We start from the raw sequence: 72089 nt of genomic DNA, 5'->3' as shown, positions 1-72089 counted from the left end.
TGAAAGAAATATATATGTATATTATCCTACAGCACTAACGTTTGAGTACTACTACATTAGTATGTATTATACCACTCACAATAATTCCTGGGCTGTAATCAGCTTTACTACAAAAACATGTAGACACATGTTCATGGAATTTCTAAATACGGACGACATCCTCTCTGTTTGGGTTATTTTGGGGTTTTATTCTGAACTAAATTATACTGATGCATCATCATAAAACTGTGTTTTTTATTACTACATGGGAAACGAAAGGTTGATTGTATTATTATCAATCAATTTGTGGATTTTAGTGATACAGATATTACTTACTTTAGTTATTATGACAATAAACTTATTCATGCTATATATATTTCTACAATTTAAGAAACCAAAACCTATCATGATATTACTATCCGTTCTAGCTGTCTCCGACGCATGCACTGCCATTCTTATGTCATTACTTTCATTTCTACAACAGAAAGAGACTCAAATTGACACAGATTTTGGGGTAGTAGGACTAGAACCAATCAGATACAATAACATGATCTACACTTTTTCCAGTATGGACGGATCGAAAAAAATGTTTCATCTGATATCAGTCTGCATGACATGCGGGTTATGTGCACAGAAACTACTTGTAGTGATGTTGCCACTATGGACCAAAATATACTTGACAGGGCGATGTTCAGTTGGAACAGTTTTATTTTCAGTCATTACATCAATGTATTCTACAGTTACTTACTTGTGGATGAATATTCCAAATCTATATAACTGTGGTAGGCTTACCTGTATTAAGATCCCGGCTAATGTTTACTTTGTTGCTATCCTTGTCTTAACACTATGTATTGTTACAAGTACAGTGGTCATGACTTTTAAATTGAACAGTCTAAGAACAAGAAGCCAATACAGCACTTGCTCACATAGAGGTAAAACACTAAAAAAGTCGACTTTGATGGTGATCGTTATTTGTATCATATTTTTATGCTCGGAAGCAATAAACATTATGTTGGAAGTACGTGTAGGTCAATTGTCACCAATCATGTCAGACATAATAGCTGGTTATTCGTTGCTTTCAACTCTGTTTCATTTCAAAGACATATCTCTAATGATTGGATTTTTAGCAAACTTTTTAATCTACATCATAATGGGTCAGGAGATTAGACAAATGGTTATTGTTCATATAAGGAGCCTCAAAAGTACATGTAAATGTAAAAATATTGGTCTAGATAACACTAACGGATGATACCGACGATATTTAAATCACATCCCAGCAAACACACGATGTTATGCCGACGTCGTGGAATGCTAGTAAGAACGTCGAACTGTTTGCTGGGATAATTCTAAGTTCAAGTGATGGGATGACTGGACTGGTTATGTATTCAGAAGAAGTTTTACTCAAAAAAGTGATTGTTTAATGTAAGATATACTGTTGTCAATTTCTCTAACTTACTTTATAATAAAATTCAATTTTGTACGATCTCTCTTTTTGAAACACAAAGCATATTGATGTCCCAATCATTCCTGAAATTGAATGTTGAAGTTCAATAAACAGATTAAACTCACATTATACAATGAAATAAACTGAGGCCTAAGGCCTTACTTTAAAGCCTCCGATTGAATTGTCTACCATTACCAATAAGCCTTATTCAGTTATTTATTATTTTTTAATATATTTTTAAATAGCTGATCATTATTTTCTCATTAATGTATCTGGACTGTTTTTGGAATAATACACATATTCTTATTTCGACACTTGACACAGGATTTGAAATGAAATGTAAAAAGAAAAAAATGAAAATCTATCCCCTTGAAGTATTCATCTTATAAATATTCCGGTTTGACTGAACGTTTATCGTTAGCCTCGCATGGTATGCTTTATACTATATGTGTTTTGTTCGTGAAATATTTTAATACTCAATATTATATGTGTTTTATTCGTGAAAATGACTTTAATTCAATAACCATCTTAAAATTAGGACTTTTTCAAAGAGTTACTCTTAATATGAAGAAGTATACACTTGTATGATGAAAAATAGCAGCTTAAGAAAAAAAAAAGCCAATAATGGGACGATCAAATCGAAACATATGATATTTTGGGTCAGATGTAGCTTTTAATAGTGTGGTCCTATCTCTTTTATTTATGCGACTATAGTGTTATGTTGTCATCTACATCTGCTGGTGCGACAACATATTTGTTATATATAGTACACAATGTTTTTGCTACATTGGGATCTTTGAAAACTGATGTATCTTTGACACTCATTGAACTACTTAAATCTTTCATACGTTTCAACGTTCAAGACCTCACAGCCTTTACCTACATTGAAAGAGAATCAATATTTTCTTGTTTTCGTTTTATTCATTTCGTTTGCTTACTCCTCTGTGGCATCCATAACAACTCAAAAATTAAAATTCCAATGTATTGAGAGTGGTTTACGGTACTTGAGACAATATTTGAATGGTGAGTTTTTTCAAGAACAGTCAGGTGATTTAGATTTGATGTCCTCAATCTCGAGGTCCTGCAATAGCCTTTTATAACTGAAAATGTTTAATGCAATAGTTGAAGTAAAGCAATATGAAATAATCGGTATTGATTTATCTTTGAAATACGTTGGAAGATTGTTCGTGATATTTTTTGTGATGGAGGATGTTAGCCAAACTAACTGCATCTATACCGTTGTTGGTTGACAAGCGGTAGTGGGAGAAATGTTTGCTTTTCTTCACCTTGATCTCTAACACAAACAGGTTTAAAGATTATGTTGAAACAAATATGCAAATTGATGGTGACAAGTCTGTATAATGATGTAATGTGTCAAGAACTATTAAATATGTGGACCATGTTCTAATTAAAACACATATATCAGTCAAAATCATTATCCTGTCATTGATATTTTACGATTAAGAAAACGAAAGTAAAGAGTAGTGGTTATAACAAAGTAAAATTGGCGGAGAATTTTAAATTGATTACATGTGTCTATTGGAAAGTTTGATGCTCATCGGAGAAATTATTGTTTAAGATGAAATTGGTTTTATTTGAGTTTAACAACAATATATGATAGGTACTCAGTTAAATATTTTTAATGTAAATGCAAATTAACTTTTGGACACTATTACTAGTATGGTTATATAGTTGGCTTCGACATCAGCTTCTTGTTTGATTTCATTTATTTGTTGGTTGCTAGGTTTGGTACATAATGAACTTGTTTTGTTTTACAAAAAACAAAATAAAATGAAAAAAATAAAATTAAAAAAAAACAAAAAAAAACAAAAAAAAACGGGAAGGCAATACTGTGTTATGAAGTTTTACTACGTACTAAAACAGATAAGAAGTGACTGTTAGTACATTCACACTTTCAGTAATCGCGTTGGTTTCATGGGTTTGATCCCTTGCTTGAGTTACAACAACATTTTCTTTCCCTTAACTACATCAAATATATCAAATATATACCATTGTTTAAAAATCACATTTTATCAATCAAACCACCTTCCTTAGTAAACAATGTTGTGGCAATGGCATCTATTCCTTCAATATCCGGATGGGGACATAGAAATATTGGTATCCATGTGTCTATTTCTGCATCCGGCTGGTCACAATTCATGACGCACTTCTTGGGAGCCCTCTTTACAGATATCGTTAAAATTTGGAAGAATTGTTAGTCACCATATATAATTCATTATCTTGTGCTGCTATTTCAGTTCAAAAACTTTCACTGGCGTCTTGGCACTTTTGCAACATTCTAATGGTGGAATGAGGAGGGTGGTAGGCACTGTTTCAAGTTGTTTGTTTTCACGTAGGATATTTGTCGATTGTCTGTAGATGCTGTATTTTAGATAATGAAAACTGATATTTTTATCCTCTTATTTTTAAAGAACATCAATTAGAAAAGAGAATTCTATTTAGAATGAGGAGCTGTCATTTTAAAACATGCAGTAATACACCCTTTGATCAGCAAAAAGACCATTATGCAATGTCAAAGTAGCTTTTTTTAACAACGGTAAAATGGAGCACCATTCTGGTTCGAACAAAAGTACGAAGTTTAAAAGTTTGTCACATTTGGATTCAACACTTAAAATCGATACTGTATACAATCACCATAACGAACCGGACAAAGAGCACCAACCACATTACCTGTTCTGCCAAATAATTGTTAAATACAACAAGTACAAGTTTTATATATTGTAAATTTCGATATGCTGTACACGTATGTCAAGGAGTAACCTCTTAGCAACAGCATTAAAATCAAATATGTAGGAACATAATAATTAAACTTTCAGTTGTATACAAGAAGTACTCAAAACCAAAACTATCGAAAAATCCATTAGCGAGATGTTCTACCATATGCAATGCAATATAAAGATGTGCATTTATTTAAAATGTTTATTTTCACAGGTTTTACATACATTTAATTTTTATCTCATATCAAACAAATTTGCGGTTATATGATGTGTGGCATACTTATCATTGTCGAGGGCTGTGATCCTTAAGGTTCTCATTTCAGTGGATAGATCATTTTAAGTTGATACTAGAAAGTTTCATACCACAAAAGTAAGCTGAGATTGACCTTGAAGGTTATGCCCCTACATGAGAAAGCGGAATATAATTTATGTATAAGTGTATTTGATCTCCAAAAATGAATTTAAACTAGCTCAATCGATACTAATTTGTGAAAAAATTTAGAAGACTGCATTGTATCTTTAAAACCACATACAAATGTCTATCCTTTACTATATAAAAAAGTTTCCTGCATTTGTATATGTGAATGTTACCCTTCACAGAGCAATATATTGCACTCACTGGCATGTGCAGTACGATTTCTGCTCGGGGAAATATTAACCGTTATAATGCAATAATTCCATATAATAGAAATACTTTCAAATTTGAATATACAGTGAAACCCTTTTCAACCGAGACAGACCCGTTAAGACTTTAAAATTGGTTCAGTTTTGTCAGATGTTTCGCTTAAAAGAAAAACATTTAAAATCATAAAAAAGAGACTTAGGGAGGTTTTCAGTTATTCATGCTTCGGTTTAGACAGGCTTCACTGTAACTATTTTGTTTATCAACAAAAAGAATTTTATATACTTTTATAAAACGTCAATGTCCCCTTAAGCGGAAAGTTAGGGTTTAGAAGAATGAGAATAGGAGAATTGATGTAAAAGCCGTGTATGATTCCTCACATGTTAACCACCTAATGAAAGCCAAACAATGAACGGCAACACATTACATAAACATCCATAGTAATTCTGCTTTAAAATGGAAGGAAGGGTATTAAGATTAGGCAAAACCTTAAAGTTAAAGATAACCTAAAAGTTATGTTGTGCATGCTTATGATACTTGAACATTAGTCTTGTAGAAGCCTGGAAATGGTTTTTGTTTGGTACATGCACGTTTTATTTAAATCAGATCCCTATCAAACAGGAAAGAGTACCACCAACATTCTACATAGGATAAAAAAGTATACATGTACACGTCTTACCAATATTGTGTACTGATATAAAACCTTCTGCTCGTATTTTAATCATTGATTGGAAATTTAGATTCGGTTATAAACAATATTGACAATTCTAACACAAATATCAATTAAGATTAAATCCTTGATTAGAAAATGTCACCCATGCCATAGAATATCATAGAATATCAAATGTTTGGTATTGTTTAGCATCGTACTTATACATTTTTCCTACGTTTGTTGAAGTCATTGAAAAGGGGGCGAGATAGGATACATATTAGTTTATCCTTTGTTTTTTTTTTAATCATGGAAATGTATTATTTCCCTGACCTATTACTATGGGCTGTCTGATACAAGTCCCGGTTTTCAAAATGATTCAATAATAGTACGAGGGCTGAGTAACACCCCCATATACCACCAACTCATAAAGCAAAATATGATTTTCAGGTACCCTTATACCTCCAATTTTTTTAATCCTTTGTAAAAATAAATAAATAAAAAATAACAATAAATTATAAATAAACTGAATAATTTGTGTATTTTTTTGCTAATTTTTATACCTTGTTGAGGCAAAAATCTATTTTTAAAGTTTTTTGTTCTACGTACGTCTCCTTTCTAAAGAACGAAGGAAACTGACAAATTTATGTATCATCATTTAGCTCAATGTCTCAGCGTCACAATAGTTCCAAGAAAGTTGCGGTACCACTTTGGGTTTTGCAGTGAAATGAAACAATGCACCCGTACCCGCCGAAAAATTGCCTAAATTGGCATATTTTGCAATGTGAATACCCAGCATAATTATGCTTGAGGAAAAATGGGTTATGTATTATTTTCTGTTTAATATTATCACAATTTATACTTCTGGGGTTTTTTGATAAATTTTGCCGATTTTCGAATTTCGGTCAAAAGTCATATAAATTCGACTCTACACATTATTACTCAAATAAAACGTCTTAAATTTAAATCATTCGATAGATAATTCAATTTCCTACATAAATGAATCAAGAAAAACTAATTTTCAATTATAAAAAAATGAATTTAAAAACAATGTTAAAATACTACCTCTACCCCTAGAAAACTAGTCTCTTTATCAAACAGAATTCTCATTCAAAGCATACTGACACCGTAGAACTCATATTTGAGGCATTCATAATTAAGTTAATGATGTACCCAACATATCTGGTCAATTCAGATGCTTAGAGTTTCTTTTTTGGGTGACAATTGCTATAAATTTTGAAAAATGGAATTTTCAGAATTTCAGAATTTTTTCTTTATCACCCGTTATTTCCCTTTTTTCAGAATACCGTAGTTCAATCAAGCTTTTGTGTGATACCGTACATTATTATAGTGTATTAGCTTCAAAATGAGCCGAAGTAATAAATATTTGAACTTTTCATAAAGTTGGGAATTTTCGGATTTTAATATTTTCTTCCATTTCGCCTGTAATGGGTAATGTTTTGCAAGTCCCTACTTCAAACAAGCTTTTGTATGTTCAAAGACATTTATGTAGCATCTTACTTTTCCAATGAGCCAAGGCAATGCACAATTAAACGTATTCCAGGCCATTTTGGCGACAGAGTGGTACCCCTCCCAACTAAAATCTGCCCACATGTGAAAGAAAATGACCGTTTATAGCATACACGAACTGTACGTATTGTCTGTCTGGCATTTATTATGGAGATCTTCTTAAATCGGTCACATTGTCAAGCAAAATTATGCTTTTGTTGACGATATAATATTACAAAAAGGGAAAATTAAGAATAAAACATGTTATCAACCATTTTAGCACGTAAATTTTATGATTTTTGTTTAAAATATATCACAGATTTTAAATGATTTGATTTTGTTTGCTATCATTAGTTTTATACATATAAGCTTTCAAATAAGCAACTTCGATGAATGATTGGCAAACCTATATCCAAGACCATTTAAAAAATGCTAATTAACCACTGGGTTTTTCACGGAAATTTTAGTGTGTATAGGGTACAATTTTGTTGCCTTTATGGCTTAAGAAATAAGTTAAAGTATGCAATGCATTGGCTCATTAGAAAACTTAGATGCTACATAGGTGTATTTGTATATGCAAAAGTTTGTTTGAAGTAGGGACTTGAAAAAACTGGACGAAAATATGAAATTCCGAAAATTCATCTCTTTAAGAAAAACTCATTATTGTCATATTGAAACTGAAAAATAAGCACCTGAAATGAACAGGTGTGTTGAATACATCGATAATTAAAATACCGTTTATATGCCAAAAATTAACATTTTAGTTCATGTTGAGGCATTTTTTACCATGGGCAGATGTGGCAATTTTCCACTTATTTCGACTTTGAAAGGTTCAAATATTTATTACTTGGGCTCATTAGAAAACTAAGATACTATATAATTGTATTGTGATTACAAAAGCTTGTTTGAAGTATGGCATTTGAAAGAAAGCGCCAGTTATAGTTGAAGTTGAAGAAAATGTGAAATTCCGAAAATTGACCTTTTATGAAAAACTCCTTAGCGTCACATTAAAACTGAAACATACCCGCCTGAAATGAGAAAATATGTTGAATACGTCGATAATTAAAACGATAGTGCCAAACATGTCTATTTATACGCCACAATTTAACATTTTTTATCACGTTGAGCCATTTTAATCATGGATATGGGTAGCAATTTTCGACCTGACTTGACTTGGAAAAGTTAATATATTTATAACTTGAGCTCATTTTGAACTAAGACACTACTATTGATCCGCATCGCACAAAAGCTGGTTTAAACTACGATATTCTGGAGAAAGACAACACCAGGAGATATTGTATAAAATTCTAAAATTCTGAAATTTCCCATTTTTCGATCTTATAGTTATGTCACACCAAAGAGAAATCTTAGCTCATGAATTGATCAGATATGTTAAGCACATCATTATCTTAATTATGAATACCTACAATATGAGTTATACAATGTAAGTATGCTATTAATGAAAATTCTGTTGGATGCTGAGACCAGTTTTCTAGGGGTTGGGGGTAATATTTTTTATTTTTTTTTGTTTTGAAAATCCTTTCTTGAAAATTAGTTTTTCGTGATTTATTTATGTAGGAAATTAAATGATATATCGAATGATACCAAATTTGAGACGTTTTATTGTAGAAATAACTTGAAGAGTCGAATTTATGTGACTTTTGAACGTAACATCAAAAACCAATTTTTCGCGTTTTTTTGTTGTTGATAAACTCTGACTACGAAAATCGCCAAAATTCATCAAAAGAACCCCAGAAGATTAAATTGTGATAAAACTAAACAGAAAATACCAAATAAGCCAATTTTTACAGAAGTATAAATACTCTAGGGGTTTTGACATTGAATAATATGTCAATTTAAGAGATTTTTCGGCGGGTAAGGGGTATATATTTTTTTTATTTCACCGCAAAACCCTAAACACTACCGCAACTTTCTTGCTACCGTTGCAAAGCTGAGACATTGGGCTAAACAATGATACATACGTTTGTTTAGTTTATTCACACATACTATCCCAGGAAAGCTAAGACTCGCAAACAATTAAGTCTTAAAAGTATTGGCTTTTTGTCCCAATGGGGTACAAATACAGGCTTATACTGAAAAACAATCCGAGATTATTCATCGCACTACTAAGTTATATAAGTCTGAATAGGGTACATTTTGTTCTAACTTGTGTTAACCCTGTCTTAACTTCTCTAAATTTGTCTGAAAAATACTTGGATTGTCTCCCCATGTCCAATCAAGTGTCAAAAAGTCTTGAGTGTGTCTCGCTTGTCTTATCTTGTCTTGACAAGTCTCGACCAAGTTTTCACCAGTCTCAACCTGTCTCGAAGAGTCTTGAACAGTCTTACCAGTCTCGAACAGTCTTAAAGAAGTCTCAAATGAATCTCAAACTGTCTTGATAACATATATTTAACAATTTAGGACTGAAAACAGTCCTAATTTAAGAATTCAAAGATAAAACCACTGTATCTCTTTTATGCATTAATTGCCTTTTGCATAATTTTTATGGAGACTTTTACTGTTACTGAAAGTTTAGATGAACGAATTTGAAAAAGAAAGTCAAGTAAAAATAGTTTCACCGCTGCCTGTGAAATAAAAAAAATATATATTAAATACAATTTACTCTGCCTAATTTAAATCAATGTATGCATACAAACATTTTCAGTAGATCACACATTGTACATACTCTTAGATTTAAACAGCAATATTGTGCTGAGAAATTGAATCAGTAACAACTGAAAAATGTAAAATTTTGACCAAAATTGTGCAGATTATAAACCCGTTCGTGGTAACCTCTGAAGCCTGTCTTCTTTAAACACTCTTGTTCAGCCCCAAAGTTGTTTTTAAACAGAATCTGAATCGCTCAGGAGTCCTGGGTACACACAGGACCAGATGAAAACACTAGATACCTGTATGTGACGTTCATCATTATACCAGAGAAAATTGTATACGAGTATTTACGCTATTCAGACAATATACAATATACCGTACAACCGACCCGGCAGGTGGCATTTATTACGATCCTCGAAATCACAATATCTACATGTACATGAACTACTTGAATCATATAAGCGATAAACATGGTACCGTTTAAAATGATAATGTTGTTTCATTTTTATGCAGATTTATGTTGATATATAATGTTCATGTGATATATTAATCACTAAAATATAATAGATTTCTTCTTTTCTCTTCTTTTATTTGTTTTTTTTTCATGTTGTGTGTGCAGTTTTTAATGAAATAAAAATTATAGTTGATGAAGGGATGTATATAGACAAGAAAATTGGTTAAATCGTGCCTGTCAATAATAGTATTATCCTTTTAAATTAATTTGCAATTAATTTTCTATATCTTAAGTACATCTATGTATAGTCGGAAGAGAAACCAAAATATGTTTTAAGCATTTCAAAAATAATTGAAGATATGAGAGATGCGAGATGCACCCCCTATATAGCATAAGGAAGGAAAATAGTATGGACTGACTGAAGTACGGACACCCTGTATCTTTACATATCCTCACTTTGCAAATTTAGGTATAACTATATTCAATGCCTGACCATTTAATGATATGGTTTAACGTGTTTTTGGCAGACAGAATGAGAAGGACTTTACCAATCGAACAGAACCTGCTTTCAACTAGTCATACAGCCAAATAAAAGAAGTTCACACTCTCGCTTGCACCAAAAACAATGTGTCTGGCTGTCTCTTTTTGTTAAGATGTAACTTGTATAAGTATTACGATATATGTATTCAAAATATGTAGCGGATGTTCCGCGTTAATGTTGTAGATGCATTAGTTCGCATGATAACGCAAAAAATATAAAAATAAACAGTTTAGTTGACGCTAATAAGCCTCTGTGGTTACATGTACATATTTGACATTATATACAAAAGGTTTATAAACTATCTTTCACTTATTATCTAGTAAAAAGCAGACAAGTGGCATGCAGCAAATTTGTATCAGCTTCATGTTTAACAATATACATGTTATAAAAACATGCAATTACTGACTCCTTTTAGTTTGGCTATTCATTATAAAATCGAATGTTTTATTTGTTAACAACAAAACACAATCATCATAATCATCTGAGATGTAAGCAGGTTGTTTTTATGGTTTATAAGCTATTCTTTTTTTAGACGGTAGTTTCGGTGTAATACTTAGATCGATTTTATTTTAAACGAACATGTGTCTATTGGTATCAGAGAGGAGCCAGTAACGCGGGGGTATAGAGGTGAAAAATGTCTTTTCTTACATTTGTATAGTTATTGACTTGTATCAAATTAAAAGGGACATCATGTATGTACATATACCTGTATGATGAATTGTCAATGTGTACATTTGTATTACTGTTTTTCTATCTTAATCAGGGGCTTTATTAGTCCCTTGTTAATTAAGTTTTAAGAATTTAACATAAAAACATGTATTTAGAAACATGGTAGTTAGCTGACAGGTGATAAGTGACACGCGTGTATATTGCGCCTTTAATGACATTACACAGATACTGAGTGAAATAATTTAATATGAAATATACTAGCGGTATACTTGTACATGTATGTATAGTTCATTTTCGGTATCGAAGTAATGTTATAAAATCTAGTACTGACCAAGTGAACCGAAGACGAGAAATATGAATAAAATTTAATACACATGTAGTTACACTTGTAACAAATAATTTAAAAAAAATGATAAAATTCCGAGCTGAATGGAGATTTAAGGCTCTTCCATTACTCCACTTTTACATGTATACAATTCACGCGAATATTTCTATTTAAAGATTAGACAGCTCAACTATAAACAAACAAATTACTCTAACGATCTATTATTTTCATTATGTGATGTTTGGTACAGAGGCTCCTTTACATCACATGTATCGTACTTGTTTAATTCACACGCACAATTAATTTGCGCACTGGGGATTTGAAATATGCAGCAGATAGATTACGCACTGAGTTAATACCATTTATAATCGAAGTACTCTCTGTTTTCGATAAGTTGCATGGGCTATGTATACATGTGTATAAAGAATTTGTGTTTATATCGAATGAAAAATAAAGCGGAATTAGCGAGAAAACAACAATGCAATTTTTAGAGATGCCCCATTGGACACCCGGTAAATATAAAAATAGAACTTCATGTATTTCAGTGATAAACTAACCTCAACGGTGCAACCAAATTTGAGATCATTAATTAAAAATATGTTTACATGTAATATTAGACTCGGAGCTTGAAAGTAGTATTTCTATATTAAAAATTAATTCTTTAATAAAATGAAGGTTTATGTCGATTGTGCCAAAACCCTGTTGTCGGCTATTTATTTTAGTAAATCGGATTCCCTGGAATAAATCTACGATGATACCTATAGCTTAATTGCAAATACATTATGTATCGGACTTCATTTGTAGTAAATTCAAGGGGCGATTTTCCCTCAATTAAAGATAGCGTTGGCAGCTTCTTTTGTCTTTTCGCGGTTCGAGAATCTGTTGACACAGGTGTGGGTTTGCAATTAACAGAAAGGTATACACGTAGGACTTCATATGGTGCAACATGATTATTTAATTATCAAACAAGTTGCATCAGTAAAACAATCAGTTTTGATCTACCACAGTGGTTTAGTGTAAATGTTGCATAACAAGAACAATGGACATTTTACAAGATTTTTTAAATATGTTTTGGGGAGGAAAAAATTTGTCACGCAAAATCTATCACATAAAAGAGTTGAAATCAGGGAAATCTCCCCTATACCGAATTAAATTGTTGAGACAGTTTAAGACTTAGTCGAGACTGGTTGAGACTTAGTCGAGACTATTCGAGACTGGTAAGACTGTTTGAGACTGGTCGAGACAAGTTAAGACTTGTAAAAACTTGGTCGAGACAGGTCGAGACATGGTCGAGACTAGTTGAGACTAGTTTGGACAAGGTGAGACTCGGTCAAGATAATCCAAGTATTTTTCAGACATATTTCGAAAAGTTAAGACAGAGTTAGTACTAGTTAGAACACAATGTACCCTATTCAGACTTATATAACTTAGTAGTGTTGGCAACAAATTGATTCGGTAATAGGAGGTATAAAGATACCTAAAGATTACCATGAAGTTGATGAGTGGGTTACAGCCGTGGTAAAAAAAGTGATAAACACATCGGCCGCGTCTATTCAAAAATATGAAGAAACTTGTCTAATTAGAATCGAAATAAATCACTGAAACTCTATTTAATAACTGATTTACTGCAGGCTGGCCATTAACATCTTTATATAACCTCTCGCTATGGCTATAGGTAAAGCAATGCGACATAAATGGCTGGTCCATGGTAATATTGGTAAAATCCGTGATTTATTTCTTAATTTAACATTTGGCTCAGTAGTTCGGTAATGAATTATTCAATTTGGATTATTTTTATAATATTTACCTGATGTAATCTGATAAATATCCAACAATTCAGACTGACAGACATTACCTCGTGCTCTAATACTGCACTATAACAAAAATAACAAATGAAATGTCAATCTGATAAAAAGATAAACTGAAATATCATAGTCATAACATGTCATTAAGTAACTGCTTATCTAGACAAAAAATATGAAGCACGTATTAAAATATAAATTGGTTTATTCAGAGTTTGATCTTTATTTTGTTACCTTGAAAGCAAATTGTCAAGAATAATGTTCCATTTTTAGTATTATTGTCCTAACTTGTCTTGTAACTTGTAGTTATGAAAATGCTTTTCATAACTTAAATTATACGTCAGAAGATTTAAGCTATGATGTTAGATATTCAACACTGACAGGAGACAAAAACATAGAAATAGTTCGTGTCTGGGATTTATCTTAACATGATTTATACCTCAAGTCTTTAGAATTGAAGGGAAAAAACTGCAATGGTAGATTAAACTTATTTTCAATTAAGGAAAAAGATAACAGCATAGAATGTGACCCGGTTCTGGGAAACTTCATTTGGAACAATTCTACAGACTATATTAAAGTGCAGTAACACACTTATTCCTTATTTCTCTGGTATTGATATATATTTAATAGGTGATGCAGATACAACCTAGAGAAGTAGTTAGTAAAACTACAGAACAGATTAACCAATATGGATTTTGTAAACTTCTTCGACCAGAAAAACGTTTGCAAGAAAAGACTGGTTTTCACCAATGAAAGAAATATATATATATATATATATATATATATATATATATATATATATATATATATATATATATATATATATATATATATATATATATATATATATATATATATATATAGAAGGGTCTGAAAAAGTCCCAACGATGTTAGAACTGTCAAATTTTTGGTCGTTCCCTCCGCGGGACTCGAACTCGTACCGCTGTGACATCTATGGCAACACCGCCTGCACTAAGTCCAGCGCCCTAGACCACTCGGCCAGCTAGGCTATAAAATACAGCTTTCGCTGGCCAGGTGATTCCTCCTCGTAGGATTAATCTAGGGCTGTAACTTAGTACACGATGTATGGTAGTACGGGACAGTTCATCTAGGTGTATTATAGCATTACCAATCTTGAAACATGACAAAAATGTGCATTTTAGAAAAAAAATTAAAGAATTTAAAGACCAGTGGTCAAAAACAATTTGAAATATACATTTCATTTGATTGAAGCACTAAACAATAATGTAGTTGTACCTATTTTTTTTACATTTAACTTTTTAAAAATTTTTATATCCATTATAGGGATCATCCTGTCAGTCTGTTTATTCATCCATACATTTGATGTTCTCATTGCAGATATCTATTACGGCCACTATTACTAGTATGGTTATATAGTTGGCTTGGACATCAGCTTCTTGTTTGATTTCATTTATTTGTTGGTTGCTAGGTTTGGTACATAATGAACTTGTTTAGTTTTACTTAAAAAAAAAAAATAAATGAAAAAATGAAAATTAAAAAACAAAAAAAAAAACGGGAAGGCAATGCTGTGTTATGAAGTTTTACTATGTACTAAAACAGATAAGAAGTGACTGTTAGCACATTCACACTTTCAATAATCGCGTTGGTTTCATGAGTTTGATGCCTTGCTTGATTTACAACAACATTTTCTTTCCCTAAACTACATCAAATATATCAGATATGTACCATTGTTTAAAAATCACATTTTATCAATCAAACCACCTTCCTTAGTAAACAATGTTGTGGCAATGGCATCCATTTCTTCAATATCCGGATGGGGACATAGAAATATTGGTATCCATGCGTCTATCTCTGCATCCGGTTGGTCACAATTGATGACGCACTCCTTGGGAACCCCCTTTACAGATATCGTTAAAATTTGGAAGAATTATTAGTCACCTTATACAATTCATTATCTTGTGCTACCATTTCAGTTCAACAACTTTCAATGGCGTCTTGGCACTTTTGCAACATTCTAAGGGTGGAATGAGGAGGGTGGAAGGCACTGTTTCAAGTTGTTTGTTTTCACGTAGGATGTTTGTCGATTGTCTGTAGATGCTGTATTTTAGATAATGAAAACTAATATTTTTATCCTCTTATCTTTAAATTATTTGTAAAGAACATCAATTAGAAAACAGAATTCTATTTAGAATGATGAGTTATCATTTTAAAACATACAGTAATACACCCTTTGATCAGCAAAAAGACCATGATGCAATGTCAAAGTAGCTTTTTTTAGCAACGGGAAAATGGAGCACAATTCTGCCCTATATTTTGCTTTACACTATTGACGAATCAACAAATTTAAATCTTCCTTGTTACTATACAAATAGGTGATGCGTTATGATTTTCAATGAGACAATCATCCACCAAATGCAAAACAATTATACGGGTCACCACACTCATTGATGATGAGCATAAAAATGTTCCATAGCGCTCATCCCCCTCCTAACCTGGAAGAGTGTTTGGAAAATGTAAAAGTAGAACGAAGTTTAAAAGTTTGTTACATTCGGATTCAACACTTAAAATCGATACTGTATACAATCACCATAACGAACCGGACAAAGAGCACCAAACACAATACCTGTTCTGCCAAATAATTGTTAAATACAAAAAGTACAATTTTTATATATTGTAAATTTCGATATGCTGTACACCTGTGTCAAGGAGTAACCTCTTAGCAGCAGCATTAAAATCAAATATGTAGGAACATCATAATTAATATATCAGTTGTATACAAGAAGTATTCAAAACCAAAAGTATCGAAAAATCCATCAGCGAGATTTTCTACCATATGCAATGCAATATAAAGATGTGCATTTATTTAAAATGTTTATTTTCACAGTTTTTACATACATTTAATTTTTATCTCATATCAAACAAATTTGCGGTTATATGATGTATGGCATAATTATCATTGTCGAGGGCTGTGATCCTTAAGGTTCCCATTTCAGTGGATAGATCACATTAAGTTAATACTAGAAAGTTTCATACCACAAAAGTAAGCTGAGATTGACCTTGAAGGTTATGACCCTACATGAGAACGCGGTATATAATTTATGTATAAGTGTATTTGATCTCCAAAAATGAATTTAAACTAGCTCAATCGATACTAATTTGTGAAAAAAATTTAGAAGACTGCATTGTATCTTTAAAACCACATACAAATGTCTATCCTTTACTATATAAAAAAAAAGTTTTCTGCATTTGTATAGGTGAATGTTACCCTTCACAGAGCAATATATTGCACTCACTGGCATGTGCAGTACGATTTCTGCTCGGGGAAATATTAACCGTTATAATGCAATAATTCCATATAATAGAAATACTTTCATAGTTTCAATATACAGTGAAACCCCTCTTAACCGTTAAGACTTTAAAATTGGCTCAGTTTTGTCGGATGTTTCGCTTAAAAGAAAAATATTTAAAATCATAAAAAAGAGACTTATGAAGGTTTTCAGTTATTCATGCTTCGGTTTAGACAGGCTTCACTGTAAATTTTTTGTTTATCAATAAAAAGAATTTCATATACTTTTATAAAATGTCAATGTCCCCTTAAGCGGGAACTTAGGGTTTAGAAGAATGAGAATAGGAGAATTCATGTAAAAGCCGTGTATGATTCCTCACATGTTAACCACCTAATGAAAGCCGAACAATGAACGGCAACACATTACATAAACATCCATAGTAATTCTACTTTAAAATGGAAGGAAGGGTATCAAGATTAGGCAAAACCTTAAAGTTAAAGATAACCTAAAAGTTATGTTGTACATGCTTATAATACTTGAACATTGGTCTTTTAGAAGCATGGAAATGATTTTTGTTTGGTACGTGCACGTTGCGTTTAAATCAGATCCCTATCAAACAGAAAATGAGGTCCGTCGACATTCGACATGGGATAACAAAGTATACACGTACACATCTTACCAATATTGTGTACTGATATAAAACTTTCTGTTCATATTTTAATCATTGATTGCAAATTCAGATTGGGTAATAAACAATATTGACAATTCTAACACAAATATCAAATAAGATTATATCCTGGATTAGAAAATGTCACCCATGCCATAGAATATCATAGAATATCGAATGTCTGATATTACTTAGCATCGCACTTATACATTTTACAGAAGTCATTATAAAGGGGGCGAGAAAAAGAAACGTGTTAATTTATCCCTTTTTTTTAATCACGGAAAGGTATTTTTCAATTTTGAATTCAATTTTGATGCTAATTTCACTTTGAATTTACTTCCCTGACCTATTACTACGGGCTCTATGATAAAAGTCCCGATTTTTAAGATGTTTCAATAATAGTACGTGGGTTGAGATAACCCCCATGCACCCCACTCATAAACGAAAATATGATTTTCAGGTAGCCTTATGCCTCCCATTTTCGAATTTTATGTCCCACAAAAAATAAACTGAATCATTTTTTTACTTTTTTGCTACATTTTATACCTCGTTGAGGCAAAAATCTATTTTAAATTTTTTTTTGTGATTCTACGAACTACTTCTTTCTAAGGAACGATTGATTGATTGATTGGTTGTTTGTGTTTAACTGCCGAGCAGCAATATTTTAGCTATATTCAGACGATGCACATGAAATGGATGATAAAATGAACATGAACGATGATGAAATGAAAAAAAGGGATGGGCCTTAACGATAATAGGGTCGACAAATTTAGATTGCCACTAGAAAAAGGGAGGGATGGGTAAGGTCGGACAATTTAGCCTCCTGTGGTGGAGGGCAAATGTTCCTACTCATCTTTCCCAACACGGTGCACCACTCTTGGTTGCCGTAAGGTTTTCCGTACTATAGCCTGACAACCCCAGCATGTAACCCGCCAGGGGTACCCCATTCCACCACCTGAGGCACACATCCCAGTTGCTCTGTGGGCAGAGCGCCTGGTCCCCGGCAAGGTTTCTGAGCACTATTTAGAGAAGCTTAGCGCTGCTGCAGGCCTATTTTTTTTACACCCGGACCTGCAAGGAGCTCTAAAGAACGACGGAAACTGACATATTTATGTATCATCATATAACCTAATGTCTCAGCTTTACAATAGTACCAAAAAGTTGCGGTAACACTTTGGGTTTTCCAGTAAAATAAAAAAATGTACCCTTTACTTGCCAAAAAATCGCTTAAATTGACATATTTTCCAATGTGAAAACCCAGAAAAATTATGCTTCAGTCTAAAATTGGCTTATTTGGTATTTCCTGTTTATTATTATCACAATTTATACTTCTTGGGTTCTTTTGATGAATTTTGGTGATTTTCAATTTTTCGGACAAAGGTCACATACATTCGACTCTACAGGTTATTACTCAAATTTGGTATCATTCGACAGATTATTCAATTTCCTACATAAATGAATCACGAAAAACTAATTTTCAATTATAAAAAGAATGAATTTAAAAAATGTTAAAATAAAAACTACCCCTACCCATAGAAAACTGGTCTCATTATTCAACAGAATTCTCATTCAAAGCATACTGACACCGTAGAACTCATATTTGAGGCATTCATTATTAAGTTAATAAATGTACCCAACATATCTGGTCAATTTTGTCTGATAGAGTACATTATTATAGTGTCTTAGTTTCAAAATGAACCCACGTAATACATATTTGAAATTTTCATAAAGTTAGGAATTTTCAGATTTTAATTTTTCTCCAATTTTGCCTGTAATGGGTAATGTTTTGCAAGAACCTCACCTCACACAAACTTTTGTATGTTCAAACACAAAGGCAATGCACAATTACACGTATTTCAAGCCATTGGGCGAAAAAGTGGTACCCCTACCCACTAAAATCTGCCCCCATGTGAAAGGAAATGATCGTTTATAGCATACACGAACTGTACGTATTGTCTGTCTACCATTTATTATGGAAATCTTCTTGTATCAATCAAATTGTCTAGCAAAATTATGCATTTATTGTTCCGAAGACGACAAAGTAGTACAAAAAGGGATAATTAAGAATAAAAAATCACCCATTTTAGGACGTAAATTTTATGATTTGCGTTTAAAATATATCACAGTTTTTACATGATTTGATTTTGTTGGCTATCATTATGTTTATACAAGTAAGGTTTCAAATAAGCAACTACGATAAATGATTGGCAAACCTATACAACACCATTTAAAAAATGCTAATCAACCACTGGGTTTTTGATGGAAATTTTAGTGTGTATAGGGTGGAATTCTTTCGCCATTATGGCTTAATAAACACGTTAAAGTATGCGATGCATTGACTCATTACAAAGCTTAGATGCTACATAGGTGTGTTTGTAAATGCAAAAGTTTGTTTGAAGTAGGGTACTTGAAAAAAATAGAAGAAAATATGAAATTCCAAAAAATCACCTCTTTATGAAAAACTCATTATTGTCATATTGAAAATGAAAAAAACAGCACCTGAAATGACCAGGTGTGTTGAATACATCGATAAATAAAATAGTAGAAAACAACATGTCTATTACACACCGTCTATATGCCAAAAATTAACATTTTAGTTCATTGTGAGGCATTTTGTTACCATGGGTAGGTGTGGCAATTTTCCACTTATTTAGACAAATATTTATCAATTGGGCTCATTAGGAAGATAAGACACTTTATAATTGTATTTGAATTTACAAAAGCTTGTTTGAAGTTCGGTATTTGAAAGAAATTGCCAATTATAGGTGAAATTGACGAAAATATGAAATTCCGAAAATTCACCTCTTATGAAAAACTCATTATCGTCACATTGAAACTGAAAAATACCCGCCTGAAATGCGAAAATATGTAGAATACATCAATAATTAAACCGATAGTACCCAACATGTCTATTGTACACCGTTTTTACGCCACAATTTAACATTTTAGTTCACGTTCAGGCATTTTTATCATGGATAGAGGTGACAATTTTCCACATAACTTGACTTAGAAAAGTTCATATATTTATTACTTGAGCTCATTTTGAAGCTAAGACACTTTTGGACCGTATCGCATAAAAACTGGTTTAAACAATGGTATTCTGAAAAAAGACAACACCGGGAGATATTGTAGAAAATTCTAAAATTCTGAAAGTTCCCATTTTCCGATCTTAAAATTATGTCACCCCAAAAGGAAAATCTAAGCTCCTGAATTGATCAGATATGTTAAGCACATCATTATCTCAATTATGAATGCCTACAATATGAGTTCTACAATGTAAGTATGCTATTAATGAGAATTCTGTTGTATACTGAGATCAATTTTCCAGGGGTTGGGGGTAATATTTTAAATTTTTTTTTGGAAAATCCTTGAAAATTAGTTTTTCGTAATTTATTTATGTAGGAAATTAAATGATATATCAAATGCTACCGAATTTGAGACTTTTTATTTTATAAATAACTTGAAGAGTCGAATTTATGTGACTTTTGAATGAAAAATCGAAAACCACTTTTCGCGTTTTTTTGATAATTCTGACTCTGAAAATTGCCAAAATTCATCAAAAGATCCCCAGAAGATTAAATTGTGATAAAACTAAACAGAAAATACCAAATAAGCCAATTTTTACAGAAGTATAAATACTCTACGGGTTTTGATATTCAATAATATGTCAATTTAAGCGATTTGTCGGCGGGTAAGGGGTATATTATTTTTATTTCACCGTAAAACCAAAAGTACTACCGCAACTTTCTTTGTGCCATTGTAATGCTGAGACATTGGGCTAAACAATGGTGTATACGATTGTTTAGTTTGTTCACACATACTATCCCAGAAAGTCTAAGTCTCTCAAACAATTAAGTCATAAATATCTTGGTTTTTTGTCCCAGTGGGGTACAAATACAGGCTTAGACTGAAAAAAAATCCGAGAATATTCATTGGCAACAAATTGATTCGGTAATGGTAGGTATAAAGGTACCTAAAAATCACCATGTAATTGATGATTGGATTACAGCCGTGGTAAAAAGGTGATAAATACATCGGCTGTGTCCCTTTCAAAAATATAAAGAAACTTGTCTAATTAGAATCGAAATAAATCACTGAAACTCTATTTAATTATTGATTTACTGCATGCTGGTCATTAATGTCTCTATAATCTCTAGCTATAGCTATGGGTACAGCAATGTGATATAGGTGGCTGGACCGTGGTAAAATTGGTAAAATCCGTGATTTATTTCTTAATTTAACATTTGGCTCAGTGTTCCGGTCTAATATAAAGTATGGTCTGTACACTCGGTCAGATTTACACATCACACGCATTTCAAATACATGATATCTCCGTGAATTATAACAAATAAAAATTAAATGTCAATAAGATAAAAAGATAAACTGAAATATCATAGTCATAACATGCTATTAAGTAATTGCTTATCTAGACAAAAAAAAACAATAATCGCGTTGGTTCATGGGTTTGATCTTTCCCTGAAATGCATCAAATATATCAAATATGTACCTTTGATTGATAAATCACAATCAATAACTTTATCAATCAAACCACCTTCCTTAGTAAACAATGTTGTGGCAATGGCATCTATTTCTTAAATATCCGGATGGGGACATAGAAATATTGGTATTCATGCGTCTATCTCTGCATCCGGCTGGTCACAAATGATGACGCACTCCTTGGGAACCCCCTTTACAGATATCGTTAAAATTTGGAAGAATTGTTAGTCACCTTATATAATTCATTATATTGTGCTTCCATTTCAGTTCAACATTTTTCACTGGCGTCTTGGCACTTTTGCAACATTTTAAGAGTCGAATGAGGAGGGTAGAAGGCACTGTTTCAAGTTGTTTGTTTTCACGTAGGATGTTTGTCTATTGTCTGTAGATGCGGTACTTTAGAAAATGAAAACTGATATTTTTATCCTTTTATCTATAAATTATTTGTAACGAACATCAATAAGAAAACAGAATTATATTTACAATGATGAGTTGTCATTTTAAAACATATAGTAATACACCCTTTGATCAGCAAAAAGACCATAATGCAATGTCAAAGTAGCTTTTTTTTAGCAACGAGAAAATGGAGCACAATTCTGCCCTATATTTTGCTTTATTTTATTGACGAATCAACAAATTTAAAACTTTCTTGTTACTATAAAAATAGGTGATGCGTTATGATTTTCAATGAGACAATCATCCACCAAATGCAAAACAATTATACGGGTCACCACACTCATTGATGATGAGCATAAAAATGTTCCATAGCGCTCATCCCCCTCCTAATCTGGGAGAGTGTTTGGAAAATGTAACAGTAGAACGAAGTTTAAACGTTTGTCACATTCGGATTCAACACTTAAAATCGATACTGTATGCAATCATCATAACGAACCGGACAAAGAGCACCAAACACATTACCTGTTCTGCCAAATAATTGTTAAATACAAAAAATACAAGTTTTATATATTGTAAATTTCGATATGCTGTACACCTGTGTCAAGGAGTAACCTCTTAGCAGCAGCATTAAAATCAAATATGTAGGAACATCATAACTAAAATATCAGTTGTATACAAGAAGTACTCAAAACCAAAACTATCGAAAAATCCATCAGCGAGATGTTCTACCATATGCAATGCAATATAAAGATGTGCATTTATTTAAAATGCTTATTTTCACAGGTTTTACATACATTTAAATTTTATCTCATATCAAACAAATTTGCGGTTATATGATGTATGGCATACTTATCATTGTCGAGGGCTGTGATCCTTAAGGTTCCCATTTCAGTGGATAGAACACTTTAAGTTGATACTAGAAAGTTTCATACCACAAAAGTAAGCTGAGATTGACCTTGAAGGTTATGACCCTACATAAGAACGCGGTATATAATTTATGTATAAGTGTATTTGATCTCCAAAAATGAATTTAAACTAGCTCAATCGATACTAATTTGTGAAAATAATTTAGAAGACTGCATTGTATCTTTAAAACCACATACAAATGTCTATCCTTTACTATATAAAAAAAGTTTCCTGCATTTGTATAGGTGAATGTTACCCTTCACAGAGCAATATATTGCACTCACTGGCATGTGCAGTACGATTTCTGCTCGGGGAAATATTAACCGTTATAATGCAATAATTCCATATAATAGAAATACTTTCATAGTTTTAATATACAGTGAAACCCTTTTTAACCGTTAAGACTTTAAAATTGGCTCAGTTTTGTCGGATGTTTCGCTTAAAAGAAAAACATTTTTGGTCGTTCCCTCCGCGGGACTCGAACTCGTACCGATGTGACATTTATGGCAACACCGCCTGGACAAAGTCCAGCGCCCTAGACCACTCGGCTAGCTAGGGTATATAAAAATATGCAATTGTAAATAATATCCGACTCTTCATATAACTTCTTACTTATATATTAACTTACCTCCTAGAGGCGGTTAAACTGAGTTTAATCATATCCATTAAAGAACTCTACTGACAATGTTGCGCTGTATAGAGGAAAACAAACAAATCGTTATTAAAACACCATATGAAGGAACAAACATAGTAATTATTTAAATTACTGAAATATTTTTTCCTGATTTCGTAATAAGTTCATATTCATCTATGACAATGCAGATGTGTTCCTTTTTGTGCATCTGGTCTATGCTCCTAGTTTTTAGTGGAGTCCGAGATGCTCATTTACTTTTGTTACTTTTTCTGAATCATTTTGGATATTTTTTGTTCTTTGTTATGTGTGTCTGATTTCCATGTCTGGTCTTCGTCCTTTGATTACATTTTTTATTTCTGCTAGAATCTTGATTTCCTTGATTACTTATTATTTTACTTGAAATTCAGTTGTCCACATGACTCGTACTGTCGTTTGATAGTAGTGTGTGTCGGTAATAAAACACACAGGTCATTATGTTTCAAGATCCAATTTACAAATACAAATCCATCATGTAACCTCACAATGCATATATAATTTTGTTTTATAACTGCAGGTGCAAGTAAGAAACATTTCCTTATAAAAGGACATTTTAAGACTAGATAAACAAAAGTCAAGTGTTCACCTCATATCGCACTTTAAAACTGATATAATTCTTGAATATCCGAATTCAATATTTTAACTTTATCTTTAGATACGGCTTACATTCACCGAAAGCGTCTTAACAATGGCAGTCAACATATCTATCGTATTGCTGATTGGATGTACCGCTATAATCAGGTATTCATTTATTTCATTTATGTATTTTATCAAACATTGTTGATTTCATATTAATATATTACAAAAAAGACATACTATACTAAGAAAATTGGCAAATAGCCAATACACTAAATAAATTATACGAAAGGAAATTCAACAAAAGAAAACTTATATAATTTTACGATGAATAAATATGAAATTATTATGGCAACCTCAATTATCCCCTCATAACATGGTTTCCACTGCGTTCAATATCTATTTCTATTACACTAATCATCAAAATCCTAAATTATCAGATGCAGATCATTACATTTCTCGAGCTATTCTGATGCGATGTCCACAGAAGCTTCACTATGAAAATACAACTATTGTTAAACGTTTAACATTTAATATCTATACTAGTTTTTGTCATGAATGTCCTACATTGGTTATTTTTAGAAATTGTAAACATGTTTTTCAAATTTTGATCCTTGATTTTGGTATCAGTATTGGTCGATATTTTCTGTTTATCTTTTGTATCACATTGCATAGTAGGGAACGTGAAATATTTTGAAAAAAAAATCAAGGAATCCAAGATTCGAGCGGAAATCAAAAGAATGTAATCCAGGGACAAAGTCTAGATATGGAAAAAACAAGACAAACACAACAAAGAACATGCAGTAACTAAAATAATACATACAAAGTAACAAAAGCAAATGAGAAACTCGGACTCCACTAAAGACTGGGAGCATGGACCAGGTGCGCCGGTAGGGTAAGCGTCATCTTAAAGTGCCTCGTGGATTTGCTAGTGTATGTTACTATTATTTAAACGGTAAATAATCAACAATAAAATATGCTTACAGTGATTAAGCAAGCTTTTTATTATAGAAAAAACAATCATTTTCCTACAATTTATATACAATGCATTGGATATTTTCATTGTTTTAGAAAATAATCAAATACTGAAAAAATACATTTTAGGTTTAAATGTTATATTTTATTTTCAGAATTTATAAGATAAGTTTTATAAACGGTTCCATTTAAAATGAATCTCATGTTTGATGCTTAACCTAAGGTATTCAACAGAATTCAACCAACCCCTTAATTGTTTGAGGCAATGTTTGTTTTTCTAAAAAGATTTTCGATTAAAGTGTAAGATTTGTGTATACAGGATTACGTTTTTGCAGGAAAGTTTCCTGTTCTACATTCTGACACAAAATATCAATCAAACCCAATTTTCACAGCCAAAATATTCTTGTGTACTGTAGAAATTATGCACAAATCACTAACTGTTAGCATTGGTATGATTCTTAAATATTTTACAAAGATCCGTTACGCATCTAAATAATTTATAAGTATAGATTTAACTACTCAGGAATCGGCCAAGTCTTGAGATTAAAAAAATTGTTTTGCTGTAAAAAAAAAGCTAAAAAAATATCATCTAAACTTCACAAAGCAGTTTATCGACATGTGTTTGGCAGATCAATTGAGAATTATTTTTGAAAAGTTTCTTTAAACCAATATTTCAAACATGTCCCTGCTCTTTACCACGTAAACGTATTAGCATTAGCATATAAGTCGTAATATACATTGTAGTAAACCACAATGTATCAACATTAAATACAAATAATATTTACAAAATGTCTGAATGTCAAGTGTGACAAAACGTCCAAGAACGAGCAAATTGAAAGCTTAGTCAAATAAAAACAAAAGTTTTGTCTTTCTTTTATTCAATAGCTCTCCAGATAAGAATCATGCAAAATGTGATTCATGACTGGAAAGCCTACATATTTTTATTTTTGATAGTTTGTTAAAAATGTTATAATAAACAAAAATTAACTCTTGTTCTTGGGTGAAAAAATTATATAGAATGTTCTATAAAATTCGAAACTAAAGGGGACAACTCTGTACATGACACTAAAATACAATAGAAACTGCAATAGAAATTGATTTCAATCAGTAATCAGACTTTTCAACAGGTTAAATTGTTTTAATAAATGTCAATAACTACACACATAAAGATATAAACCTCTAACTGTATTTTTCTTGAAGTGTTCAAGTGTTTGATTATTTTTATATGCTACCAAACAAAAAACTTCATCTGTCGTTACAATTACATAAATGCCCGATATGGAGAACGCACTTAGGAGGAATTCCTAACGGAAAAATTCCTACTCTTTCGCTATTCTTGACCTTCAACGAACGTCACAGTGAGCATACCGTAACGTAGTAGAAAATACAATCTCTTCAGGCGCATTTGATCCCCCCTCCCCCCCCCCGTGTTTATTGTCGGGCTCATGCTGTTCATGTTGGCGTGTTTAAATTTTCGTTTAGTTGAATGACAAAATGTTTTTTGTATGTTAACCCTTTGTTGTTCCTTGTTTTTTTATTGTCCATGGAATTCTTTTTAATTTTATACAAAGTTGCCGGAGAAATGGTAACCCCTTTCCAATGAATTCAATTTACATGTTTACAAACGTCACAATAATGAAGTGCAAAGTCACTTGATACAATTTGTTAGTGTATAAAATTTGATTTAGAAAAAAAAGACATTTTGTCTCGTTATAACTTTGGAACAAACACAAAGAAACGATTGCCCCTCCTTTTTATAAACAAGTTAGAAAACACATATGTTTTAATATAATTCGTAATTCAAAATGAGTTTTGCCATTTGCACATTTGGACAATTAAAACGTCAAATGAAAATCTACCTAAGGTATTGAAACTGGGCATTATGTTTTTCACAAAAGGCTTTGATTTCGTTTTGCAGTCTTACAAACAGCAGCTATTGCACTTTCAACAAGCGATGTACAAAATAAAGATACAATAAAGATACCAAAAGGAAAAATATACAACGAGCTGTTCATTTTGGAACTGGTAACGATGTTCGAAATACAGGTATCTGTTTGCTGGTTGTCCATATACTTTTTTAATTCATTAAATGTATCATAACCGTATTAATTTTACAGCAACCTTTGAAAATGTAAAGTAGTTGCTCTGCTATATATTATGAATATTCATTCATTCAACTCCATATTCCTGAAAAAAAAAATGTTTTTGATTATCTGATCAATTTACGGCTTCATATTTCTTTTTTTTAAAAGCATTCATTTTAACAGTGAAATAATCAATAACGTAGTCTATTTTTTGATAATACGGAATATGAGATAAGTCGGACCAAGAATAGATCGAAATATGCAACTCAAAGTCCATTTTAGATTTCGATGAAGTTCTGTGACTACAGAACAGGTTTCAGTTTTTGTGGCTTGTCATATCCTAGACGTTTTGCCGAAAGCGCTTGACGAGTTTACATGTTCTCGGAACATGTGCCACGCAGTAGAAAAACCCAGTCGTTCGTCGGCATTCTTATGATTGTATTTTGACTACTCAATCTTTCCAATTAATCATCCTATTAATATTCTGTTTTATTCTGTTTACATATTTCTAGGCAAAAACTAACTTCGTACTCTGGGACATGTACTCATTATAAGTGTTGTCATGGATTCACCGGGTCTTCCTGTCCACAAGGTAAAACATATAAGGGTCAGTGTTGAAATGTTTACAGCAGTTCAGAGATCATTAGGTAATGTGTTATTAATTGTGTTGCAATAAAACAATAACACGAACTTAAAAAATTGGCTTTAACTACTTCAGCACTGCTATATCCTTTAATTTTATTTTACAAATTTTGAGCATAGGATTTACATGTACATTTGATTATAACACAACGATATCAGATAGCTCGTATAAGATATAGTTTTTGTCTCATGTGTCCGAATGTCAATTGATAATTCTCCTGTGATGTTGCTTTCTATACGTTTGATACTGGTTAAGAAATAGACATTTAGGAAAGTATTTCTGTTTTAATCCTGTCTAAACTTCAACAAATTACACTGTCAAAGTTATCACATTCTATCTTAGATCGTATTATATTAAATTTTGAGATAATGCTGTAAACAAACAAGGAAATTTTCCCCTTTATCACCGTCTGAAAGAAAATATGGATTAAAATCATTTATTTACAGTGTTCGAAAAATGAAATAGCAATAAATGGTTACGTGGTTAGGCTATAAAGAAACGACGTATTTAAAAAGAAACTTCTGATGTCATAATGTTGAATAGTTTGTGGAAGTGACAAAATTTGTTATACCCCTACAATTAGCGGATAAGTGTGTCCGTCCCCTAATTTCAGTTGTAGTTTTCCTTGACATTAATTAAAACACAGCCACCTGATATTTTGACAGAAGTTATATTCATATTTCATATGGTAGGATTCGATTTAAAACTGAAGTAATATCAACATGTTCGGGGACTTTAACTTTGTTTCATATGGTCATTAAGATGGGGATCGGTAGGTAAACTTTTATTAACTTATCTCACAGTTTCATCAGTTGAGAACATTGTTTAACCAGTAATAGCATACGCTCTGTGACAACTGCATTCTGACTAACCTTTTGAGATTGTTTTATAAACAGCAATATGTTATGGATCTACGACTTGCTCAAACGGAGGAACGTGTGTATCACCCGATCGGTGTAATTGTCGACTTGGATTTTCAAGCCCGCATTGTAAAGGTTGTATAGTACATTTTATTGCCTCAAATACCTTGACAACAATACATTTGACTTGTTCAAAATTTGAGTACCAGCCCATATAAAATTCAGACACTTCCTCTAGTAAGGTTTATGGTTTAGAAAAACCCACGGAACAACCGATGCTCATTTGGTCTTCATATTCTATATAACAATAGACCTTTCTGTATTTAGATCTGTACGTATGAGAAAACTACACTTCAATCTCACACTTAGGTCAACCAAATCAATGCAAGATAACTTGCAAGTGCTCATTGCATGTACAATCTATATAATTTTTTTTTCTCAAAAGTGCAACACTCAAATGAAAACCTAAGATTGGTTAGTTGCCTATAACTATTTCTGAACAAGATTAAGTGAATTTGGTGGGGTTTTGATGTGCATGAATCAGCTCCTGTGTGCTTTTTAAATACTACTACCTTGTTGTCGTTCTTAACTGGCACAATAATTCTAAAGACTTTTTACTTTGCTTTATCAATTTAAGATTAGAAGAACCCCAAAAAATATTGTCATTTAGCTAATCTTGTGTCGTACATGTACTTAATGATCTGTATCCAAATATAAAGAATCTGAAGATTTGCAAGAATTTGCTGACGAACTGATTACTGTCAAATGCAGCTTCTTTAAACAAGACTTATATTACATAATTGAGAACAAATAGTAAAAAAGATTACTAAGACATTCAATCTTTAATATTAACATTTTGCAACTTTCAAATCAAACCGAATTAAAGTATGTTCAAAACCAAACGGGAAAAGGGCGATAACAAAACAAATTAAAAACAAATGGCTCACAACCAACTGTAAAACAAATATGATAACACACAAAATGAATAAAAAGGTGCAGTATTTGCACAGGGAAATAAGTACGAAAAGTAACGCATCATAGACTCATAAATTGTCTTGACAGCACATCTTTGTCAGAACCATTATTTAAGTAGCTGATTGTATCACAACAATAGGATGTAAATAAACCCTTAAAATCGAGAAATATAAGTGTATGCACAAAAATAGGCTTGAGTATTTTTTAATAATCTGAATATAAAATTATTTACGTAACTCATTTCTTAAATTTAATTCAGTAATTTACTTGTATATATTTCATTTGGAAAAACCATCGTTATCTAAACATTTTTTTATCAACTTTCGACTTATACTGGACATGGGTTAAGTAAAAACCGCCATATTTACGTCAACTTACTTGAAGTATCACCATCTTTACAAAAGTAAACTCATATAACTATTTTGCTACGGTAAATAAATTCAGACTAGAAATGTTCTATGCACTCGATATGTACCTTGGGTTTTGCAATTAAGAATCCAGGAACATCGTTCAGTTGTCAAGTTTTGTTCACTGTTGACTGGTTTTCCAACATGTTCGTCAGAGTGCACAACAAGACAACTAATTCAAATGAGGTTAATGTATTGCCGTGATCCATACAATACATGTAACATTTGTAGAAAACTTCTGAAGTAGAGTAGACTTCAATCCAAATAGTCAACAATTGTATCTAAAACATCTAAAAATATGTATGATAATGTGTTATTGTGTCATGTAGGTGACTCAGTTGATACTTTATTTATTTGTGTTAATATTCAGATACTGACGAATGTCTTGTAAACAATGGAGGTTGCAGCAACATTTGTGTTAATATACCAGGATCGTACCGATGTGAATGTAATAACGGACATGAGTTAGAGTCTGATGGAAAAACGTGCCAAGGTAACGTAAGTCAATTCTTTCAAAATAAAATAACCTGTCCTTTGGTGGTAATAGTACAATTACAATGTTTATAATATAAATAATAACTTTATAAATTTTGTAACCGGTAGGGTTTGTCTTACCTTACCGGTGCACCTGGTCCATGCTCCTAGTTTTTAGTGGAGTCCGAGTTGCTTATTTGCTTTTGTTACTTTATACGTGTTATTTTAGTTACTTAATCTTCTTTGTTGTGTATGTCCGTTTTTCATGTCTGGTCTTTGTCCCAGGATTACATTTTTTTTATTTCCGCTAGAACCTTGGATCTTTTGATTACTTTTAGCCATGAGTCGGGGTTGCTGATTTACTCTTGTTTCTGTGTACATGTTGTTTTGTTTTATTAGACGTTCTTTGTTGTGTATGTTTATTATCTCTATCTGGCCGTTATACTGGGATTGTATTCTTTTAGTTGGCGTTCTAATCTTGGTGTCCTTCATTTCTCCTCCAAATTTACAATACATACCTAAATATTGTATGTCACATCATAATCTTTTTGAATTAACATTTTATATGAGAATTAGAATCAGCTTCAATTAAAGACACATAGAAAAGGTTTTATGTCGACAAGTTTTTCTTGTGTTCAATATTATATGTTTCCATTATCCGTATGCGGTTGTTCGTATTTAAAGGTACAGTGTATCATTATATCAAACAATAAACTGCCAATTTTATTCACAAAATCAAAAGAAATGAACGAAGCTTCCTAATTTTTCGACATTAAATTAAAAGTTTTCGGTTAAACACAATTTTATCGCCTACGAACTTGTTGATAAAAGAGTTGCGGTAAAAGAGGGACAATCATTGTGTACTTCAGCGACAGATATTAAATGGTAATATAGTGTAAGATTCGTACCATTTTCGTAAATACATGGTGATTCTTAGAGTCTAGTATCCCGTGCCTTACATGTATAAGTAGATCCTTAGTCAGTCATTTCCGTTATTGGGTATCATCTAAAATTACACATACAAAAAAAAAACATGGCCGACTACAGGTGCAATGGAACCACAAAGATGTACATGAACTCATTACAAAAATAAAAACAATGGAAAGTAAGTGACATCAATGTTTTGATGGAATAGATCGTTGGCAATAGTGTTTGGATAAGTCTGTGAGATATTAATGTAATTGAAGAGTTTCCACAAAAGAACTTGAGATAAAGGATACTACAGACACAGTCAGCCTCATATCTTGACCTACACTTAGAAATCCATGGTAAAGGAAAACTATTGACCAAACTTTACGACAAACGTGATGACTATTCATTCAGAATTGTCAACTTTCCTTTCATCTGTGGCAACATCCCTTCGGCTCCTGCATATGGAGTGTTCATATCACAACTCATACGTTATGCCAGAGCTTGCCGAAACTACGCAGACTTCTTGTATCGCGCTAGAACTCTAACAAATAGGCTTCTGGAACAGAGTTACGTTGCTACAAGATTGAAGTCATTACTACAGAATTTTTATGGTCGTCATCATGAACTCGTGGATCGTTATGGTGTATCCATCAGCACCATGAAAACTGATTTATTCAACGGGTCATAGTTTTCCTTTCCTCTTTCGTCTACCCCGGACTTGACTTTTTATGAGCAACTCGGCGAGTGTTTCTAGAAAAGCAGAGGACGCTTACCCTACCTGTGCACCTGGTCCATGCTCCCAGTTTTTAGTGGAGTCCGAGTTGCTCATTTACTTTTGTTACTTTGTATGTATGATTTTAGTTACTTTATGTTCTTTGTTGTGTGTGTCTGTTTTCCATGTCTGGTCTTTGTCCCTGGATTGCATTCTGTTGATTACCGCTATAACCTAGGTTCCTTTGATTACTCTTTCACAAAAGAAGACCTGTACAAGCAAGATATATATTCAAAATTTTGCCTCATGTTTAACATTCTGAAAATTTCGAGCGGGATTATGCCCATATATTGACTTTTTGTAAATAAATATTACACTTTTTCCATTTCATATCAGACATACATGTATTTGTACAATTTCACCCTGGATATACAAAACAACAATATTGAACAGGCTAAATGTCAGCCCATTGTAACAGTACCTTTATCGATCCGTGCTCTCTGTGCGATCTGTCATTGATCACCTATCGGTTTCCGATCAGGCATCGATCCGACTAACCGTTCCATTAAACCGATGATCGCATCACGTGACTAATTAACGGTAAATATATCATTTTACAAATATTTTCTGAACGTAATAATTCAAACTTCAAATTATTCCTTTCATTTTACATTTGTTTGCTTTTAAACAAAATACAAGATGTGGATTTAATATCCAAATTTCAAGGTAAATTTAGTATAGTATATTGGTATTGTATTGGATTCGTTCCAATGAAAATTTTCATCCCGGTCATCCGTTATTTTACAAAACAAAACTGCAATCAGATCGGTCACCGGTCCTTTGGTTATCGATCTATCAGCGATCCATCAGTCAGCGGTCATCGATCCTTCAAAGTTGCGCGGATCGGTTCAGGGACTGTAATATTATTCTTTTAGCCTACTAACTTGATTTTATTAGTTCAGTAATTGTGTTGTTACAACCTAAGGATGATAGTGGGTATGCTATAAAAAATACCATGCTATAATCTTAAGATATTTACTATCAATAAACAAAGTTATCAAGTGTGATATTCCAGTGTAACCATATATTTTCGTTTGATGCATGCTATCAAATCAGAATACAAAGTTATCTTCATATCAGTTTGATATTGTTCATTTTTTTCTGTAATTTATATTATAAAGTCTGCATTATATCTAATTTATTTACGTTTGTTCAAGAAATGGTGAACATTGCACGAACATTACTCAGTATTACTGTATCTGACTGGAATGCAGGTATTTTCCTTTTTTTTCTTTTCAATGAAAAAAACTGTCTGAAAAGATTTATTTGGTTTCAGTAAAAGCATAAAAGGAACTTATTATATGCAGAACATGGGCAATAAGTAACTCATTGCCGTCTTTGAGACCCGTGCAGGTCCGGGTGTTAAAAGAATAGGTCTGCAGCAGCGCTAAGCTTGTCGTATAAGGCGACTAAATAGTGCTCAGAAACCTAGCCGGGGGCTAGGCGCTCTGCCCACAGAGCAACTGGGATGTGTGCCCCAGGTGGTGGAATGGGGTACCCCTGGCGTGTTACATGCTGGGGTTGTCAGGCTATAATACGGAAAACCTGACCGCAAACCATAGTGGTGCACCGTGTTGGGAAAGATGCCACGTTTCTCGCACGTTAAAGAACCCTGCTGTGGTATTCGATAGGAGTAGGAACCTTTGCGCTCCGCCACAGGAGGCTAAATTGCCCGACCTTACCCATCCCCCCTTTTTCTAGTGGCAATCAAAATTTGTCGACCCTATTATCCTTGTGACCCATCTTTTCTTTTTTTCATTTCATGGTCTGAATATAGCTGAAATATTGCTGTTCGGACGTTAAGCCCCAACAAACAAACAAACAAACAAGAAATCATTTAAGTACAGCTGCGTGAAAGAACAGGCAATGGGTGGCACTTCATTTTTTCTTAATTTATTATATAATTTTTTTGCCTCAAATATATTCAATAAATCTAGAAAACAATACAGAAACTATTTGAATTTATCCTGATGCATCTGTGACGAAGATATTTTAAACTCCTTATATAGGGAAATTATGTGGGAAAATTTTTCCGCCATTTTGTCAGTGTATGTCAAATAAATCTGCCCTATCAAAAACTTAAAAACGCAAGTTTATAAATATTTTGATGGATATTTTGGAGATTATGAGGTATAACTACTTGGATAATGCAAAAGAAAATCTCTGCGTTTTTTTTTCATGTGTCACATCTTACACACATTTTGAATAATTCTTATATAGAGTAGCACTTAAAGAAACGGTATAGTGTGATTTGAAGATACATCAATATGTTTAAAACAAGTCAAAGTTAATTGATAAAATGAGAAGTCCAGTTTTTGTCAGGATAATTTGATAATGTTTTGCATTATTTGTTGTATAAAATTTCCGAATTTATCCCACATCAATATAAAGCATTGTTCACATCATTAAAATGCTTATATGTAATGTTTATACTCGTGACTGCTATTGCTTATTTGAGCTTTGCTATGTGAAATGTAAGCTTGTGTGTGATACTGTAGAAGTATTGATTTTCGTGGTGTAGTACTATTCGCTATTTTTGCGGTGGACACAAACGGGCAAAAAATTGTACCCTCTTAATTGAGTTTTAACACTATAGAACGCCTATCATTCTTTAAAACAGGGAAAATTGATACCCGTGAACATGTTCACTTGACAGAATCCGCGAAAAAAGCAACCACAAAAATTACTACGTTCACTGTATATTAGCTTTTACGTGTTGTCCATGTGCATCTAATGGTTTTTTTTATTTTATATTTCATTTACGTAATGTATATATGAAATTGTTATTAGAAAAGCACCTTTGCAAAATAATATGAAATAACAAATATAGTAATTGTCTAAACATGGAAGATCTTAAAAGAAAAGACTTTTTTTCATGTAACGCGGGAAAAGTAAGTTGTTTTGACATATCTATTAATGACAATTTTACCTTAAAAGAGTAATCAAGGGCACCAAGGTTATAGCGGTAATCAACAGAATGCAATCCAGGGACAAAGACCAGACATGGAAAACAGACACACTAAAATCATACATACAAAGTAACAAAAGCAAATGAGAAAATAGCTTTAAACTAGACCGCCAGACTTTTTTCCAAAGTTTTTAGATTTATATTCACTTATCTCTGAAAGTACTGATCAGAATTTAACGAAACTTGGTACATGTATGCATACATATCGCTTGTGTCTGGGCTGCCATTTTCAAAATGGTCCCCAACCCGATAAAAAATTATTTTAAGTTTTCTGGGATTTCATTGAAAATTTATATCGAGGATATTTAGGCTATTTCGATTAATAATATGCAGCTTTGACTGCCTAATCCTATTTGGCGCACTTTTGTATTTTGTATTTTATTGGCAGTTTTGATCAAATTTAGGTTTATATTCGAACGTTAGTCAATTATACAAGGAAGAAGTTCAAAAATTTAGTTTCAAAGACGATAAAATCTGACATGCAGATTTGCAGTTATCATTGTACTATGAAAATCTCTGTCTTTCTTACTTAGACAAAGATATTAAATACATAATGTATGCTACTTGTCGAAAATTTATTATTATAATATTAAAACTAGCTTTATTTCATATTTCAATGCCGGAATTATTAATTTTGTATTTGGGGAAACATACAGTTATTGTCATAATTGTACGCATTTAGTACCAGAAACTAGTAGCACTGTACACATACATGTTTGTATAAGTGAATGAAATGAAACATGCAAAGTAATGGCTTTTTGAGTGGGGGAGCTAGAATTTAACTTTGAAATGTATGCTGCATTCTCTGTTAATTATGTTACGTCAAAATCACACAAATCAATACCTGTGGGCGGCTGCAAGAAGGCGGAGCTAAAGTAATTGAACAACATCAAAATCTTTAAAGTTCAATCATAGTTGTAGCTCCGCCTATCGACATGAATATGGAAGGATAAAATATTGTTTTTTTTTTTTTTTAATTTTATGGAATAACATACATGATCTAACAATAAGCCACGATTTTGAAAAATAGAAAAAAAATACAAGCAAATTAATACATTCAAACTTCAAATGATAAAACGTTGCAATTCACTGTATTTGTTATTGTTAAACTTCTGTTGATGACATAATCAGCATATATATTCCACGCGGTTGTCACCTCATTTGTGACGAATCTCCATTTCCAAACGGACACCCGAAAATATGTGAAAAGACATGATCATAAAATGTTAAATGAATTAAAACACACGCACTGATCTATGAGTTGCTACGCATTTAGTATATAAATAATGAAAAGAACCATTTATGATCCAACATGTTTCATATTATCTATGATATGTTTTGTGACGTTATTTAGGATATAATTTACACGAAAAATTCTGAGTAAACCTTGTCCTAAATGATACATGTAACAAGTCATATTTTTGTTACGTTTGTAACTAGGAAGTGAAGAATTCCGGGAAGGTCTAATGTTATAGGACAACAAAATGTAGCAGTATCCTCGACATAAATACCCCCCAACATAAAAAGAAAACAAACAAATCACATATCATTCATATACAAATTCAAAGCCAAAGGTTATGTATTATGGGAGCTCAGTTTGTATTGGAGCTTTCGTGCATTTGGTATTGTATGATCCGCACTGATAATTTCTTCCATTTGCCAACTTCAGGCAAATGAAACAAAACTTTTGGCCACAAGGACATTCCATATGTTTGCATGCTTCCTTGTGCTCTATCATCATACCACATTTAGGACAAGCTCTAACAGCAGGACAGGTGACACCTATAACTGACTTTTCTTGACATTCTCTAAGAATTTTCTTCCTTGGGTCCTCTCCAGAACAGTCTGGATTTCCGCACTCTTTGGTTCCAGAAGTTTTCCAAACTCGAAGGCAATACCAACAAAACTCAAAACAACCTCCTCTTTTACGACTGCATATTGGACAAATAACTCGTATGTCTTTTCTATTCCTCCTCTCGCAATAGGACTGGCAACTCGGACATTCTTGCATTCCAGACTTGTTTAGGAAGTTCTTTGCTATACCGGTTTCAAACTCTTTTCGTTCTTCGATAGTCAGAGCTGCACACTTTCGAATTGTATAGTACTCCCACAACCTTCCACAATACTGGGGGTCCATATGGGGGCATCTGAATTCAAATTTCCCAGCAGAAAGTAGACTTCTGCAAAATGCAGTAAGTGACTCGGGACCTGAAACGTAATAATGAGAATTTTATTTGACTGACGGTCAGACTGACTGAAATTGAATGTAGTATTATTGCGTAAGGTTTTCCATATTGGCTTAGTTATTGGTTCGAGCGCTAGCCATATTGGAGTGAGGCGTATCCGAAGTTCAATATTTTTAGCCGAACACCAATAACTTAGCCAATATGGAAAACATTACGCAATTCTACCTTTATTGACTAACTTGTCCAATACGGTAGGCCAATATGGATCTTAGACAACCAATATGACGTATCGGACGGGTAAAAGCCGTATTGGACGGCTAAATCCCGTATTGGATGGCTATATCCCGTATTGGCCCACTTTAGTATTTTGTATTGTATTGGCAGCCTTGGGCATTTTTAGGCCAATATTGAACGTTATTCGATAAAATACCTTATCAAACAATTCAAGTTTTTGTTTACTCACACCATATTTAGTACATTGTTCATACGAAAGTTGTATTAGAGCATAATTCAACCCCTGCACTTAACTTTCTTATCATCGTGATTTGAAAGCTTAAAATGTACTTTTATTTGAAAGAAAAAAAATCATCTTAATATATGTATCACCTGTGTATCATATTTACATGTACAAGTACATGTATTAAATATTAAAGATAAAACGCTTTGTGTTGTTCATGGGATATCAATGATTTAGTATTTACATAAATTTAATTCGTTAATTTGAACTTGCTTGAAGTACCAACAAGATTGTTATAATTATTCTTACAGCAATCAGTGCAACAACGTATTTGATTTGATAACATCATAATATCTCAGTATCAATTCCACGATTAAATGGATCATTTTTAAAGATACGCGTATTTTTATATACATCAATTGTTTTGTTAATTACCAATTGCATGTCCACAAGGCATCTTAGCTCGCTGTCCATCTTTATCGTCATCAAATGTGATCATATCCGGTTCTGATGTGAGTTCAACATCAGGATCAAGTACTTTAAGTGGAGGAGACAAGTCTTCTTGTTGTTCCATTGTATCGGAATCAACTACTTCTACATTTCTGTCGCCAACGGTTTGATTTGGTTGGTCGGATCCTCCTAAAAGACGGAGTACAAGAACCAAGTTTCCTTCGTCTTGAATCCTGTAATCTGACAGGAACTGCTCTTTACCACGTTCATCCTTGTCACGAAGTTCTTTGCCTGTTGATAGAAGATTAATTTGTTGATTGATTGATTAATTATGTACTGTGGTAGATACATGAAATTTACGCATTTCTGACCGTTCGAACAAACCCTGCTATGTACTATTTCTACGTGGTTAGTCGGATTTCTAATGTGCTATCTCACATAGAGAAATAGTCCACATCGGGGCAGATCCAGGATTTCAGGTTTAGAGGCATAAATGGTACGTAAGGCTTAGCGAAATGAAGCCATAAATGTTTTTTGATAGAAGAAGTGACAAAACAAGTTAGTTTCATGCAAAAGAGAAAAAAATCCACTTGTTTTGGGACGGGGTTTGACGTACACCTGTCCTTATAAATCCGCGTCTGTCGCATGTAAGCATGTTTACTGAATAGGGTACAATAATCTGACTCCAAGTCAAGTCACTTTCTTTACTGAAAACCGGATGTTAAAAGAAAACAAATGGAAGAAAAAGTAGAAATAGTGCACAACCATGGAGGTTGGAATTAATTACTAACTAACAAGCAAGCTTCCATAGCAAAAGAGTCATGCAATGATCAAACGCAACAATAATAACGATAACAGTTGAATCGTTAATACTCTTTTTCATACCGAAACAAATTAATTTTTAGTTTCTGACAAGATTCTTAATTTGTCAGAACCCTAAACTATGCAAACCAAATTCAGAGATAATCAAAAATGAATGTAGTATTCCCAACTGTATAGAGTTTGAGCTCTGCGTTCGCATCAAGCTATACATACGATCTAACCTCTCATAAAATTATCAAACAACTGTCAGATCAGTTCTATGACGTATTTATAACAGTTTTTGGGCATTTCAAGAGCCAGCTTTTCTGACAGTTCTAACAGAGCCGACTCTTGTATGGCTGACTCTCAAACTCTTCTCGTAGAGTAAGATCTGCTAGAACTGACAGAAGAGTTGGCTCCAACAAAACTGTTTTCGTAGAGTCGGCTCTCCTAGAACTGTAAGAGGAGCGGGTTTTATGAGAATTCCTCACTTCGAACTAGCCAAACCAATAGGATCGGACGTCTCTTTGTTTTTGATTTATTCTGGTCGCTTACTGTTTGCAAAACTGTGCAGGTAAGCATGTTATATTACCGACTCAGAATCTACCATCTATGAGTTTTTCGTGTCTTCTTCACCGTGGATACTGATATTTATGTTTAATCGATCGCATTATAATTAAATCAATAGTAGTAAATTAATCAAAGAGTAATCAAGGGAACCAAGGTTATAGCGGTAATCAAAAGAATGTAATCCAGGGACAAAGACCAGACATTGAAAACAGACATACACAACAAAGAACATAAAGTAACTAAAATTATACATACAAAGTAACAAAAGTAAATGAGCAACTCGGACTCCACTAAAAACTGGGAGCATGGATCAGGTGCATCGGTAGGGTAAGCGTCCTCTGCTTTTCTAGAAACACTCGCCGAGTTGCTCATAAAAAGTCAAGTCCGGGGTACACAAACGAAGAAAGGAAAACTATGACCCGTTGAATAAATCAGTTTTCATGGTGCTGATGGATACACCATAACGATCCACGAGTTCATGATGACGACCACAAAAATTCTGTAGTAATGACTTCAATCTTGTAGCAACATAACCCTGTTCCAGAAGCCTATTTGTTAGAGTTCTAGCGCGATTCAAAAAGTCTGCGTAGTGAAAGCTCTGGCATAACGTATGAGTTGTGATATGAACACTCCATACGCCGGAGCCGAAGGGATGTTGCCACAGATGAAAGGAAAGTTGACAATTCTGAATGAAAAGTCATCACGTTTGTTGTAAAGTTTGGTCAATAGTTTTCCTTTATCATCGATTTCTAAGTGTAGGTCAAGATATGAGGCTGACTTCACAGTGTCTGTAGTATCCTTTATCTCAAGTTCTTATGGGTAGATGCGATGTATCAAATCCCCGAAATTAGGATTGTTTAAAGATAATACCTCATCTATATAGCGGAAACTGAGATTGAAGGATCTAGCCAAACGATATTCTTTCTTTCTGATCAGATCAGCTATAACGTCAGCCTCATAAGAGTGAAGGAATAAGTCAGCAAGTAAAGGAGCACAATTAGTTCCCATTGGAATGCCGACTGCTGGTTGAAAAACACGTCCACCACACTGGACAAATATGTTGTCGATTAAAAATTCCAGCATTTTGTAAACATCTTCCTCTGTATATTTGGAAGATGAGTTGGAATTATTTCTTACAAAGTATGAGGAATCTCTACCAAGAACTATATATTTGTATTTAGGTGTACCATCTTTTTTTTGGAAAAACAACGATGTATAATTTTTTTAAGTCGGGATTTTAAATGAGTATGGGGAATAGAAGTATACAGTGTTGAAAAATCATAGGTTTTAATGCTATTATATTCAGATAATAGTCTTGAACTGATTGTCTCGAAAAGATCTTTCGAATTTTTCAGGATCCACATTGAATTAATACCACTACGGGAGTAACAAGTGTTGTGGTAGGATTGCAGACCCTCTTTGACAGTTGTGAGTATAGAATTTAAAGTTTTGAAAGAGGTTTGGCGGTATATTTTGCGGATCCAGCTATGAAACGTTGTTTGTATGGATTCTTGTGAAGTTAAGGGATCCAGTACATAGACGGTAAATCACATTTTATAAATTAATCTTACTGCAGTACAAAACGCGCATGTCATCTAAACCAACATGCGTCTTTTCATGAATAAGTTCTCTTAGTGATCTGATGGTTGCATCCTGAAAGGAAAAGCAATAAAAATCTGTAAATAACTCTAAGTCCCATCTGTTTGTTCATTTAGCTGTGTTTTGTTTCCTGTCAATTTTATAGTAAAGTTAATAGTATTTATGAGGATGTTTGTCTATTGGTTCTTTAAACTCTTGGAGCGTTTTGTTGCAAAGGTTCTCAATTTTCTAACCTTCATCTTAATAAATGAACTCTAGCTCACCGTAAACACATTTTACAATATTTGCCATATACACATGTACAAGAGTAATCAAAGGAACCAAGGTTATGGTGGTAATCAAAAGAATGTAATCCAGGGACAAAGACCAGACATTGAAAACAGACATACACAACAAAGAACATAAAGTAACTAAAATCATACATACAAAGTAACAAAAGTAAATGAGCAACTCGGACTCCACTAAAAACTGGGAACATGGACCAGGTACATCGGTAGGGTAAGCGTCCTCTGCTTTTCTAGAAACACTCGCCGAGTTGCTCATAAAAAGTCAAGTCCGGGGTTAGACAAACGAAGAAAGGAAAACTATGACCCGTTGAATAAATCAGTTTTCATGGTGCTGATGGATACACCATAACGATCCACGAGTTCATGATGACGACCATAAAAATTCTGTAGTAATGACTTCAATCTTGTAGCAACATAACCCTGTTCCAGAAGCCTATTCGTTAGAATTCTAGCGCGATACAAAAAACATTTTCGACAAGCTCTAGTATAACGTATGAGTTGTGACCGAAATACCACACGGGTGAATTTTGTTAAATTTTGAAGGTGTTTAAATGGCGCTTCGATTAAACAGTCGTAGAAGTTTTCAGGTGTGTAAATTCTGAAAATTTGAGGTCAATGTCAACATCAAAGACTCGTTAAAATAAAACAATTTTAATTTTAGCATTTTTTATGAAATGTCTTAGCAGAACTATGTGCAAATTTCATCAAGTTAAGTCAACGTGTTTCAAAGACAACGACAATTAAAACTGCAAAATTAAGTGACACTTTTTTGGATGAGCCTTTGATGTTGACTTTTGACCTCGAATTTTCAAAAATTTACGTGTACAACAGGCTTTAAAAACCTTCAAATGATACCAAATGGGGTTGTGTTGTATTCCGGTCAATTAAGTAGACAATCAGAAAAAGAGGCATTTCATTCATGTTAAAACTTCAGTTTTATTTCTTGTCCAGGAACAGATACTGATCACCTAAGCAAACGAATCTTAAATTGTTATTTGATTGTTGCGCTTTTAAGATAAAATTTATAAAGGTTGTACATGAAAATGCAACTGTGCAAGAGTTGTTGTTCTTGGTTTTGTTTCATTTTGTTAATTTCAGTAAGAAATGGATGTGTGATTTTCTAAAAAGTACAGATCTGATTGCAGTAATGATTATCGTTATGTGAAAGTATGGCATATGAAGTTAGACCTAAAAAAAGGCATCATTTGTTTGGTGGGTTTTTCTTAACCATGGATCTCTTTACCATTGGCAGTGTCTGAATTCTATAAGGACTGGTACTGAAACTGTGGGGAATATGTTCTCAACTATCAGTACAAGATATATCGATTTTTAAAATTGTGTAAAAATTGTGTTTACTGATGGAAAATTGAATTGTTTCTTTTTAACTTTCACTTTCGGATTCTTCGTTAAATAGTTTCAGTTCGATTTTTTAATAAAAATTGAAAGTGAAATATAATACGTATTTATAGATTTTTACTAAGAAGATATTGAATAATTTGTAAAAAGAATAAGTACATGTATATTCAACTTTGTAGAAGTGTTTTGTACATTAGTACATGTACATGTATATGTACATGTATGATAAATGACAACACAAAAATATCCGAGTATCCACGAGGAGTTCCGGACTTGGGAACCCCTTCTTTTAAAATTTGTTAATCTGTGTGCATTATCTGACAAACAATTTCCAGTAACTGTCTAAACACCTCATCCCAAGATTGCACTCATTGCAACTTACAAAAATGAAGTTGAGCAAACCACAAATGGATAACGAATCGATAACTTTGATCCGTTTAAAAAATAAAATTGCATACAGAAAGAAATGCGCATGTTCATACATGTACATTGTATATGTCTAATCCCAAAAAGAGTTAGGGTATATTTTACTCTCATATATTCCCCGGAAACATGCATAAAAGGTTTTAAAACGGGAAGCCCTAGATCAGCTAAATGTATATAGGATTACAATTAAGCGTAGATCTTGTAAAAACATATTGTTAAAAATAAAAAAAATATCAAAAACAATACGCAGAAGACAAAAAAAACAAAAAACAAAAAAAGTTAACAATTAGATATACATATAACCCTTTTATTTGATTATTTTACTTATTTATCCACGAAACGTCGAATACTGCACACTCATTTATATTCTGATAACAGAAGATTCAACTAACTCTTACCTCATCAATCCTTAGCAACAGTGTTTTTCCTTCGAGTCCTTTTAAAAAAAGCTGTAATTCCTTTCCCATAGTTCCAATATATAAATAATACCAATTAATTAGTATTACATAAAACTAATCAATTATAGGGTATGTACATGCATGTACACAATTGGAGTGAAGAGCTGGTTAATACTAAAGAAACATATAATATCTCTGTCAACACTGAGAAATGCACTTATAATTATATTGTTATATAATATCGTTAAGCTACTTTATATGATTTGGACCGAAATTTTTCAGAAGTTGGCAGGTAAATACGATTTAAATATAGCTCATAAATTCCCAATATATCAGGTCATTCTAAAAATAATATGTAAGGATTATCCGAACTGCTATTGATAAGAAATGTGAAAATCCCCAATACATATATACTATATATAGCCTTTCAAACAATTTACATACGTTCCCTTGGTTGTTCTTTATCCCGCCTGCAGTGTCAGATCCAGATATTTTTAGAAGGCGTATGTGGGGTCCAAAAAGTAAAAACTTAAGGATTCCAAGCTATTATATGCTCACAAGTTTTGTGTAAAAATGCAATTTCTTTTTCGAAATCCGCCCCCTGTTTGCACAAAAAGATGATTCTTTCTTCCTCTTGCACTAGAGTTAGCGTCAGTTTGAAGTGAGGTTGGGCCGGAAGGGATGGGTTGCAGATCCAACTTCCAACTCTTTCTTTTAATATCAATCCATAAAATTGTCCACATATATAATAAAAAAAATTAAGAAATCTAAAAAAAAAAATAATAAGGAACCAATGCCCCTTATCTCCTGGCCCCGTGCAGGTCCGGGTGTCAAAAGAATAGACCTGCAGCAGCGCTAAGCTTGTCGTAAAAGGCGATTAAATGGTGCTCAGAACCCTAGCCGGGGGCTAGGGCGCTCTGCCCACAGAGCAACTGGGATGTGTGCCCCAGGTGGTGGAATGGGGTACCCCTGGCGTGTTACATGCTGGGGTTGTCAGGCTATAATACGGAAAACCTGACCGCAAACCATAGTGGTGCACCGTGTTGGGAAAGATGCCACGTTCCTCGCATGTTAAAGAACCCTACTGTGGTATTCTCCCGAAGTAGGAACCATAGGGCTCCGCCACAGGAGGCTAGATTGCCCGACCCTACCCATCTCTCCCTATTTCCAGTGGCAATCAAAATTTGTTGACCCCATTGTCCTTGTGTCCCATCCCTTTTTCATTTCATCATCATTTCATGTTCATTTTATCATCAATTTCATGTTCATCGTCTGAATATAGCTGAAATATTGCTGCTCGGACGTTAAACCCCAACAAACTAACAAACCAACCCCTTATCTCCTGCTTACTGACTCGCTCACTCACTACCGCTCCAAGCAAAGCATACTACATGTACATGTACCACCCGTGTATAAGTAAATTGTATATTTATAGTTCGTCAGGATGCAATAATTTGATCTTACTGTGAGGGAAATGGAAAGATAAAATTTGAAATAAAAAGAGCTAGATTTTAAAGTGAAAAATACAGGTAATTTGCTCGGAAAGGACAGACAGTGTTCCTAGTGAGTAAAATAAGGTCAGAAAGTTTTCCGTGATATGCAGAATTCTTGATAGCAAGAAGCAAGCAATCCAAGAATTCTGGATGCAGCCGGAGAGAAAAAACAACAGGAATAAACTTAGGGAAATTGAAACGAAATCTAGGACAAGAACAAAGTAAGATTTTTAGGGTGAATAATGTCTGGACTACAAGTTTTTTAGTGATGACAATTTATTGAATCATTGGCTCTACGGAGCAAAAGGTGTACTGGTCTGGGAGTTAGAAAAAAAATAATTTTCGAGCGTTATTTTGGTATCCATTTCAAAACCTACAGATCAGCGTGCCCAATGTTACACAATTGTTTATACTGCATATACAAATACCAATCAATTTTCGAAATTAGCTATTCTTCCCTTTAGGAAGCAAACCATGAGAGTATTTCACTGCCAATCAAAAAAAACGGTTTTCAGTAACCATGGTGTTTATCTAAAAAAAAAAACTGAATAACAGGACACTGTGATCCATGAGCCAAAAATACTGGTCTCCCGAAATCAGTTTCAAAGAAAAAAACCCACAAATTTTTCTAAAAATACAAATTCTATTTTTGTTTTCTCATTTAAGATTTGAGTATCATTACAATTTCTGTATAAGGCTTCCTTGACCACCGTATTACAGGTTAACTCCATCTGAAGTTAATTTCGGGAAATGCAACAAACTTTGATACTTTTGGCAAGCAGCACTAGCATATATATATACAATGTAGTTAATATTCCCGGTAAATATTACTTGTCAAAATTTGTATCACGTACCGTATCATCCCAATACTCATACATCACCATCAGGGACCATCGGTTGGTTGACCATCGAGGGTTGATACCGCATGTGATTAAATAAAATTCTTCGAGTGTGTTCCGAGGAGGGTGCGATGTAGGGTTTGCGATATACATATAGGTCTAGTGCTGTGATGTAGGATTTAGAAACGATATAGGGTTTTAACAATACAGGCAATGTGTGTGTGTGCGTGTGCGTGCGTGTGCGTGCGTGTGTGCGTGTTATGTGATAAACGGTATTTATGATAGGTAGAAGGAAGACAAATTATTCTTTAAATGTTGATTTTTCACATGTAAAACAGGCAGATCATTGAATGTACTAATTATTTGCTATTTACAAAATTATCAATCTTATCAGCAGTCCAAACAGCGGTCATGAACGGGTGTTAATATCATATTCATATTGAAAAAAATTGAAACGTATATATTTTTTTTATACAAGTCTGAAATCTATGGCAGATCGAGAGATTTTTAATATAATTGGAGAACTTAAATGGAAAAGAAAATTATGTAAAATAAACTTGTGTTTATCATTATGATATACATGTAAGTAAATACAAAATATATAAAATTTTGAAAAAAAAATTAATATTAAATTTATAACCAAAAGAAAAAGGAATAGGTGTCGGGAAACTCAGTAAATTCACTACCGCATAACCTTTAAAAATACAGCAAATGCAAAATCGTCTACTTACAGAGATCACCTAAATGTTTTCACAATAGGTGAAAACACACCTTTAAATAAGCTCTGAAAGGCCCTGACAACAAAAGTATTACAATCAAAGGTAACAAAACGATAACACTTATTGTCAAAATAAACTAAAATAAAAAGTCAAATAAGGACACGAAGACACAAAATGGTTGTACAAGTAACAATCCATATAACGAGAATGTGTATGGTGAATAAGTCTAAGAGACAACAACCTATACCGGGGAGAAACGTGGTAGCTCAAAGACACGCGCAGGTCTTCAATGAAAGATGAGAAAATCCTCACAATTCAGGGCACACTGCTGCAGACACCAAAACGACATTATATACAGGTAAAAGAAAAAACAAGTAGTTGCCCTTATGTACATTTTATAGAATTATATTTTCTGTTTTTAATTTATGATTCTCTATAGATATCACACTTCAAGTTACTTATGTCTGCAATGTGCTTTCTTTTTATTTTACATGTATTGAAGTAATATTGTAATAAAGATACATGTACTCGTATTATATATGTTAATTCGTAGTTACGGAAAACGCAAAACAAAGTTGATATCTAAATATATCATATATTAAGACTAAAAGATAACTTGTTTGTACATGTATATGCATTATAATTTTAAACCTATACCTCTACCCTATATCACACCAGACCCATATATCATATCCTAAATGTATATCACACCTCTAGCCCAATATCACATACCTTAAATCGCACCCCTTCACAGACCATACTTATCAATACTTAGAATATGGTCAAAATATATGATATAATGGACACGACTTGTTAAAATCTGCATCACATGCTGTATTAACACTCGATCTATACCACCCCACGCGACGGTGGCCTTAGGGGTGATATAGGAGTTTAAGGTTCATACAGCGTGTGATACAGATTTTGACATGCAATTTTCAGTATGTATTTTATTCATGTACATGTATATCAATTCGTTTAAGTTATCATGAGTTCCACGAAATTTATACGTTTTATATATCGAGATAACGAGAGCCAATTATGATTAGATGCTAAATTAATTGCTGCCACTATCAGTATATATGCAGCATGAACGAATGACTTGTGTATAGTTTCATGCAGTCTCTAGATAAAGTTATATCGGAAGAAAGGTACTTTTTATTTTTCTATAGATAGGCGATTCAAGTAGAACATTTCCAAAAAGGGCATTAAACTTCCGATAATCAAGCTAATTATTCATTTTCCCTTCCAAAAGATTTAAAATGATAGAAATTAAAACGATAATTATTTAGACTATTTTTTTATATTTCAAGAAGTCGAAGAGTGAGGACAAAACTACATTTTTCTCATGATGACACAATTTCTTTCTAAAAACTCTAATTGCAATATTACGAAAATATTACATAAAAAAATCGAGTTGATATCTTCAATCAACGTATAAATGTTAATTTCTACTACAATTGCACTTAAACTTCTGTTTGTATTGGAGCTTTGGTGCAGGATTCAGATCCGCATACATATCTACCACTGCTGTCTGCTTGTTGTAGGCATATAAAACAAAACTTTTGTTTGCACCTGCACTCCATTTGAGGGCAACCTTCCGTATGTTCGATCAAAATTTTACATCTCGGGCAAAGTCTTATGACAGGGCATATTTTTCCGCTTATCACCTTTTCTTTGCTTTCACGAAGAATTTTCTTCTTTGGGTTTTCAGTTGAGCAGTTTTTGTTCCCGCATTCATCTGAACCTGGGTTGACCCACAGACCGCGACAGAACCAACAGAATCTATTTTTAACTTTACCCTTCGCCCAACATATTGAACACTCCACGACTGCTAATGCTGATTCATTCCTATCACAATAGGAACCACATCTCGAACACTTTTGAACATCGTTGGTCGCAAAGATAAAGTTAGTGGCAAGTTTTGTTTCAAACTCCCATAGTTCTTTTTCAGTTAAAGCCGCCACCTTCCTCGCCTCTTCAAATTCTATGTGGTGTCCACAATCAGGAACAGGGCAAATAAACTCATACTTTCCGCTTTCAAGGATACTCTTGCAATATGTCGTCATAGAGTCGGGCCCTACAAAAACACAAAGTACGTGTCTGTAGATGCATGTGCATTATCAGACAGAGAGTGTAAATAAAGGAATACGTGTACATATGCCATTACACTTATACAAGAATAATTCATAATTTATGATATATTTTCAATAAATCATTTTGGACGTGTTTTTATTGATACATAGTATTTTTGTTTAAGCAAACAGTTGCTCCTGGATTTTGACTTAGCTTACAGAAAAGCGAGTACCCCAGCTCCCTGTCCTTTGTCTTATTTGTTTAAGTGTTCGAATTTCATACCGATCTCAAGAGTTAAATCCGAATTCAACAGATTTTTATTTTTTGTTTTATCGTTGTATTTCCTCACCACTCTCCCAGGTTAGGGGAGGATTTAGCTCTTACAAACATGTTTAACCCCGCCACATATACTTTAAGTGCCTGTCCAAAGCCAGGAATATGTACGTTTTGTAGTCCGGTGCATTAATGTTGTTATCCGTTCACGTTTTTCTATAGATTAGGTAGATTTTCGTCTTCTATGAAAAGTTTTACTTCATTTATTTTAGGGCCTTTTACAACTTGCTTTATAGTATGGTGACTTATAAAAGTTTAATTATTCGTTGCTTGGCTTTTGGTGTATGACTGTCTCACTAGCAATCATACCACAATTCCTATTTTAAGTTGAAAAATACGTGTTCGATACACATAATATAGGTGAATATACGTGGCTTTAGAAGTCACATAGGTTACAGTTTGTAGATCATAAAGTAAACAATATACATTACTGTACTTGTACGGACGCGTATCAAGATTAGAGTGAAAACAAAATACCTAAAAATCGTCCTTTAACGTAGCACTCCACATTAGAATCACACAAAATGTGATTCATGGTTGGAGAGCCTACATATTTTTATTTTTTATTATTTGTTTAAAATGCTTTAGTAAACAGAAAATTATATGTGGCTTTTCATAAAACCCTTGTTCATTTGAGATAAAAATTATATAGAATGCACAATAGAATTTAAAATTAAAGGAGGAAACTCTGTAAATGACACTAAAATACAATACAATAAAATAGATTTTCAATGTGAATTACTTCTACGAGCAAACAGAATGGAATGAATAATTATACATTTCAACATATAGACCTATAAAGCAACTTAAAAATGTGTAGCCTTTTAAGGGGTGTATCATATTTTCAAGAATGTTCATAACTTACAATTTAAACATGTGATAATACGTGTATGTACATAGGTTTACCGATTGCGTGTTGACAACTGAGAAGAGCTCTATTTGACGAATCTCCATCATCAAGGGTAATCACATCTGGAAGAAGGGTAAGTACCACTTCAGAGTCAATAGTATACTTTTTAGGTGCTCGAGATAAGCAGTCGTCCTCGAAGCAATGATGTGTTAAGTCCCAATTACCAGAGTTGTTGATATATGAGTCATTTACTCTGATAACTACTACCAAAGTTGACCTGTCTTCGAGGTCATAATCAGAGAGTGGAAGATTGTCGCCATGTTCATTCTGATCATTGAGTTCTCTGCCTGAAATGTTATGACTAAATAAATGAACGAAAATGAGAAAAAATGCGTCAACTAATGAATAGATATCAGTATAAGAAATTAGAATTAAAGAGAGACTCAAACGGAGAATTATCTATATTTTTTTACATTTTATACTATTATACATGAATTACTCGACGTCAGTGTAAGCCGGTTTTTGATTTAAATTCATATTTTTTCTAAATTATTCTATTGCCGATACAGATTTGTCTTTCTTTTTATTTGTTTCACGTTTCTCAGTTTATAAGAACAAAATATTTTGATTTCCCTATCAAATATATACAATGCTAAGTGCTCACATGTGATTGTATTTTTAAATTTCTGTGTTGACAAAAAATGTAATTTATCACGAATTTGAATGATAGAACGATAATCGTCAAACCAATTTTTAACACGAAATTAGACGGTAAGTTATCACGGCCAACGACTTCAACTTTATCTGATTTCAACGATTCACATTTTACGACGAAGCCGGTTTGTGATATAAATGACATGTCATTTATATCTAGTGATGTTTAATTATATTATGGGGAAATTGATCAAATTATAGGAAATTAATTAAAATCTTTGTAATTTATGTATCGGACTATATTTCTCCAGTTTTTTTTTTTTTTTTTTTTTTTTTGAAATCATTCAGTAAATCTCTATTTTTGTCTTGGCGTCCTGGTCAAACGTACACACCGGCCAGTGGCATGATTGGTGTATCTTTGTCACGACATTCGGGTCAAATTGTTCTAAAGTGCTGCATGTCTTAACGTGATTCTCGTTGGTGGGTGGATTTTCCTTTTATGGCAATTTGCATATAATTTATTCATTTGTTTCCATCAATGGTGAATAGATTGTCTATATATCATCCTCATTTGCATATTAATGCTTCGGTTATGTGGACGAATAATTTTATCTTATCACAAGTGGTCAACACAACGCAAACTTGTACATTATGATTTAGGTTTTAAAGAACAGCAGAAGTAAACAGCATGTTAGAGATGAAAGTTGTAATAGAACCGTAGGCAGGAATTTGTAGAGGGGGTACTTTTACATCGCGAGGTGCTATCGACTTCAATAGTCACAAATCAAACAAAACTTCGACTCTAATAGACTAAGTGCTTATTCGTTTTTGAAGGGGGAGGGTTTTTCATATCCCCAAGAACACCCCGACTATAAAACCGTAAAAGACAATTTTAATGTATTTAATTGGTATTTTATCGCTTCTAGAAGAAAAGTAATATGGAATATTTGGTAAAATCTGTCTGAACAAGAAATATGCAGTCCTATTCACCCATAAATCAAGCCCTTCATGACTTATAGTTGGACCGCTACTTAGATAGATTGGTGCTTCATGTGTATATTATTTAAACAAAACAGAACAATTCAATAAATATATTCTATCAAACCACTATAAATGCAGCGCAAATGCGCGCAGAAAATAAGTTAAAGGCTAACAATAAAATTGATACCATCTTGGTTTTTAGCATTTTCATTTCACTTTTGGAGTTCTTTCATTTTCAGTTTTAAGTAAGTTACACCGACAAAGGTTAAACAAAGAATTAAATGACTGCAATGATGTACACTAGTACTTGAAACTTCATTCCAAAGGTTCAGTTTTTTTTTCAGGACATTCGGTCCTGTGATGACATACTATTTTCAGGACCGAACCAAGTTTTACCGTGCATTTTGATCTGAATCAAGAATGACTATTATCGGAAATCTGGCGTTCTGGATTTTTTTACCGGTCCGGTCACATTTTTACCGGTGATATCCGACGGTCCGACGGACTTTCGGAAAGACTGTTGAAAAGTTATAATAAAAGCATTTTTTTTTACAGAAAGTCTTACATGTATGTGCAAGTGTTAAATCCTCTCAAAAAGAAACGTAAACCTACTTCTATAGAATAACCGAATGAAATGGGCTGGAACCAGAGTCTTTTCCGCCAGAACGATTCGAACATCTTTAACAGAAACATCCTGAAATATGAAAACAATGAATACTTGTATATAGTACTTGTTATACAATAAACCAAGTACATGTAACTCAGAATTATGATTGAGATAGTAACATATCAAGTTACTGAAATCGAAAAACAAATATTACAAATACACTCATGTACTAGCTTAACAGTCCATGTGATATATGTACAGTTGATCGAACACACACTATCTCATGAATATAATGGAGTAATGTATCTTCTGCAGGATATCTCTCGATTGAGGGGTAGCTAACAAATTCAACGGAATAGACAAACGATATGGTGGACCTCCACAATTTGATTCGGGAGATCTAGAAATATTTCTGGACCTTCACATTTCAATTTTAGCACGTCCTGAACTATTTCAGGACCTTCACAAATAATTGTTTATGGAGGTACTGACATCGAAGTGTGAAACACTTGGAATATTTATGGAGCTCCTGCAATCGAATTTTGGGGCTCCCGCGATCGAATTGTTGAGGTCCATGAATAGTTAAGGAACACCATAAATTTACAAGGTTTGTTTGTTTGTTTGTTGGGGTTTAACGTCCGAGCAGCAATATTTCAGCTATATTCAGACAATGAACATGAAATGGATGATAAATTGAACATGAAATGAAAAAAAGAAAGAATGGGTCACAAGGATAATAGGGTCGACTAATTTTGATTGCCACTGGAAAAAGGGGGGATGGGTAAGGTCGGGCAATTTAGCCTCCTGTGGCGGAGCGCAAAGGTTCCTACTCCTATCGAATACCACAGCAGGGTTCTTTAACGTGCGAGGAACGTGGCATCTTTCCCAACATGGTGCACCACTATGGTTTGCGGACAGGTTTTATATGGGTTGTTTATTTCAATATAGTTTCTGTGTTCAGTCTAATGGTTTAAATCGTGTTGTCTATGGTGTTTTGTTTTGTCTTAGCCTAGTCGTTGCCATTAGATCATGTTTCCCATTGTAATCATGGTCTCTCTCATTTTACCCTCATGTATACACCATTTTAACACACACTAATCAGCTAACATGCAAGCGTTAACTAACATGTAATTACTTTTTTAACGACTCGTTAAGACAAATAATGATTAAATATAACGACAGTTTTGAACAACTGAATTTAAAAAAAAAGTCTTACTTCGTTATGACGTCACAGTATTTTCACATACATTTTTGTACATAAAGTACTAACCTTGAAGATATAAAGTACGAATGTCTTTTCCTCTATTCCTTCTATGAATTTGAAAATTTGGCATTGCACTAGAATCCTGTTAAAATGACAAGCATTTAGTCAATTGATACGTTTACTGATGTTTTCTATACGTTCGTTTTCCCGCGAAAATAAAACAAAGAAGATTAACAAATATGGGATGCATAATTAATATTAACTTTCGATTTAGAATTTTTCATGAATGACCACTTGCTTAAAAACATGGATTCGGATTATTATCGAATCTCGAAATAAGTAAGATTTATAATAGGCTCACATATACATAAACGTACAGTAATTATATACTTTAATTGGAACATGCATATGACCACTTGTGCTAATTACAGATAAACTTACTTATATACATAGAAGAGAGCTGTTGTCTAGAAGACCTCCACTTGAACAGAAAATACACTGAAAATTTTCGGTAAATTAACTCAAAACAAAATGATTCTACTTTTGTTATTGTGATTTCTATAAATAGAAAATAAAGGTTTTCGAGGAACATAATGTGTTACGGTTAAACCCACATATATTTTGTAAACAACTGGACGGAGCCCTCTATTTTATGATCAATTCACACAAATTTATGTGCAGTTCTTGCTAAGAACCAAGCATGCAAGATATACAAGCAGTTTTTATTGTATCGTGTTTAACTTACAGAAATTTACAATATATACGATTGGTATATTTTCGGATATTGAAACCACTTAATGAATGCCTGAGGCACAAGGGTATTCACCAGAATTGTGTACTGAATTTACAGTATCCATATCTACATCGTAATTACACTGAAAAAAATTATAGACGTCGAACACTACAAGCTCATGCTCGGAACAATATTTGTCTACCAATTCATTTTATAATTTTTGTTTTGTTTTAATAATTTATTCACTTTTTATTTATTTACTTATTTATTTACAAGTTTGGAATTCTTAGTTAAGAAAGTCATTTTTGTTTAAATTAAACATTAAACATTAAGATATCGCAAATAAACTTCACTCTCAACAAATAATGACTAACATTCCATACTCCTCTCAGATGATGCAATCTAGTTTTCTATATAGTTCGTTCTCCGTCAAACCCTCTTCAGGCTCAGATGATGTCACAGTACAATGTACATGTACCCACAACAATTCCCACAAACTTCAACGTATGTAGAAGTAGAATGTATTGTAACCGGTGCCACCAAGTTGACCAGTCTGAATACTCTTTTGCATGAAACGGGATGGGAGACGTTAAGAGACAGACGGATAAAGCACAAGGTTATTCTTTTCCATGAGATGGTCAACGCTAATGATACAGCATATCTTTGTAACTTAGTCCCGGCCCCATTTGCTTGTGTACATGCTTATGGAACTCGCCACTCCGACAATTTGGTCAATATACATGTACCTACGCGACCTAGTTATTATCATAACAGTTTCCTTCCCTCAACCATTACACTGTGGAATCAACTACCGCTTCATCAAATATGCGGTATAAATATCCTTATATTATTTTAAGTAATATCTGAGAAAAACTAATCCGGTTCCAAAGTATTATTATGTCGGTAAGAGAATGGGTCAGATTCTTCATACGAAAATAAGAATCCAGAGTAGGGATTTAAATGATCATTTATATAAGAAAAACTTAGTTGACATCCATTTTGCGTATGCTATAAACAAGTTGAGACCTCTGAACACTTCTTTTTTGTATGTTCTAGATTTGTAGTACAGAGACGTAACATGCTTGATCTTCTGACATACATGTATCATCCTGTTAATATAGATAAATCATTATATGACGCTTCTTTATCATATAATGAGAACTCTGAAATCATACACAAGTTTATATTAAACTCAAAAAGGTTTGGCTGATCGTATATAAATGTCATTTATTACACTGGGTCGTGTGCATATATCTAAATATTCATGAATCTATAGTTATATAGTCATCTCTACATTCTCTTATTATTGTACTTATATTATCATTTTGTGTCTATTACCGTATCGTATATTGTACATGTATTACGGGAAAGGAATTTATAAAAGTGCTGCGTCACTTGTTTTCTAACAACAAATGTGTTCATTATGTTAACATATTCTTTCTTTAATGAAGTACTATTTATACTTAAAAAAATATTTAAATCCTGATTTCCACACGTCATCGTATTATAATTTTCCGCGTCAGGGGCGTAGCTAGGCCTGTTTTACTTGTACGCAAAATTACGGCGAGGGGTCTTTGGGGGGTCGCTCAAGGCCCCCAGAGAGTCCTGCAAGGCAAAGCCCTGAGGGAAACTCATGAATTTTAACGATTTTGACGCCAGTTTTTCAGAGCCTATACTACGTTCATGGTATGCATATGTGATGAATAATCTTTATTTCATCTTTAAAATGTGTGTTTTTATTTTTGTTACCTTTTCCGAAATTACGCAACTGCGTATTTGGTCTCACTAACCACTTCTGACGTTCCCATTACTTTACATGTTAAACTTGACATTTTCGAAGTTTCACTGTGAATTCCCAGGACAAATGGGACCTTAATATGGCATATCAATACGAAGCTTTAAAAAAGAGGATATTCATACTGGTGTATAAATGGTACGGTCATAGTCTAAATTTTTCACCAAATTACCTTGAAGACAAAATACTCAGAAAACCACATGTTTTCATTCACCAAAAAATGGCAGCATGGGGCAACTTACAGAGTCATGTCAGCAGTATTCATACGCACTAGTTAAAAATAATGCATATATTCTAAAAATAGACTCTCTAAGCTTTAATTTGATAGCAATATCTATTAATAGAATGAAATAAAACACTCATAATAAATAGACTTACAATTACTTTGTTTTTGGTACTACATAGGGGGGTGGCCAATTGACCCGGAAGTGGTTAGTGAGACCTTTGCGTACAGGCAGTTACGCCCCTGGCGTCACAGTATAGAGAACGGTTTTTTTGTATTTAGTGATCGAGTAGACTCAATAGTATATTGGTCACGTGATAACTTCTTACATGTACCACCTCTACACCAGTTCAAATTATTTTTTTGTGTCAAATATGTGACTACTGTATTTTTTTTATCTCTACCGGCGCTCTTTATGTTACATGTACATGTAAAAAGAGTCATTGTTCATTGTTTTTCTCATATTTACTATTACTTAATCTATGGTATAACACATGATAAAGTAGCAATTTTTCATATCGTGCATATGAAATATGATTTATGTTGCTGACATGTATACTTTGAGTTTTTTATAATAATAACTGGTGTCCTCTATGTTCTTCAAACTATCGGCAATCGTATAAATTGTTCAATTTTAATTGTGCCTAAGAGTATAGCATAAATACTGATGATTTTGTTGACGCTTTAACTTTATAAATTTCCGTTTTCGCGCAAAAAAAGTTCCAGTACACCCTATCAATTGATTTAATGTTTATATATGTATACATGTTCGTAATGGAAGCTAATCATTTTGAATCGGGTCTCTTGTCTAACTATTCTGATTAAGTATGTTTTTTTTACATTTATTATTTTCTGGTTAAAGGGACCAAAATGAATCATCAGTTTGATATATATTTTTTTCCTTACAAAAATTCTGGTTTATTTTATCTTTCACTCACTTTTTTTTCTATATAACTTTAAATATTGATCTGATGTTTTATCGATGATTTACATACAGAGGTTAAGTTCTGTTCTGCTTTGTTGATTTCTGATGGATTACTGATTGTACTGCAGGCGGAGGCATTCGTGTCGTACCGACACATCTAGGTTGAAAAGGCAACTCCAAAAAGTAGTCGAGGTATTTGAATTTCCCGTTGTACATCTTTCAGTCATTCCTACCGCCTACAGTCAGAAGACAACATATTTTACGGACTTTTTTGTGTCGGTGAAGTTTTGCTTTTTGCCTTGGATCTTAAAGATGCTCTTCCATGGAAACCCAAGTCGTCTGATCAAAATTCTGTTTCCAGATCTGTCAAATACTGATAACTTGGTGGGGTTCGAAAAAGGAAATTGAAATTGCGTGCCATGTGTTATTTCCTGATGAAAATTATAAGTAAACAATTACTATCTTTAAAAAAGACAGCCGACGCAGTAAAATTTGTTTTTTTTTACTTATAATTTTCATCAGGAAACAACGCATGGCACGCAATTTCAATTTCCTTTTTCGAACTCCACAGTTATAGCATAACCGTCTCGTTTCCTTGGTATTTTAAGCAGAATGGTGATGTTTGGGGTGAAGAACTCCCACCACCTTTTTCTGCGATAGACACATAGATTGTAAAAAAATTATAATATTTATACAAAATGGTTTTCAAAAAATTATAATGCAATTATCTGAAAGTATAGTAATGTTAGAGTCTGGAATTATTTTAAAAAAATTTGGTATCAGCACAATTTGTCTAATCACAGTGTCCGGAAATATTTCATTGAGTAGGGTACACGAAAGGCCAAACCGTTCTACCTATTACACAAATGTATGATAAGCAACAAGCGATCAGTACAAGTAAAAAAATAATATATAAAAAATAAGTACAAATGCTTCAAAGTGTCTTCGATTCAAATTTTCGATTCTTTCAGATGATTCTTTTCAAAATGACACGAATAATACTTATGATTATGATAAGAGACAATAAGTAACGATTTTCTATGAGAAAATATAGATTTTTTTAAAAATATTTACTTGAGCCAATGAGCAAGCTCTTTTTGTCTTGGTTTGTAATTTACACAATTCGTGTTTGTCAATTTTTTTAGTTTTATCTTTTTTAAAGTAATACATGTAAATATGTGTATGTGATAAAAAGAGTATTTTATGGCATTTTTCAGTATCCTTCAGGTACCAGCCCTTGAACCGTATATTAAGCCCGTGGCTAGGTCGTGGGTTGATACCGAGGCAGATACTCCGGAAAGATATGAAAATTCCATATAATTACACGTACATATAAATATTTTCTATTATTCAAATCATTTTCGGAGTCGCTTTTTGTGAAAATGAAATTTACAAGGCAAAATCGAAATATGATTTGGTATGCAGTTGACATGTAGTGGTTACAATGTATAAGTATGGGGGCTTGGCTAATATGTTTATCACGAAGGTTCTATTGAGGTTACTTTCAAGGATATGATCATGTATTTAATATTTCTACTTTCACCCCTTGCTCTGGGCGTGAACGTTTAACAGAAAACAATCAATCATGTGTTGTAGTGTAGATGTAATTACATAGGAATATCAATTTATGCTGCTTGCTTCATTGACGCAAGAATGCATGTGTACGACACTGTTAGTGGAGATCTATAATTGTTTTGTAAACAAAATTGATGAATGTTTTATATTCTATGATTGATTGATTGTTGGTGGTTAACGCCCGAGCAGCAATTTTTCAGCTATGTCCGGGCGATTAACATGAAATGGATGATAAAATGAACATGAAATGATGATGAAATGAGAAATGGCATCGGACACAATGAAAATATAAGGTCGATGAATTCCGATTGCCATTGGAAATTTAGAAGGGTGTGATTGGACAATTTTGCCTACTGTGGTGAATCCGATGCTCATTTTCCTGTCGAATACCACAGGATTCTTTAACGTGTGAGGAACGTGGCATTTTTTCCAACATGGTGCACCACTATGGTGTGCGGTTAGGTTTTCCGTATTATAGCCTGACAATCCAAGAGTGTAGCATTCCAGGATTACCCCATTCAACCACCTAGGGCACACAACCCAGTTGCTATGTGGACAAAGCCCCTTAGCCTACACCTGGCGCTATTTAGTCTCCTTTCACGACAAGTATCGCGCTGCTGCAGGTCTATTTCCTTGACACCCCGACATGCACTGAGCCTTTAATGTATACAATGTATATCATTGTGTACAATTTTGTATTGAACTAAATAGATCTAAATAAAAATTTAACTGAATGGCTTAATGTAAATTGTGGCTTAAACAATGGTGCATATTCTCATTTTATTAAGGAGGTAGAGCTAGAGTCAGGGATATAACTAATGAAAGCATAGATATGTTTGTATTATATTCATTTTTATCATATCCTCTCAAGCTTTCGTCTGAAGCAGAATGAAATGAATCCAAGTTAATTAGATTCATACATAAGATTGATGTAAAATGCTGTCCGTAAGTGAATAGAAACGTACCAATGATTTGTAAGAGTTGTGTCCTTTACCTTAGGTCTACCTCCTTAAATATTTTTTTAAATAAATACCGGTAATTAAGTAAAAGATGTGAAACGTTTAAATATTGGTGTTTCTGTTAATGATGAAAAAATATGACGGGTGTTCTTTTTGTCCAGAGGATGAAGTGTTCCTAGCTGAAAATGAAAGACTTACAGAAAAAGTTTTTTTTTTGATTAATTTTTATGGTAGAAGAAGAAAATTCTTGTATTTAATTATTTAGTGTAAAACGCATTCTGTACCAAGATCTGTTTTATTTAAATTTACACATGGTGATACAATGTAATTGTACATGAATACGCATTGTATCACAGTACACTAATCTCGGCTTGTTGACCGAATATATTCAAGCTATGAAGGAATGGCTAAAGATGTAGCTTAAGGCGGTAGACACAGGATTAGGGATACAATTCTTACAAATCATTGAAACGTTTGTATGCAGCATTTTACCTCAATCTCATGTAAGCATCAAAGTTAACTTGGACTTATTTTATTCTGTTTCAAATGAAAGCTCGATAGGCTATGGTGAAATTAAATATGATACAAACGTATCACTGATTTCAAGAGTTATGTCCCTTACCTTAGATCTACCTCCTTAATCTGTCAGTAGATATTGATCATGAGGTTTGAACATTACATGTTTGGTCAGTTTAGAATATAATGTTTCAATTTAGAAAATAAATATTTTTTTCCTATTGCACTGCCATTAAACTAACGGAGCCATGTATTTTTTCATGGATGTTAGTACGCCTCACTTCTCCAGTCATTCCATGGTGATATGGGTTGGATACCTTACAATGTAACAGTTTTGAGAATAGCGTCCTGATTTTGAAAAATGGAGATTGATATATATGTAAGCCTTATAAAAAGGGTTTTACAACTGACATATACGAATCGGTTTAGTTAAAAATTAAAATTAAATCCAATTAAAAACTGGTGTTTCAGAGTTATGTCTGGGTTTAAATATTAAAAATCTTTCAAATTGATCAATCCTAAAAAATATATGAGAACAAAATGGAATATACGGCGTACAATTTACATGAATATACATTTTTGCTTTAAGCCAGACTGATTAAGCACGTGACATTTCAACCCCCGGATGGAGGTGAGATGTTCCAGCTATTTTACGTTTTCAATTGTTTGTTGTTGGGGTTTAACGTCCGAGCAGCAATATTTCAGCTATATTCAGACGACGATCATGAAAGTTTGCTACAAGCTTCATGGAAGTAATCGATTTCTCTCAGTTTATTCTAGATTAATTTATTTCTCGGCTCTCTATTATTATGATTTTTGCATGGTCGTTATAGCTCAAATGTCATCATCACGAGTGACAAAAATTGAAACCACTCTTTACTATAGGAGCATCAATATACAAATATGTGTAAAAGGAGTAAAGTAAACTTCGTTAAATCACATTATTGTACATGTATAAGCTTTTAAAAAGAGAATTTAAGAGGATGAACCTGAAGTAACAAGAGCTGGTGAAGGACTGTCAACAAAATAGATGGAAGATCTGGTTCTTTGCTGTAGAAGTGGGATGCAGAGGTTTTGTTGGACAGTCCATGTGGAGAGTACTGAGAGCCATTGGGGATTACTAGAGCAGCCAGGAGAAGAGTGATAGGATGTCTTTGTAGAGAGACAGAGACATCATCTATGTGTATGTGGAGAAGGAGACAGACAAATGGAAGACCAATAACTGAGATGAAAAGTCAAGTAGTATACCAGGCGGGGACTTGATCATCCCAGTCGGCGCACCTCTGAATGCCGTAGTGGACAGCGCCGAAACAGCCGAGGAAGAAGGATCCATTTGAAGATGTATACAGGTAATAATATGTTGAAAACTTTATATGTAATAATATACCAGATAGATACAAACATAACTTAGCAAAAGTTTGTACAAAATAGAAGAAATTCGACACATAATTTAACTTTAAATCCGTTTTTTAACATTGAGAACATGTCATGATGCCATGTGACTATATTATAAAAAATGATAAATGGTTCTTCCCAACGATGTTAGAACTGTCAAATTTGCAAAACAAATTTTTGGTCATTTCCTCCGCGGGACTCGAACCCTTACCGCTGACACATCTATGGTAACACCGCCTGCACAAATCCAGCGCCCTAGACTACTCGGCCAGCTAGGCTATATAAAAATATATAGCTTGCGCTGGCCGGGGCATTTCTCCTCGTAGGTTTAATCAAGGGCTGTAACTTAGTACACGATGTATGGCAGTACGGGACAGCTCATCCAGGTGTTATTATGCAGAATAGAGGATCAAATTAATGATACATGTCACAGCAATTCAATATTTTTCATACGTCTCAGAAAGTGACGACTCTATTCCCTACACTGCTCCATCGGATCAAATTGATACAGGGAAGATAGTGTAAGTATAGAAGGAAATTCCCAACAATCTATACATCCCAATTCTAGAATCGATGCAAGGTTGCAAATTTGCGATGCAAATTTGGTCGCCCCCCTTAGCGGGATTCGAACCCCTTCTCTTCTCTGACATCTATGGCAACACCGCCTGCACTAAATCCAACGCTCTAGACCACTCGGCCACCTTGGCTATATAAAATATAGTTTTCGTTAACCGAGTGATGCTTCCTCGTAATTAAGTAAATCTAGAGCGCGAACATTAACACGTGATGTAACTGAACAGGACAACCTCTGATGGTATCGAGTAAGACAATAGAGGATCTGTAACAGTATACAACCGCCTGGAAGGCTACTCTGTAAATAAAGCAGCATTTTCTTACTCTTTTCCCACTTATTTTATTGTGAGGTCCAGCGTTAACCAAAATAGTTTGAAACTGTAAGTGTGCATTTGTTCACTCCTTTCACAAGAAACGCTGGATGTGCATTTAACAAAAAACCTTCAGCTTCAAAAAATGTCTGTCCAACTTAACGTGTAAATGTATCATGCGGAGGAGATGTATTAATTAAAGAGCTTTTATCTCAACGTTATATCAAAGATTGAAATAATGTCTGAAATCATCTTTAATCAGATGTCGAATTTGATGTATTCAATCAATGCTATGAACATGCTTGCATATGCGTGAAAGCACTTACTTCGAACCGCGTCACTATCCTTTACATGAGATATTTTTCTATGATTTTAACATTTAAATCTAATATTTTTTTTAATATTTGTTTGCTTTAATATCCGTATAAATCTCCTCGATACAGGATTAATCTACATTATGATTTACTTTTGGGTTAAATTTAGTATAAAAATGAGAAACTTTAAATAAGGTGGTACATGTATAAGCATTAGTGTATAGAAACCAGTAGGTCGCTGCCTAAAGATAATATGGTTTGTATTAATGTGGAAACACTGTTATAATACCAAGCGCGAATAAACCATTTACCCGTTCCTGTTTTTATTTTGAAAGTAGGAAAATGAAAAGCCATTTGCTTTGTGTATAAAAAAATCCAGGCTCTGTGTATTTATCTATTGCAATGGTTAAGCACAATTCTATATTAGAAAGTTCTTTCGACTGCTTTCTCTATCCGGGAAAAATCTTCAATACATAATTATACATTTGCAATGTGTACCTATCAAACATGTCCATACACGTACATTTATTCGAAATTGTAAAGTTTATATATGCACAATGTTTGTTCAATTTTACGCATTTTTGTGTGTATGAAATCCTGTTGCTTAAGTTTCTTGTATACAAAGTAAATTTTCGGACATTTGTTTTCGTATTTAGTGTATACCTACACATACGTAAAAAACAAATAGACACTTAAAATACTCGTATTTACATCAAAACTATTACCAGATGAAGTACTTTGATGCAACGTTCAGGAGGAGCATGGATGTACATGTAAACTCTTCATGTACAGGTGTAAATATCTGTGCTTAAAATCTTGAAAAAAAAAACACAAAACAAAAAACAGTAAACAAAAAACAAAAACAAAAACAGGCGGGAGAGTTAATACCTATATAGATGCAATATTTCAAACTTTTCCACTTTACGACTATTCGTAATCATAAAAAAAATTCTCATGAAAAAGTTTCATTTTTATTTTTCTCATTTATATGCATGTATTTTAAAACTTCGCAAATATTTTAGGAATTGTTGATTTAATCAAAAGTAATAATTAACAATTATTTGTGCATGTACGTGCTCATCATGTTTCAATTAAAATTGTACTCAGAAAACATTCAAAACATTTATTTTGCAGGGATCTGTCTGTCTGTCTGTCTGTCTGCACGAGAATCATTAGTGACTTTCAACTAGTTATGTAGATATCTAGTCACTGATGTAGTGTTAGCATGTAGTGGAGGAGGTAGCGGTAAAACATGATTTGTATATTTACCTCATCTCTGTTGATTCTTTTTTCAATGGAACATACTATGAGACTCGATGATCACAGAATTTTATACAAGTGTGGTTCAAGTAAAACGCTATTTTATGAAACGGGAAACAAAAATGATTAATTGCCTGAAGCTTTATAAAATATAGAAGTGAAGTTACGAATGCAGACATTCTTTACAGGGCTAATAAAGGGAGATAATTTCATTTTTTCTAGTAGGCGCTACAGCGCCTTTCGTACCCTCATCCTTTACACATGTATGCTACCGTTAATATTATCGCCTTCAATCTTTGGTTGTAGCCAAAACTGTAATCATGATTACGTTTGTAATAGCGTTGAAATTCTCCAAAGTAATTGTGTAAATATGACACGAGTGTCAAAAAAAAATTAATGATTCTGACTCATGAATGTTCTGACCTCAAAGGGGGTATTTGCCTTCGAGTTTCTACTGTTGGTCTCGGATGCTTTATGTTTGTCTTATACACAAATCTGGTTACGAAATGGAATGTGTTCAACAATTCCTCCTGTATTTTTTTGCTGGCAGATACATAAATCATGAAATTAGACATGCAGCCTAGAAGTGTGAAAATATTTCGACATTCTGCAAATATCAAAGCGTTATCGAAAGAAGTTCTTGCTGCAAGTTGTATGTAGATTGCCATTCGAAACTTCTCGTCAGCTAAGAATGTAACTAGATCCTTTTCGAAAGAAGTCTGCAAAATATCAATTGTGTCGTTCCAAATGAAAATATAAAGCATTATCCGGGGTATTTCTGATACCAAGAAGAGTAGCAAAACTAGAAACACTATAAATATTGAACACCTTTCTGCTTTGGATTTTGACACTTGGCGTCCAGGGAATGTATTAGTTGTCAATTTGAAAGCTATATAACCAGAACAAGTCATCATAACAACACAAAGAACTATAGAAATCGATACAGATATCAAAAGATGTTCCATCAGTGCGTATTGAATAAACGGCCCTTCACTCACCCCACATTGCGAATCAAAGAAGTTCAAACGGTCTAAAAGTTTAATACCGAAATGGCGCGAAAAAGCAATGACGAAACATGCTACACAGGCATATATATAGTCTTTCGTCTGTTCAATTGATACTTCGTCCATATTGGAAACTGCATAGCGATACATTTTTGAATTCCTATGCAGGTGGTCATTATCAGAGAAATCAGATGAAAATCTTCGCTAAAGTAATGAAAGTGAACGTACGCACTACACAACGGATATTTTAGCTACATTCGACTGCTGCACATGATGGTACGAGACCACAATTATCTGCCCTTAGCTTTTCGAATATATAGTTCCTATAATAATAGGGGATTTTTCAAAAATTTTTTAGAAACACTTCCTTTCAGAATTTCTCATACTTTTTGTGCTCAAATGGAAGAGGAATAATGAAATTATTTTAGTAGATGTGTTGAAATGAGAAATTTGACTATAGGTTGTGATTTGGTGAGGTCAAAAAAGGTCAAGTTTGTGACATCCAGAAGCCATTTTGGGTCGTTTTTTAGGGTATCTCTGTGTTTATGCATAAAATTTGACAAAATAATGGTAATTTTTTTTATATTTTTTATATAAGTTGTTGGAAGGTTCAAATTAACATCCCTGAAAATCTGAATTGAATTGCGCCGGTGGATTTTTTTTAAATTACAGAAAGGCTATAAAGAAGACAGTGGGAAAATTAATTGTGGTTTCGTGCCTGATAAACTTGTTTATAATTAATATGAAATAGAGGCTCTAGTCCATAAGCAAACAATGACGTCAACCAATCTGCTATGGCCAATGCTTGAATTAAAATCGTAGCCGGTGAAAGTATTTTTTCCGGCAAAAAACAACAAAAATAACGAAATCCGATCTAAAATCATGATACCCAAAGGAGTTCTAACAAATCAAGCGAACAAGTATACAAATTTGATACCAGTCCCCGGGGGTAAAGGACAATGGTTATTACGAGAAAATACGTAGTAATTACAACATATGAATAAACATCAAACAATATAATCTGAAATTAAGTTTGGGCGTAAAGAGTTTTGATATAATGATCTTAACCCACGATCCACATTCGTGAAACACGAACTAAGCAGGTGTACAGTACATTAACACATGAAACGCCCAAGGCCAATTAAAATGTATTTTACTTGGAAACGAAATATAAGAAACAAGAGAGGACAAATAAATATGTATAAATATAGTTGGTGTCATCCTGGTTTTGCCCACTCTTACCAAAGGTATTCATGTAAATAAACATACAAATGTAGGGGGTTATTATAGAATTAAACAGCTATTTTCGGCCGTTCATGCATGTATCAACGGATCTCGGAGCTCCCAAACTCAATGAACGGTCGCAGGTCGTTCATGTAATGTTTGGGAGTGGAGAGATCCGTTCATACATGCATGAATGACCGAAAATAGCTGTTTAATCCAAGTAACTAAATTCCGACATTTAGGAATATTATTATTCTTTGAAATGTGTTGAACCGGTAAATGTATTTATAGAATCTAGTTCTGGGACATTTTAATTTTGGGGCCAATTTACTTGTAGTTCGATTCAAAGCATTTATAAGTTTCTTTCCCCGAGCTGAAAATTACTCTCCGTAAACAAACTGTACCGGTAAAATCAATGTGGATGAAATAAACTATTATTACGGCTATATTATGCCGTTAAGGTTGTAGCCAAACATTTCCGAAATATACGGCCGCCAATTGGGTCCAAGTTGACTGTCGTTCATGCAAGATCGAATGAGCTTTCTGGCAAAGACGTTCTCGACCAATCGAAAACGACTAAAAGCATGAAAAATATTATAATTAGAATTATTTGGTTTTAACAATTAAAGTTTGCTTCTAAATTGAAGTTATATTTTACACGTTGTACATGTACAGTCTGCCTACAAAATCTTCTAAAAGAACTGATTAATTTTCTTTATGCACACTTTATATACATATATCTTTCACGTACTTATAAATAATAGTAAACTGACAAAACTTACATAATTTTGTTGAAGTACATGTATCAAACAAATTTGCCCAGAATCAAATTGTTTTGTTGAAATTTTTATCAAAGTGGTGAAAATATGATCGAAAAAAGTTAATTAAGGTTAATGCAAAGTACACAGAGAATGAAATAATTAAGTCATTAAGAAATTTTAGTATTTGCACTTTCCTGATGATAATGGTATATTTTGTTCAAGTTTATCTTATTTTCATATTTTAAAATTGAATTATACATTCTAAAATTTTATAAACTTACCAGATTCCAATCTTACGACACAACAACATATAACCCAGCAAGCACATCTTCGCTGGTATTACAATTGAAGGGTGTTTTCTTTTAATTTTACTCAGTGTATTTGGCGAACGACATACTTCGGAAACATTTATACGAGTAGCAGCGGTTCTAACAGTGTACCACAAGACTTTGAAGACATATGGGTGAACTCATTTGAAGATAAAGGAGAAACCGACAAACAACCGGACATAACATCGTTCATCGACTATGTGGTATAGTTTTGGTTTTGGAACAAGTTTAAAACGAAGGACATGCACCACCAGCCACCTGGAAAGATAACGCAAGATCAAGAAGAAAATAATATCATTCCGAACTAAATATTTACCTGATTATCGCTTCAGACTACCAAGACAATCATCTAACACACAAAAGAAGGTGTTTCCCACCAAAAGAGACCAAGAACAAAATAAAAAAGACAAAAAACTAAAACATAATAATAATAATAATAAAAATAAACAAACAAAACACAAAAAATAAACAAAACAAAACAAAACAAAAATGACTTCAATGGTTCAAAGAGATACACTGTAGTACTTACATTATAAATTCGAAATTTTAGGTCGACACAGCTTCCCATACCTTCACTTGGACTTATGATCGGGATTTTTTAATGTAATTGAAAAATGCATGTTTTGCGATACTGTAATATTAATGCCTCTTTTGACATATTTTACAATACAATTTGCTAACTTTCTGAAGTAATTTTGATATGATGTGTTATAGCACTAAATTTATTTTGTTCATTTTGAAAGAGTAATCAATGGAACCAAGATTCTAGCGGAAATCAAAAGAATGTTATCCAGTGATAAAGGCCCGCCATGGAAAACAGACATACACAATAAAGAACATAAAGTAACTAAAATCATACATACAAAGTAACAAAAGTAAATGAGCCAGGTGCACCGGTAGGGTAAGCTTCCACTACTTTTCCAGAACCAGCAGCCGAGCTGCTCATAGAGTCTTATTAGAATATATGATCGTAACTATCTTAACTACATGTAGCTTTATGTAAAAAATATTTAAAGATAAAGCCCGAATACTATATAAAGCACGTACTATTACTATTATAATTGCATTTATTTTCGGACACACTTCTACATGAATTTATATAATGACACTAAAAGATATCCAATTTATTAGATAGATGATTTCACCTGAAAAACTAGTAGATGTGAAGAATTTATTTCTTCAATTGATATGAAACGATTGAAAAAACCCTGAATTTGTTTTTATCATAGAAACGATTTGTAAGAAATACAAATGTATGTATTGAAGTAGATCAAAATCGCGTCGCCGATACTAAATAGAAGTAAATGTATTGCTGATTATACATTATTATCAAATTGTAAAGATTACATCTATATTTTACTCTTAATCGATCATGAATATTTTTTTCTCTATCGGAAAATGTATACATGTAAGATGACAATTAAATATTTTTAAGAGTGTTTCAATTATTTGATCTACGATAAGGGCTGTATCCACTTGACGTAAAACGGCAATTTCATGGTCAATAATATTGAAGGCATAAAACAGTGAGATAATGAAAAAAAATAATTGCCTTAATAGATAACAAATATTGCTGAAGGCAAAACCAAAATGTAAAATTATCATAAATATAACTGATATTGATATGTTTTCCCATGTGCTGTTTTCGCCGTAGAGTATATCCCCCCCCCCACACACACACCCGTTTCTGGGCCTACAAATTAATGTATATATCCCTCTTACTGCATTTATTTTCAATTATTTTTTTCAATTTTCAATTAGAAATTAAAATGGAGATTGTCGTTTTGTTGTTTGAACTTGAGTCGGTTTTTGCGTTTTGCATAAAGAGTTCCCCATTTTGATATTCCCCTTTACAAGCATTTTCCGTATTTATACTTTTCTGACAACAACAATGACAAATTAAATATAAATAGTAGATAAAAACTTAAATGTGCATGACTAGGAATTTAAAAAAAATAAAACAACATACTATCCTCTTTTTTGTTTAAGCCTATTTAAAATAATCAAATAGCGAAGTACATGTAATCAAAAGATAAGTAAAAATCAAATAAAAAAATAATATAGAATAATATTTTAATCAAAATATTGTAAATTAAAAAGCATTTAAAGAAACGGTCTTTACTTAAATTTATTGTAGTTTTGACAATAATTTTGTTTTCAGTTTCTTATATTTTTGCTTGTCTTTCGTCATATATTCAAACTTGCTTTATCTTGGTTTTTCGTTTATCTCAAGAATATCTGTACTCGCTTTATCCTCTTGTATGATTTGCTTGTCTTTCGTCTCATGATTATTCGAATCTGCTTTATCCACTCCTATGGTTGGCTTGATTTTTGTCTCAAGATTATTTGTACTCGCTTTATCCTCTGGTATGGTTGATATTTCTTTTGTCCCAAGATTATCTGCACTCGCTTTATCCTCTTGTATGACTGGTTTTTCTTTTATCTCAAGAATATTCGTACTTGTTTTATCATCTTGAATGTTTTGCTTATCATTCGTCAAATGATTATTCAAACTTGCTTTATCCTCTTGTACGGTTTGCTTGTTTTTCGTCTCAAAATTACTCGCTTTATCTTTTCTAACCTGATTTGTTTTCATGACTTTTGACGTTCCTCCAGTTTTGATATGAAAAATTTTCAACAATTCGTCCCTCATTTTTTGACTCGATGACACGTATATTATAAAGTTCGATATGCATCCCACAAGTGTAAAAATTGTGCGGCATTCGGCTAAAATCAAAGCGTTATCGAACGTCATTTTCACTGAAAGTTGTGTGTAAATCGCCATTCGGAACCTTTCGTCTGCTAAGAAAGTTACTAGATCTTCTGTTAATGACTTTTGCAGAATAACCGTGGTATCATCCCAAATAAAAACATATAACAACATACGAGGTATTTCTGACAATAAAAATATGAACAGAACTAAAAACACCATAATAATTGAACGTCTTTCCGCTTTTGATTTCATCACTTGTCGACCATGAAATGTATTTGTCTTCAATTTAATTGCAATATAAACTGTACAAATTATCATTACAACACACAGCAATATAGATATCGAGACAGATATTAAAAGATGTTCCACCAGGGCGTATTTAATTAAAGGTCCAGCGCTAACTGCACATTGTGCGGCAAAATAGTTCAACTGGTCTAAAAATGTTATACCAAAATGGCGCGGGATGTTTAATGCAAGAGCAATGGTGAAACAAGTAATACAGGCGTATACAGACATTCTCTTTTTCAAATGACACTTCGTCCATATCGGAAAATGCATAGCAATACACTTTTGAACTCCTATACAGGTTGTCATCATCAGTGAGACGAGGTGGAAATCCTCGCTTAAATAATGAAAATGAACATATGCACGACAAAATGGATATTTAAGCTCAACCACATTTGACTGCTGCACATGATACACCTGTTTATAATAAACATAAAATAATGGTTCCAGTCCGTAAGCAAAGAACGAAGTCAAACAGTCGGCTATGGCCAAAGCTTGCATTAAAACCGTTGCCGGTGAAAGTATTTTTTTCCGAAATAGAACAATAAAAACTACTATGTTGAAAACAACAGAAATATACGCTAAAGCTGAAGCTCCTACACTTACTTTCAAGAGGCTTTGGTCCGTGTTGACACGAATTTCAAATGGTTTAGCCATGCTGATCACAACACTATCATATAATACATTTAAAATGACAATGATTTGTATATATATTTGTGTGTGTGTTTATACAATTATCAGCTATGGGACTAATCATATATACATTATATCAAGCATAAACGTAAGTTTGAGTGAGCGGGAAGTAATTATACTGGATGCCTGAATTTTAAAACACGCCTACTTACGGGTTTGGAAATCCCATCAGAAGGTAATATATATATTACAATTTCTGTATAAACGAAGGCAATTTCTATAAAAAAAAAAAACAAAAAAAAAAACAAAAAAAAAAAAAACATAGAATTGGTTAATATGTAACTATGTAGAGGAGTTATGACGGAAATGACAATTACTAGGATAAGAGTTTCGGTCCGCTTGATTTTAAATCAAGCCTGTCATCGTGATCACCACTAATGGTTGATTTGACGACAAGTCCGCTATTTGTTCAAATGAAAAGAAACCTTTCAAGATGTCAAGATGTAATGATTTTTTACCTTGTTAATAAAGCAAAATAATAAATTGAAAAATACCGTATGATTGATTGATTGATTGATTATTAGGGTTTAACGCCCGAGCAGCAATATTTCATCTAATATTCAGCCAATGAACATGAAATGAATGATAAAATTAACACATGATGATGATGATGAAAAGAAAAGGGGATGGGACACAAGGATAATAGGGTCGACATATTTTGATTGCCACTAGAAAAAGGGAGGATGGGTAGGGTCGGACAATTTTACCCTCTGGCGAAGGGCAGAAGTTCCTACTCCCATACTCCTACCCCATTCCACCACCTGGGGCACACAACCCAGTTGCTCTGTGGGCAGAGCGCCGTAGCCCCGGCTAAGGTTCTGA

The 72089-nt window shown here is 33.2% G+C and overlaps 2 protein-coding genes and 1 long non-coding RNA gene across 3 annotated transcripts; 1 reads left to right on the top strand and 2 right to left on the bottom strand.

The window, feature by feature from the left end:
- Positions 1 to 24407: 24407 nt before the first annotated feature.
- LOC148606479 (uncharacterized) lies at positions 24408 to 35775 on the top strand. The gene is made up of 6 exons (XR_015914908.1): positions 24408 to 24488; positions 27217 to 27344; positions 27895 to 27974; positions 28922 to 29020; positions 30638 to 30760; positions 33583 to 35775. It is a non-coding gene; the product is annotated as an uncharacterized LOC148606479 (long non-coding RNA).
- A 265-nt stretch (positions 35776 to 36040) lies between these two features.
- Positions 36041 to 44187, bottom strand: LOC148606478 (uncharacterized). The gene is made up of 4 exons (XM_088543714.1): positions 43924 to 44187; positions 41429 to 41510; positions 38472 to 38777; positions 36041 to 37601 (listed from the first exon to the last, which is right to left on the bottom strand). The coding sequence occupies exons 1-4, from the start codon at positions 43990 to 43992 to the stop codon at positions 36976 to 36978; spliced, it is 1083 nt and encodes a 360-aa protein (XP_088399840.1). The 5' UTR covers positions 43993 to 44187; the 3' UTR covers positions 36041 to 36975.
- A 2555-nt stretch (positions 44188 to 46742) lies between these two features.
- LOC148606477 (E3 ubiquitin-protein ligase DDB_G0292642-like) lies at positions 46743 to 67575 on the bottom strand. Its single transcript, XM_088546108.1, has 5 exons — positions 67529 to 67575; positions 53746 to 53821; positions 52481 to 52562; positions 50290 to 50580; positions 46743 to 49054 (listed from the first exon to the last, which is right to left on the bottom strand). The coding sequence occupies exons 1-5, from the start codon at positions 67573 to 67575 to the stop codon at positions 48441 to 48443; spliced, it is 1110 nt and encodes a 369-aa protein (XP_088402234.1). The 3' UTR covers positions 46743 to 48440.
- Between the last annotated feature and the right edge of the window lie 4514 nt (positions 67576 to 72089).

Source organism: Perna viridis, chromosome 9, assembly GCF_037379345.1.
Source record: "Perna viridis isolate PV_CMFRI_1.1 ecotype Kerala chromosome 9, ASM3737934v1, whole genome shotgun sequence".
Classification (NCBI taxonomy): domain Eukaryota; kingdom Metazoa; phylum Mollusca; class Bivalvia; order Mytilida; family Mytilidae; genus Perna; species Perna viridis.
This window is presented reverse-complemented; position numbering and strand designations above follow the sequence as displayed.

Coding starts and splice junctions, on each gene's coding strand:
- LOC148606478 (XM_088543714.1), bottom strand. CDS start 43,992: ATGGGAAAGGAATTACAGCTTTTTTTAAAAGGACTCGAAGGAAAAACA. Junction 41,511..43,923: donor TGTTGCTAAGGATTGATGAG/GTAAGAGTTAGT, acceptor TTTTCCTTTCAG/GATGCAACCATCAGATCACT. Junction 38,778..41,428: donor CATGCGCGTTTTGTACTGCA/GTAAGATTAATT, acceptor TTCTATCAACAG/GCAAAGAACTTCGTGACAAG.
- LOC148606477 (XM_088546108.1), bottom strand. CDS start 67,575: ATGTGCTTGCTGGGTTATATGTTGTTGTGTCGTAAGATTGGAATCTG. Junction 50,581..52,480: donor CATTCGGTTATTCTATAGAA/GTAGGTTTACGT, acceptor ATAACATTTCAG/GCAGAGAACTCAATGATCAG. Junction 49,055..50,289: donor CAGTTGTCAACACGCAATCG/GTAAACCTATGT, acceptor GTGTTTTTGTAG/GGCCCGACTCTATGACGACA.